Raw genomic sequence first — 72,089 nt, 5'->3', positions numbered from 1 at the left:
CTTACAAGCCTTCCACACAAAACTTTTTAAATGGGTAAAAGTCAAGGGGTTCGTACAGAGAAAGGTAAAGCAGCCGATTTAACTGACCCGGCAACTCAACAAGTTACAATTCCATTTTCAGATCCGAAATATCTTGGGTTAAAAGTACAGATAGATTTAAACCAAGAATGGATGGTTTCTGTTTCCTCCCTGCCTGCCGAGCAATTTTAAAGTAACTTTGGATGGCTGGGCATCGGAATGCTCTCCTAATCATGACCACTTTGCAGTTGGATCGTTTCAATTTTGTGATAGAGCAAAGCTTCAAAGGGAAAAGGAGCTGGAATGTGAACTCCCCCATTCCCTCCTGGACTAGGCTGGTTCTAGCCACTTCCCCCCAGTCACAGCAAGCACATATCTGGGAGAAAGTAGTGGGTAAGGGAAAGATTCCACAGACCACTTTGCCTCTGAAAAGTCTGCTCCCTTCACTCCAGGCTCCTGGACATGGGTTTGTTGCTGAACATCTAGCTTGATCATCTAGCTTGAACATCTAGCCCAATACTGTATTCCAGGGGTGTGGGCAACCTTTTGGGCCTCAAAGGCCACAAGCAACAGTTGGTGGACAGTTGGGGGATACATGCCAGGGGGCAGTGGGGGCAGGCAAAGAAGGAAACCCTGCAGCGGCAGCCCCCCCCCCAAAAAGCAGTAAAAACAGCAGCGAATGAAAACATGGCAATAGTTGAGACACTTGGGGGCTGCACACGATACTCATATGTGTGTCCAACAAGCTGTGGGTTTTCCACATGTTGCTTATCCAATACAGCACATATTTCATATTGCTAGATGCAACGTAATGGTGACTAGAAGCAGGCCACTCCAAGCCCAGGTCCTTTTATTCTGGCTAGATTTCACCTCGGCTATACTGATGATAGAAACTCTGCTATCTCAGGGAGAAGAAAACATCTCATTATCCTCTAGTCTTTCCTTCCAAAAGCAAACCCTTGATTACAGGGCTGAGGCTTTAGGCAAACAGTGCCTGCCAGCCTACCCACTGGCATGAATAACTTAAGGGATTTTGTTACGTTTCTGGCAAAAAGACGCACTTGTGTAACAAGCCATTAACACAGAGGCCTAAGTGAAGACAGAATCACAAGGAGGGGAAAAAACGCAACTTACAACCCAGCAGAAGCTATAACCATGGAATGCCTCATAAAAGCATGTCATTTTGCTGTTTCTCGTCTACTTTCATTTAACTTTCAAAAGAGTTTGAAGATTTCAAAGGAAAGCTACATGGGGAAAGTCGCACATTACCTCAAAAGTGCAGGAAGCTGCACATTTGAGAGCGTGCCAAAGTTGACAATTAGATGCCACATTTTACTGAAGACTTCTCCTCTCCCTCTCCCCTTTCTTAGACATTTTCTAACACCATTGCCTCCCTCCACCCCTCCTTCAGCTTGGAAGTCAGTGAATGAATTCCACATGTACTACAGTTTTGTACTTTCACAGACTGCTTAAAAGCCGAAAGTATCAGATTTCACAGTGCTGTGAAGAAGCTGGAAGGACTTCAAAGCACTTCTGAAACATCTATTACTTTATTAGAGTGGGACAATAGTTTCTCCATAGAAGGTTGAAACGATCCTGCTAATCTCAGCTGGATTCAGACACCTACCTAAGTATATTCACACGCCCTCAACCTCACCACAACTATGTCAACCCATCTGACATGTCACAGGCAGGAACAATGATCAATGCAGAAAACTGAGTCGAATTTTGCCTCAAACCTTCCAAAGGTATCAGGGTATTGTTGTTTCTTGTTGAGGGAAAATATCAGGAGTGTGGCATTGTTGTTATGGTAAAGGTAAAGGACCCCTGGATGGTCAAGTCCAGTCAAATTCAACTATGGGGTGCGGCGCTCATCTCCTCTTTCAGGCAGAGGGAGCCAGTGTTTGTCCACAGACAGCTTTCCGGGTCATGTGGCCAGCATGACTAAACCGCTTGTGGTGCACAGAACACTGTGGAAACACTGTTTACCTTCCCACCACAATGGTACCTATTTATTTATCTACGCACGCTGGTATGTTTTTGAACTGCTAGGTTGGCAGGAGCTGTGACAAAGCAACAGGAGCTCACCCCGTCACACAGCCCAAGAGGCTCAGCGGTTTAGACTACAGCGCCACCTGTGCCCCACATTGTTGTTATAATGCCACTTTAATGCCACTTTAACAATGGCCTGGGATGAAGAATCCTAAGGTAAATAATTGGGTGTTTGGTTTTGCTTCCATGAGCATTGTACTGTATGTACTTTATTGTAAACCAAGGACTTCGGATGAAGCTTGAAGATCATTCATATAGCCTAATTGTACCAGCAGAAACATCATCCAGGACTTCTGTTTGCTTAAATGAATAGCTCTTCTGTTCTACTGAACAGCTGGGAAAGATTGCTTGTTGTTGTTTGTTTGTTTGTTTGTTTGTTTGTTGTTAAAACCAAATAATTTCACATATTCTTGGTGCCTTTGGGGTCAAATAATTTCCACATATTTAGCCAAGGGTGACTGAGGCTCACAGTATTGTTGGGTAAAAAGCATGGTGATGTTTCTCCAGAACCTTCATCTATAATCAATTGTTGCAGTTTGCCTTTCCATTATTGGGATATAAACCATCACATCCTCTGGCAACGTTGCTTATCAACATCTCCTATGGTCTTTGACTACTGCCTATTTTTACAGCAGAACTTGTATCCTTGTTAACATTTAGCATAGGATTTCTTAATTCAGGGATAGCTAATCACAGCACGGGTGATTCTACAGAGTGATACTGGGTGTTATTTCTTCTCTAAGACCACAGGGGGGTTATCACTAGCCCACTCAGACCTTAGAAAGTTGATGTGAATTTTAACCCGTTTTAGTATTCTAACTTTTTGTATGTTTCAAACTATTGCTGTACATTTTTCTTGATTTTCTTGCTTTATCCTTTTGTAAACTGTTTTGAGGGTTGTTTGTTTGTTTTTAAAACCTGTAGGGCTTGCATTTGTAAGCTATGAAGGGTAGATGTCATAGTCATGCCTAGGAAAACCCTAGAGAGTGTCGTTATGTGAATGACCATAATAATTGCTAACACCAACTGATCAAACTATAAATCCCGAGACATTTTGGGAAAGCTACTATAGCAATGTGAATTTTACATCTGCTGTGTAGATACTCCCATGATATACTTAATGGAACTGCTGACTTTTGAAAAAAGAATGGTTGCCACATTTGGGGGACATAGGAATCTATGAAGCAGCTTTATCCCAAACCAGACCACTGGTCCATCTAGCTTAGAGTGTATTGTCTACACAGATTGGCCAAAGCTCTCCAGGATTTCAGATAGGTGTCTCTAAGAGATTGAATCTGGGACCTTCTGCATGCAACAAAGATATTTTGCCTATACAGTGGTACCTCGGGTTACATACGCTTCAGGTTACATACGCTTCAGGTTACAGACTCCGCTAACCCAGAAATAGTGCTTCAGGTTAAGAACATTGCTTCAGGATAAGAACAGAAATCGTGCTCCAGTGGCGTGACAGCAGCAGGAGGCCCCATTAGCTAAAGTGGTGCTTCAGGTTAAGAACAGTTTCAGGTTAAGAACGGACCTCCGGAACGAATTAAGTACTTAACCCGAGGTACCACTGTATCCTAGATCATAAATACCACATACTGGAAGCCGCAACTAACAAGAGTACTGCTAAAACCAGCTCCACTCTTTCAGAGAACTCGTGTTTTTACACATCTTCCTTAAATAAACCCATTCTTCTAAAAAAAATTGTCTGGCTAGATGATGTGGATAGATTTTGAAAGTACAGTGTAGCTTCCCTTCTCAATGTTTTCTCCAAAACTTTAGTAATGGGAAACTGATCAAAGGCAAATGACATCTCAATTTTCATTACTGCTATAATCTGCCTAGTAATAAACCAGTGTCCAAAGTTCAGTTGTGGACACTGACCATTCATGGTTTATTACTAGACAGATTATTGCAGTAAAACTATACGCCGCAGAACCCCAAAAAGTTATTTGAAAGTGACTGCAGCAGATACTGGGCTGTCATATGTTTACAATAAATCATTTTCCTTTCCTACATGATGCTTCCCTTGTGCGGATGACTTCATATAAAAATATTCACCAGCAAACACCACCCGCAGGAATGGACATTAGTAATACTTCAAAGTCTTTTAACAAATGTATCATTTTAGCATCTGGACCAGCCCCACTCCTTAGTAGCAAACTTACCACTAACTAAGCAAAGCAGGTTCGAAACAAAAAGTTGGAGTTCATGTGTGCATAAGATCCTTGCCCCTTTCTTGTTTTCTAGACCTTTCGGAAACCAAAGTTAAATGATATCTGAATGACAAATGAAATGCCAAGTTTTCATGGACTAGAGCACATTTCGTCAGATGCAAGTAGGGATGAAATCAGTATCTCAAGGAATAGCAGTACCTAATTCATGATACTAGTCAGAAGCAGAACATGATTATCAAAGGATTCATCACATAACTCCAGCATGATGCACTATGTTTTGAATTCCTGCCAAACAGATTTGATAAAAGGCTATGCTCAGAAGGCAAAATGTCTTCCTTGTCTCCAGCGTTTTTAATTTAACATTAAGCAGGACTTTTGCTGAAACAGGTATAGTGTACAACTGGCAGCCTACATTCCTGTCAACTTTTAACATTGTTCAGTATTTGAGGAATTTCCCCCAGCTGCTGTGTCCCATAGGCCATGGGAATGTGGCATGTGTTTTGAGGACATTTCTAAATATCAAGCCAAATGATGGGCTTCAACTGGGTCCTACTACATGGCGAATAAAGACATTTATGTGACTGACTTTATTCTAGTCAATAGAGAATACCAATAGTAAATTCATTTTGTCCTGTTTTCATTGTACATTCACTGAGGTAATCAGCCACTTTTGCTTTGCATTACTTTTGATATATTGTGGATGTGACCATATCCCTCTAAATATACATCTGGGAGTTGTTTGGATGGCAAACGAATGAGATCACACCGGGATGATGAATTGTACAGCCACTTAAATCACTGATACACAATCCTAAGCACATTTTGGGATGAATTAACGAGGGGAAATGACTTGGAAAAACACTTATGTTAACTTCTGATCATCTCATCAAACATATTAGCTTTGGCTGAAATTAAAGAAGAGAAATTAAAGAAGAGAGCTGGACCGTAAAGAAGGCTGATAGCCGAAGATTTGATGCTTTTGGATTATGGTACTGGAGAAGACTCTTGAAAGTCCCATGGACTGCAAGAAGAACAAACCTATTCATTCTTAAGGAAATCAGCCCTGAGTGCTCACTGGAAGGACAGATCGTGAAGCTGAGGCACCAATACTTTGGCCACCTCATGAGAAGAGAAGACTCCCTGGAAAAGATTCTGATGTTGGGAAAGATTAAGGGCACAAGGAGAAGGGGACGACAGAGGATGAGATGGTTGGACAGTGTTCTCGAAGCTACCAGCATGAGTTTGACCAAACTGCGGGAGGCAGTGGAAGACAGGAGTGCCTGGCATGCTCTGGTCCATGGGGTCACGAAGAGTCGGACACGACTAAATGACTAAACAACAAAGGAGGAGGAGGAGGAGGAGGCGGAGGAGGAGAAAGAACTTATAAGCTGGAAGCATTTACATTTTCTGCAAAGTGCTTCGTGCGTTCTGGGAATCCAAAGTAACGGTTGCCTGATATAGAATTCTAGTAACCCATGTTCACTTGGTTTCCAATAAACAGGTGTGGTTCAGCACAGGCATACCTCAGAGATATTGTGGGTTTGGTTCCAGACCACTGCAATAAAGCAAATATCAAAATAAAACAAATCACACAATTACTATTTTTTGTTTCCCATTGCATATGAAACATATACAGCGGTACCTCGGGTTAAGAACTTAATTCGTTCTGGAGCTCAGTTCTTAACCTGAAACTGTTCTTAACCTGAGGTACCACTTTAGCTAATGGGGCCTTCCGCTGCTGCCATGCGATTTCTGTTCTCATCCTGAAGCAAGGTTCTTAACCTGAGGTACTATTTCTGGGTTAGCAGAGTCTGTAATCTGAAGTGTCTGTAACCCGAGGTACCACTGTACTTATACTGTATTGCAAACTATTAAACCAGGCCCTGCATGGCTGCAGGGGCAGGAGGGTAATAACCTGGCTCCAGCCCTAGCCAGCTCCACTCCTGTAGCCGGGGGAGGGGGGGCTTCTCTTCCCTGGAAGCGGCCAGGCTGCCTGCAGTTGCTACCGTCTCCTCGTAAGGAGCAATATCTGCAAAGCGCAATAAAACGAGGCGTGCCTGTATATTCCCACAATGCAACATTATAACATCCCCGCTCTGATATCTTTAACGGAGGGATGCAAATGTTTTCAATGCATATATAACAAACATTTAAGAAAGGAGAACAACAAAAGACTAACAAAACCAAGGACCATCCTGCATCTCCTTGATGGACCACATTCTAATACAGTGGTACCTCAGGTTAAGTACTTAATTAGTTCTGGTGGTCCGTTCTTAACCTGAAACTGTTCTTAACCTGAAACACCACTTTAGCTAATGGGGCCTCCTGCTGCCGCCGCGCCGCCAGAGCACGATTTCTGTTCTCATCCTGAAGCAAAGTTCTTAACCTGAAGCACTTTTTCTGGGTTAGCGGAATCTGTAACCTGAAGCGTATGTAACCCGAGGTACCACTGTACTGGCTGAAACAATAGCTTAATACTGCTGCACCAAGCAACACAATAATGGAAACAATGGATGATATCTAACCAAATCATACCCAGAGCAAAGCCACATTCTTTAAATCCATTGATTACAGTGAATCTATCCTGACTACTCGGATATCACTAATATGCATGGGTGTAGCCAGGGTTTATATTAGAGGGGGCAGGATCAATGTGGGGGGGGGAGGAGAACAGAGCTATCTGAGATGTGATTGGTCAGTTAAGTATTTTTATTTATTTACTTGATTTAGAAGGGGCAGCTGCCCCTCTGTCCACACCCCCTTTGTCTGTGCCCAGGCTGATATGATACATAGGATATCACTCTATGTATGGCTGTCAGATTCCTTAGAGTTTAATTGAGAACATTTATCAAAATTAGTTATTTAAATAACACAATTTAAGAACTATTTATAAAAGAAGCAGCATATGAAAGACTGGAAGAATTTGCCTAGGAACATTTTAGTACTTTAAATTATCATTTTCCATACATAACTATAGCTTTCCACACAAGCAATGGAAGCAAGATAATTCTTGAGAATTTTTCCAGAGGTAAATTTAGAAGGTTGACTAGAACTGCTCTCCTCACCATCTGAATGAACATAGTTCAAAGAATCTTACAAAAAACAACAACCCAAGAGTTGTGAAGACATAATCATTAACCAACATCTGTACAGCCTGACCCTGCAAGTTTACTTGGAACAAGGCCTAGTCAACACATGCAGCGGAACAGCACCTATTCAGACTGCAGGCAGGGAATCACATTTTAAAATGTTCCTGTATGTTAAAAGCTCCCTACAAATTAAAAACAACAATATAAAACAGTACAGCAGGCAAATAGATGAGCTAGACTAGTGCCTCTCTCCTTAATGGCCTAGTCTTCTGTTTCCAGGGTGTTTTGCAGGCTAACAGATTGAGGTTGAACCCTGACAAGACAGAAGTACTGTTTTGGGGGGACAGGGGGAGAGCGGGTGGGGGGGCTCCCTGGTCCTGAATGGGCAACTGTGCCCCTGAAGGATCAGGTGTGCAGCCTGGAAGTCATTTTAGACTCACAGCTGTCCACGGAGGCACAGGTCAATTCTGCATCCAGGGCAGCTGTCTACCAGCTCCATCTGGTACGCAGGCTGAGACCCTACCTGCCCGCAGACTGTCTCGCCAGAGTGGTGCATGCTCTGGTTATCTCCCGCTTAGATTACTGCAATGTGCTCTACGTGGGGCTACCTCTGAAGGTGACCTGGAAACTAATCCAGAATGCGGCAGCTAGACTGGTGACTGGGAGTGGCCACCGAGATCATATGACACCACTCCTGAAAGACCTACATTGGCTCCCAGTACGTTTCCGAGCACAATTCAAAGTGCTGATGCTGACTTTTAAAGTCCTAAATGGCCTCAGCCCAGTATACCTGAAGGAGTGTCTCCATCCCCATCATTCAGCTGAGGTCCAGTGCCAAGGGCCTTCTGGTGGTTCCCTCACTGCGAGAAGCAAAGTTACAGGGAACCAGGCAGAGGGCCTTCTTGGTAGTGGCACCTGCCCTGTGGAATGCCCTCCCACCAGATGCCAAGGAAATAAACAACTATCTGACTTTTAGAAGACATCTGAAGGCAGCCCTGTTTAGGGAAGTTTTTAATGTTTGAAGTTTTATTCTGTTTTTAGTGTTCTGTTGGTAGCCGCCGAGAGTGGCTGGGGAAACCCAGCCAAATGGGCGGGGTATAAATAATAAAATTATTATTAATATTATTCAAATGAAATGTTCTCTAGTTGTCATATCTAGCAACACTGTGCATTCTATCTTCTCTGTATTGCATTACCTTATTCAGATGCATTTGGTCCAAATCCCATTGTGTTCAATAGGAATTATTGTTGTTTAGTTGTTTAGTCGTGTCCGACTCTTCGTGACCCCACGGACCAGAGCATGCCAGGCACTCCTCTCTTCTCAAGGGGAATTACCCTCAAGTAAATAACTGCAGTCTTACCATAGCTGCAGAGGGGGGCAGGGAGAGAACCCTCTTCTTGTCTAATAAGCACAAGGAGATTGTGAAAATACAATGTTGGTCCAGAACTGCTCTAACTAAAGTTTGGAGCATCCTTCTGCGCTTTGGACATTAGAGCTTGGTGCTAGGTCTGTTAACAAAGGTATCAACGGCATTCATTGCTACTACAGCACATGCTGCAAGTGGGTTGTTGCCAAATATAAGCCTAAACTAATATTTTGTAAAAATGAAATCCACTTAACGGGGAAAAGATACTTCTCATCAGCAAACATTCTTCTACAACACCAAATCTTATGTTCAGATTCTTAGCATATCAGTGCACTTATTAGAGGAGCAAACCCATGATCCTTAATTTATTATTGGTAATGATTTCTGTAGATATGGTATTCAAGATATGGTTCTGGTAATCAAACATAAGCAAAAAGAAAAGCAAGCCAGATCCCATGGTCACCAGCTGCAGTTTTACTATAGTTTCTAACTCTGGGACAGTGATAGCGTTCCATGGCAAAGACTCTTGTTAAATGTGCCAAGATGTAGTTGCAGATATTTTTCTCAGAGCAGCTTCTGTTTTACCTCTGTACATGCCTGCTGGATTTTGGAATGTGTCTTGCGGTTCCTGGATTGTGTAGATAGGCTGATGTTCTAAGAGTAAAACAATTGACAGCAGACCATGGTTGGTAGTGGTTTTATGTAAATGCCCCAGAGATGCTTCCACAAGCTTCAGATGATAGCTACACTTTAAAAAAGAGGTTCTTAAATTATGAAAATAGACTGGTGGCCTATTGACACTGAGATGCAATTTTGGGTTTTTTAAAAAGATATCCCCCCCCCCCCAATGCTAGTTTTCTTCAGAAGGTTGGCATATGGCAAATGTTTGTGTTTATTCCCATAGCTTTTGGGATCAAAGTTGCTGTGGTTAAAAGCAAAATTGTGAATGATAGAAATGCCAGCCTTTTTTCATTCTATGTTGACAGCATTATGGTTGATGTATCCCCACTTTTATTTTTGAAGAAATCAATAATGGCAGTCTCCACCCAACAAGTGGTGTTCAATCAGATATGCACAAGAGATACACAGCTCTTCTGAAAGTTATTGCGGTTACATTCCTTCCAACTGGAAGAATGTTGTATTACAGGGCTTGACTGTTGAAAGCTCATCCTGTATATGCATCAAGTGATAGCCTTTGAGGCTAACAGAGCTACTTGAAGGATGGGAGTTGTAGTCCAAAACATCTGGAGAACACCAGACCACACTTTAGGGAGAAACCATAGCTACATGCAGTACAGTGGTACCTCGGGTTAAGAACTTAATTCGTTCCGGAGGTCTGTTCTTAACCTGAAACTGTTCTTAACCTGAGGTACCACTTTACCTAATGGGGCCTCCCACTGCCGGCGCACAATTTCTGTTCTCATCCTGAAGCAAACTTCTTAACACGAGGTACTATTTCTGGGTTGGTGGAGTCTGTAACCTGAAGCGTCTGTAACCCGAGGTACCACTGTATCTTGGGTCCCTGGTATGCTGTCCATAGACAGCAGTGTCCTCAGATATCCCTCTTAGCACCCATCAAGGTATCATGCCCCTCCCAGGTTTTTTAAGAATGGGGGGTTAGAAAACTTTGTTTAAAACATGGGTGGTGGGGGGCTGGCTCAAAAGCCAAATGAAAGCATCCAGACACAACACCTTACTTCGCTTTCCCCGGAATGCCTCTGACTGGTGTTTTATAACTGCTTTTGGTAGAGGTTGTTTGGTTGCGGTGTCTACTTATGTTTTGTTTGGTTCTTCTTTTCTTTAGTTTGTGGATGAAATTGCCTAGTTTTGCTTGGGAGTGTTATGCAAGTTTTGGGGGTGTTACCTGCTTTTTGGCTGTCTCCATTTTGGTTTTGGAATGGGTACATTTTGTGGGGGGGGGTGTTCTGAACATCAGTTTTCCCTCTATGGAATGGGCAGTTCTTGGTGCTCATTACAGCTTCCCAAAAAAGTTGAGAACTCCGAGGTTACAGGATGTGCAATGTTTGGTATTCCAGATTTCTGTTAGAACTTTTCCACCCCACGGATTCTGATGACGTGTTGCACGGTGCTAATAGGCGAGGCCTCCAGAAATGCATATAGTTGTGTAAATATTTTTCAAAAATGAACAAAAAAGGAGGGCATACCCTGATGAAGCAGAATGTTGCCATCTGGAGAGTCATGGCAAAATAAATAAACCGATTGCTCTATGTAGTATGTGTATTCTTACTGCTGAAATTCAGTATAGTTGCACTTCAGAAATTACCAGTGGAGAACACTGCTGAAAACATCTGAGGCCCGAATTATGGCTAGGGGTGCGGGGGGAGAGGATATCAGGTTAAAGAAGGGAATCAATCTACCATAAAGGTTTCCTGTGCATGCCCTATTCAAATAATTAGCAGCTATAGTTTGCAAAGACTGGGTTATGTCCAAAGTCTAAGGATCAAAAAATGTTCCAACTTGTTTCCTGGGTGCTACATTAGCAGAAAGTGAATCTCAATCAATATGCTCCATAAATGCTGTTTTTACAGTATCTCTATTAAGGTTCATCTATCTTAGATTTTCAAACTGGATTCAATTCACATCCAATTCGCTTGTTGCTCCTATTCTTGTGGTATAACGACCCATGAGACCTGAGGGTAGTTCACTGTGAAAATAAAATAATCAGCACAATACTTTTCTGTTTCAATGATAAAAGGGAAATTAAGGCTGCTGTCCTAAACACTGTTACATAAGAGGATGTCCCACTAAACTCATAGGACTTAGCTCGATGTAGATAGCCACAGGATTGCAGACTGATATACAAAACAGTGAAACAAACTGGATATACAAGACAGTGCAATAGACAGCAGAGTCTTTGACTCTCAAGAGTACAATAGACAGCAGAGTCTTTGACTCTCAAGAGTACAAAAAGGAAAATGAATATGTTGGTGCAATTCTTGCTTTTTAAAGTTATGGGAAGGTCTTCCTAACATTGAAGACATTTCAAAATTCTCATTTAATGGAATAGAAAAGGACCTCAATCTATCAGGCAGTGTGTAAACATAAATTCCAAAGTATGAGTGAAATTCTATAGAGAAGTGGTTTTTCTATTGAGAGATCTCATTACACAAGTACATTCAAAATATCAATTCTAAAGTAAGGACCTGACCCCACCACAGAGAATGTGAAGATACCTTAATATATGCATTAAGTACAGGGATACGTTTTTTTTGGGGGGGGGACGAAGTAAGTAAGAGAAATAAAGATAAAACGGTATCTAGTTTATTATGTATAGAAAGAGATTTCCAGAATTTACAAACACCCACGTATTTCATTCCAGGGATATTTTGATTTAAAGAGTTCGCCCAAGTTTCATTCTTCTTCTTCTATATATATATACAATGGAAGACTTAGATTTGTTTTTCTGATGTTTTCAAAGTTCCTGTGCAACCAACAATTTAAAAACCCACACTTGTAAATACCATGCACAGTTCATTTGCCTTTTCATTAATACAGCCTAATGTTTTACAGGAACAATACAAAATATTATTTTATTTTTGAAAGAATTCAGCTCAGCCACAGGGTTATCTTACAAATCATTAGATTGGTAAATATGACTGTACAATCCAGATCCACGGGCCCATTGATCCATATTATATTATATTCTGAATTACAATCTTAAAAAGAATAGTACCCTACTCTATTCTTAAATCGCCTTGTTTTTTAACAGTTTCCCCCACCCCAACCCCACTCTGTTTACAACAGAATATAGTATACCTCAGTTCCACATCAAAAAAAGATGTGCTGTAGGAAAAGTTACATTTTTAATTAAAAAAGTACATGTATAAATCAAAAACCTATGTTAAATATTTAATACTCTTCAACCAACATTAACAGTTTGTATGTAATAATTTACACTGATGATTTGTCGTACAGGTTTTTCAGCAGCAAATTAAAATGTCATGTCTTATGTAAATGAGCTAGTAGCATGCCCATTCTCACCATTTTAAAGTGGGCACATGAGTTCACTGTAGCCAGCTAAGTCTTTATGGTAGAGGAGTAAGTAATCATAGACTCATTGTCCAGGTGTCACAGTGCTTTTGCTTGGCACACACAAAAAAAGAAGAAGAAGAAGTAAAAGAAGAATGTGCAGTTCAGTCAACTAACTCCTGAGGTTTGTGTAAAGTAAACAAATTGAACTGGATGCATCGTACCCATCTACTGGGGAAGAAGATGTGAGGTCCTAGTTGTGATACACAAAACAGAGTCTGGATACTCATGAGTTCCAAGAAGGATATTCTGAGGTTGTATAGGTCATCGATCTGAGAATAAAAGAAAGAAAGTTCATGTAAAACATCTAGCACCATAAGCAAAGATTAACAATAAAAGCTGATGCAATGCTCATACATCTTTTGCAGCTATAAGGACATCTGCAAAAATGACCATTCTGAATAAAGGTCTACATATTACATGCATGTCATTCCATGATTCTTTCTTGGAGGGTTGTTTGAACAGGTAAAGGAGATCTTGGTCAGGGAGGGACAAAGAGAAAATGGCTTAGGGGAAGGGCAAAGGACTGGGAATTCCAAGTGTGAAATACCCTCTTTGTCTTCTCAACCCACCTCATCCAATCTCCACCCAAGCTAACATCACTTGCAGATGCCTTTATCCATTAAAAACAACAACACATTTTCAGAGTGCAATAATAATGGAACTGTACATAACAGGCAGTTGACTCTTCTGTTACAAGTACACACTACAATTGGTCAGACATCCAATCATCTATCAGCTCTCATGTTATGTTATTACATAGGGTTGGAGCCAGAATTTCCATGAACACAACTTCACTCACAGGACACTCCTGCTACAGTAAAGGAAGAGAGATGGTTTTCACCAGTTTCTCATCCCCCCTGCAGCCCCTTGTAAAACTTTTCTGGAGGGCTGGAGAACCTTCTGGAATGAAGGCACAGGAGGCTGCGAAAATTGCCTTTCCTTCCTCCAGCAGGAGTTCCCACTGGATCTCAGTCCATTCTGCCAAAAGAATGAGTATTTCAGCATGCAGAAGGAGCACTCCAGGTCCAGTGCATAGTTTGTAAGTTGAAGTAAAGTAGGGCTGGGAATGGGGGGATATTTTGCTTTGTAAGATTCAAAGCTAAGCACCAAGGATAATTGTAGAGTTTTTGTGCACATTAGACGTGATGAGTGGTGTAAGTCAAGGAACCCAAGGATAACAAATGCAAATATGGATCATTGCTTCTAAACCAGAGGGCAAAAAATCACTAATAGAAAGGTGTTTTCTGGTACTGGACCTGGTTGTTATTCTCCCTTATGTTAGCTTAGCTTTTTGATGCCTACAAACCTTCACAGAGCTAGAAGGACTTTCCCAAAACCTATCTGGCAAAAATGTGAATCAAAATTCCTACAACTGCTGAATTTGTTTTGAGTCGACTGCAGTGAATGATTTGCCTTTAAACGTTTTGCAATTCTCAACTAAACAAACCAAATTGCTTACTTCAAGTCTTAGATGTGTAAGAGTACCTGTATGTATTTTAAAGACTGTTTGCTCCTAGAAATAGAAATAGAGCATTATCCCGCTTTAATAAAATGTTGAGACTTTCCACAGAGACATGGAAAGACTGAAAAGATTGCCTGTGCTTTATGCACTAATTGCTCAAGAAACCAAATTTATTTTGTATGGCCCTTCACGTGAACAGGAAGCTTCTCCTTGCAAATGTGTGGTATGTTGTGAATAACACCCTAGAGAATTCTCTCACAGATCTTTTTACATACTTTCAAGCTTTCTTCTGAACTCCTGTTGCCAATCTACAGAAAAATCCCAACTGGAATATCTATAGGAAATTTAACATAGCTTCACAGCTTTAAACTGTGTTGGGCCTAAAATTAAGGTAGTACTGCCATATTTTATTTAAAAGGCTTGTTAACAAAGAAAGAAATGGCCTCATTTAAACTGGGAAGGAGCTAGGTGTACATGGTTTGCTTTTCGTTTCATATCTGGCTCCCTTCCAGTATGGCTGAATGAACAAGCTTAGCGCAGGAACAAACTGTACCCAACAGAATGGTCACATGCTCTAACCTGCAATGGCTATACAATCACAGAAACAGAGAGTGAAACGTATAGCTCTGCTACGCAGGACAAAGCTTGTTGTTCTGAGATGTTTTATATAGCACCACACTTCAGCTAATGTTGCTCTCATCTACTTCCTCTCTCCAAACATGACTGAAGGTACTTGGAAAAGAAGAGCAACGTCCCTCCAGGGTGGATAAAAATCAATATTTTATAAATTTAGATTCTTAATGTAAGTGTCCTTTAAGAATAACCTGCTTTAAATCTATATCAGTACATAATACAAAACAAACGTTCAAGTCTATACTAGCCACCACTTAAAACTAATCCATGGCCCTATATTTTGTCTGAGTTAAAAGCTGTTTTCTATGTAAAAAGTGTGTGTGGAGAGGGGACAAGCAGAACAAGAAAAATGTGTGACTTCTGAGGTTTATCATCATAAAAATAACAGTCAGTTGTGTACTCTGCATATCGTTGTTCACTATGAGTATTTAAACTGTCCTGAAATTCCCCAAGAAACTGGTGCTGGTTTTAGTCCTGCATAAGTATGCATATATCATTTCTGTGCAAGTCCGGGGTTCTGAAAATTCTTGAGAACAGTAACTGGCTTGGTTTTATTTCTAAGTAAATACTTAGAAACACCAAGCAAACACACAGGACTCCAAACACACACACACACACACACACACACACACACACACACACGATCTCTCGATGATCCCATGGTCAGGACAGGAAACCATGGGTTTGTCTCATCTGTAATTAAAATTTGCAATGTACATCACAATATTGGCAACCCCTTCCGCTTCTGCAACGCCTTCTATCTGTCTATATATAATACCTGCTTTTTGCAATGAGTGTCCAACATGCCTCATTGTGAGCAGGAGTTTAGTGTTGCTACATTTACCAAAATATTTTACAGCTGGCTCAAGATGATATGTTCTGCTCACGTATCCCATGCTCGAATAGCAAGGTATTGCCTACTGGTGATATATAAACACAATATTTCTGCATGGGAAATCAGAATTTATCATGGACAAATCACCATTGTTAACAGTTTGTGTACTTTTGCAGAACCCAGTATGGAAGAAAGAGCACACTAGTTGCTTAAGGGTATTTGCACGGGTAGGCAAACTAAGGCCTGGGGGCCGGATCAGGCCCCATCGCCTTCTAAATTGGAATCAGCGTGTTTTTACATGAGTAGAATTTGTCCTTTTATTTAAAATACATCTCTGGGTTATTTGTGAGCATAGGAATTTGTTCTCCCCCCCCCAAAAAAAATATAGTCCAGCCCCCCACAACATCTGAGGGACAGTGGACCAGCCCCCCGCTGAAAAAGTTTGCTGAGTAATAGAGTAATATCGTCTAGAGTAATATCATTGGGCAATTAATATGCTGTTTAAAGCCTAGACACACAGAACAACTTCTGAAAATGAAGCAACTGAGAAGCAGCATGAGATGCAACCTTGGCATGCTTCTTGCACATCTCCCACTGCACAGCACAACTTTTACAGAAAAATAACAAAACATTGAAAAAGGAATTTAGCATGTGCAATCATGTAATTCTCAGGTATAGCTTTAGAGTGGTATATAAATCCATATTATTATATATCCTGACATATAATAGATGAATATACTGGGGGTTTTTTTGGCAACTTGACACATAAGATTGTTCACTTCTTTCTTGAGAGCCACCCCCACATACAGGTTTATCATTTAACACCAAATAGTGTTGCTTTCTGAATGCTAAATATGGGGAAATCTTCTTTTGGTAAGATTTTAATGTGGGCTTTTCAAAACTGCAGTACATCAACACCCTATGATTTAAGCTGATCTGATCCACACATACAATACAAAATAGTGTTGCCTTGTGGACATTTGATATGTTATTAATATGTAGTGGATGCTGCCTAAGAAACTAATCGAAAACTTCTGAGACGATTAGAAGTACTCCCATCTTTTAAAAATCAAAATTCTCTCCTCATTAATAGTAAATGAATTGTATAAGATGTTGAGTAAGTTTGGAGCAGAGCATCTTTCCCAGCATAAGTTAGTGTTTGGATACCCCTATTGTTTCTTATCAACAAAGATCAGTGTTTCCTTAACAACGCGTAAAACTGTGCAGAGGACAGGAGTTTTAAGAGAGGGTTCTCTGACTTCAGTGTGTTGTGGTAAGGGTCGTTAACATTAATGACATCATTGTTGGCAGCTTGAAAATAGGGAAAACCTGTGTTTAATCCATTTCCTACTCACCACAGGCTTCAAGCTGGATTCCCCAATAATATGGCTTTGTGGCTGACTTTATGGAAGACATTGGTAATGCAAGAAAAATGTACTTGGGGGGGGGGGACCCCTAACTTGCATCTTATACTACAAGCTACCTTTGACAAGTGGTCTCTGCTCAACATCTGCTGCAAAATACATGAAGATAACACTAATGCATGATCCAGCTGGCAAACCACTTCCCTTTTTCAAGGCTGTTCAACAAGAGGGATATAAGGCATTTACGTCATGTGCATAGTGCTATTGAAGTACACTTTAATATTACAAATATTCACATTGTTTACTGAAGGAGCTTATTCACATTCATCTGTAAGGCTACAAAGACCCTAAGCCCTTTTCTTTAAAGATCTCCTCAAGCCATTCAAGCTCCTGCTGGGTATTCCAACTAAACACCAGGATGAACTTTCTGACAGTAAGAGCTGTTCGACAGTGGAACAGACTTGCTTGGAAAGTGGTGGACTCTCCTCCCTTGGAAGTTTTTAAGCAGAGGTTGGATGGTCATCTGTCATGGATGCTGTAGTTGAGATGCCTGCATTGCAGGGGGTTGGGCGAGATGGCCCTCAACATCCCTTCCAACGCTCCCGATTCTACGATTCTATTCTAGGGTACAACTTTCACATAGGCATTGTAACAAGAATTGCTGCGAAATCAAGTGGAATCTTCTTTTTCCAAAGACTGGAAATGTGTTGACGTTTTATTCACCCATTACTTCTTGCCCAACTAAGAACATGCTTCCTAGGTGTCTTTAAACCTAACGTTTTTCAAAACGATGAAAACGCACTTACAAATCAAGAGATAAGCAGCAGCAACTTTGTTTTCCTTCCTTGCCTACTCAGGCTGATTCCCATGAGCCACCCAAGCTCAGCAATCAGGGCACAACTTCTAGACCCAGGAAGCTCGTGCGCTGCCATTTATTCTGAAGTAGGTCTCAATTTCCTCTAAGCCTCTGGGAAGCAGCCTGGTCTGGGAAAGCATACAAGCACTCGCCTAAGCATAGGCCTACCATGGGATTCCTCTTCTAGCACAGACCCTCACCATGGCTCTCCTGAGGAGTAACTTGCCTCCTAAGTGGCTAGGAAGCAGAGATTAAATAAAAATGTAAAAATAAACCATAATAATAACCTTGTACCCAGAATTCACTTGTATCTGGCAGCCTAAAAAATTAATTAAACCCATTCATGATCCTCGACTGTTATGTTCTGGCCAGCAAGGTTGCTGGACAGCTCTGATGGATCAACTTCCTCTGACAAGTAGACTGAGGCCTTTCATGCCCCTGTTTCCAGACTTCTCCAGGCTCCAACCCTCTGGCCTGAAGACAGGCACCTCTTTCATTCCATAGCCTCCCTCCTGGTGCACTCCCAGCGCTGCGGGCCTGGTGATGTGTGATGGGAGATATCTGGTTCTTCAGGCTCCAGGGAAGAAGTCAACGAGGTGTCCAGACTCTGTTCCAATAGGCCTTGGGGGTCTGGGAAGTTCCTCTGGGAGTTCTTGTCCAACCTGCTCAGGCACAATGGCCTCCCTATTTCCCACAGCTCTGAGCTCTGGCCCAGACCTGGTTCCCCCTCTGGTATCCCTGCAGCCTCTGGCTCTGCTGGTTACATGGGTCATGACATCCTCTTCTCTTCCCTTCCCATGTGCAATGGTCACTAGTTGTCTGCTATTCCCTCACCCTTATAAAGCAATTCAGGTTGCAATCCTACGCAATTACCTGGGAGAAATGATAATTGAGGTGCATGGGACTTACATCTGAGTAGACTTGTAAACGTCATCTGTATATTTGTCCTTCTGTAGTCGTAAAGCATAAAGATCTTGCAACCCTAAAGCTTTTCCTCGGAATCACCGAGTTAAGGATTGAATAGGATATGATGATGGGAGATATGCCCAATTATGTCTTAATATAGTAAACTTTCTCAGTTGAGAGGTGGCCTATTTCTTTCTAAATCTGGCCTTGTATAAAGGTAAAAAGAACAAACTAAAGCCCTTAGGAGTTTACTGAGTGAGACTATGAGGAGAAAGGAAGGTGGTATGCAAGTACTCTCAAGTGTTAAGAGATAGGCAGAAGTCGCTGAACACAGAAGTCAGGGTACAACCAGGGAGAAAAGTAAAAAAATGTAGAGTTGGAAAGGATGCCAAGGGTCATCTAGTCCAACCCCCTGGAATCCTGAAATTAATCTGCTATTGGGATGGAAAGGAGTCATCATTTAGGATGCTTTTAAATAATTCACTGTAAGTAACTTCAAAAATCATACAAAGACCTACACAGAAACAGGATGAGCTGTTCCTTTATTGCTCAAGCAAGACGCTCTTATGTGGAAGTACACAGGCCTCTCGATTTAGCTATCAAGGTATTTTGGACTTCAGTGGGATTAACCTCGAAAGCAGCATGGAATTACTTAATCAGCTCACGCAGCAAGAGTTGAACTTGCTGGTGCACGTTTTCCCTACAGTTATTGTATACTTCACAGTATCTGTTTCTGCACTACTTTCTCAAAAGCACTAGCAACCTCCATTTCAATAGATGACGTGAACAAATTTAACAAATAAATACATTTTACATTTTGAAGTAAATATAAAGTTAAAGGAGCACTTTAATTAATGAAGGTCAAACAGACACAAGTCCAATTTTGATCAAAACATTAAACCATGAGGACACAGTTAACGGAGTCTGAATCAGATGGGATAAAACAACAAACATATTGCAGAGCCCCAGGTAATGTTTTGGATACAGCCATGGATAAAATTAAAACCCATTTGATTTTGGCTCCTCATACCAAATATGACTGAATAGAGGTATGTTAAAGCTATCTGCCTGCTAAATCATTTAGTGGCGTTAGCAACGTTAACAAAATGATATTAACGGAATCTCTCACTTTTGGTGGTGGAAATTAGGTGGGAAGAGTTGGGTGGAAAACTGGTGAGGTGCAAGATTAGCAAGCTAAAAACACACACGCACACATATCAAATACATCATCATTTCTGTCTGCCTTGCTTTTGCCGCTGGAAACTAATTATCCAAATACAGAAGTCCTCTTCAGGCAGAGAGGTCATGCACATAAGCCCTGTTCTCAAAACGCACACCCCAGAAACAGCCTCAAAGAGGCTTCTAACTATAGACAGCTGGACTCTGAGCAATCAAAAATGTGGTTAAAAGCTCCCTTCAGACTTCTCTGTTCAACCTGTTTAAGACCTTCCCATACACTTACTTACTCTTTCTTTCTTTCTTTCTTTCTTTCTTTCTTTCTTTCTTTCTCTCTTTCTTATATACCAACAATCTGACTGGGTTGCCCCAGCCACTCTGAGTGGCTCTCAAAAAAGTATTAAAAACACATCAAAACACCAACCCTTAAAAACTTCTGCGAAAAGAACTGCCTTCATGTGTCTTCTAAAAGTCAAATACCTTCACAACCACTGCTCCCACCATTCCTGACTGCTGAACATGCTGGTTGGGGCTAAGGCAAGCTGGAGTTCAACAACATCTGGAGACTCACAATGGCATTTCCTTAATTGTAACTAAAACCTATTCTTGCCAGAGCACATACAAGTCATATCATATGTTTACAGTATTAACTTGTAAATGAAACAACTTATTAAAACCAGCCGTCAGACAACCCACTTGGTGCAGACTACTCATCAATTAAAAATATGCAGTGTTGCCCTGCCTCCCACCTATGCTTTGAACTCCAGTACAAAGCAGATGCTTTTCAGCCTTACGGTAAAGAAAAAAAGCACCCAACTTGCCAAGACACCTTGAGCTGGCAAGTCTCCCATCAATGTTTATATCAAAATGTTGGGCTGCCATAATCCCTGGCACAAACTCTCCTCTAGAAATGCAAGGATCACCAACAAGTTGATATGCTAGCTTAGGATGTTTCAAAACCAAAATCTCTCTCTCACACACACAGAAAAACTGAAAACATACAATGGAAGTTACAGTAAAGGAGAATCCATCCCAAAGATGCTGGAGGAGTTATTTTATATTATTATTAATGCCCAATGTGTTTTGGCACAAAAAAAGTCTCTCCCCACCACCATATTTTTCTCTGGTTTCTTTAGTTCTGATGGTTTTGAGCCGTTTACAATGAAGCATTAAGTTCTTATGTTTATATATGGAAGAGGAAATATTTTTTAGTGTCACTAATAAGGGGAATTATGACAATGAGGGCCTTACAAATATGTGACTTTTGAGATTGGGTTTCAAAGGTGGTGGGTGGTTTCTTTTGAAGCATGATTAACTGTTGTCCTATCTTTTTGTAGAAACGTCACAGAGGAAGGCATTTATGGGCCAAACACATTGGGCATTAATAACAGCATTACCCCTCAGCATCCTTGAAACTGATTTCCCCTTTATTTTCATCATCCATTTAGGATGACTGATGCTATCTGGTATTCATATCAGGGACTTCACTGATCACACAAAACAAAGACTCATCACACAAATAACCATGTGCTATGAGTTTAAACTCAAATATATCCCATTATTGCTTTATTTCCATCATTTCTCGGGACTGTGGCAAGTCTCCATCTCTCCTGCCCAACTGCATTTTCGGATCCACTTTGATGTTGATATAGAATTCTGACATCTGCTATTTGTTGCAGCATCCAAGTTGCCCCAGTTACATTTGCCCTCTGCCTGCCCATAAAACTGCACCAGGTGCCTATGCGTCCTTCTGTAACATCATCGTGATGCCACAATGCATGATAGGAAACACCGTATTCTGCATGATAGCACAGAAGGTGGTGAAACCTTGCTATAAATAACCATGTATTCAAAAGCAGGTGTCTACTGTCCTGAATATAAGCCTCACTTTCCCTCAAAATTCTGACAATGAAAAGTTAAAGTGTGGATTATATTCACGACCTTACACCGCCAGCAAAGTGGCGTGGCTCCCCGCCCCCCTCCGAAGCAGCCCGGGAGCACTGGGCAATGGCGCTAGCCTGCCCACCGCTACCAAGCCTCCCCTGAGCTGCTGGAAAGAAGGGGGAAGGCCACTGGCAAAGCAGCGTGGCTATTCCCCCCCCCCAATCAATTTTAAAGATGTGGCTTATTTGCGGGTGTGGCTTATATTCAGGCCAATACAGTATATAAAGATCTAGAAAAGAGGATTCTTAGGTGTAAAAACAAACACAAAATGTCAAAGATTCATAGAGTTGGAGCAGGGCCTTGTACGCGATCTAGTCCAATCTACTCATGCTCGGCTTATGTGGGGAGAGTTTATCACCTTCTCCTCCACTGAAGTGTTAAATAAAGTAATTGATTTATAGTAGTAGCATGTGCAGTTTGTACTGATGAAAACATCTTAGGATAGAGGCCACTGCAAAATAGTGAAACGAGGTTGTATAAACAGTTGCAAACTATTATTTTTTTTAGTAAGTATCAAGTCTACAAGTTGAATGCATTATCTTGGATTGCACCCAATATAGAGGTCAGCTTCTATCTGTGCCAAAATGAGCATTAGCCTTTTTTTTTGGAAGCCAGCACAGGGCCCACACCGTAAAGTCAGCATTGATAAAGGCCGCTGTATAAAAAGATAACCTTCATAATGATCTACTTATAAGTATGCCTCCACCTGTTGTTAAAAGGCAGTTTGTGCTTTTATGCAAAGAGCTCTGACCTTCTATCCGGTTATTTATTCCAGAGTCAGCGCTGTGGTATCTGACTTGCAGAGAACAAGCGATGCCCCAACCCCATTGTAATTATCACAGTTTTGTTCTGGTTTGAGTCATTCATACATTCCTGAGTCACACACTTTCCATGCCAGTAGTGCAGGAAGCAGCTACATGGGAGATGCCCAGCATTTCGTAAGACAGGGATGAGGGCCCTGCCTCTCTCTAGAAATGGTAAGACTACAACTCTCTTCATCCCTGACCATTGCCTTGCTGGCTGGGGCTGGCTGGTATGCGAGTCCAACAACATCTAGATAGCCAGTTTCCCTGTCCCGGAACAGCAGAATTAGTAATAATTTCCCCCTGGAAATCTATAGTTTTGAGCTGGTTGCCCTTACGTTCTACCTATGATCAATGCCCATCCCATCATATGTATAAAGTATCCATCTGCACCTTTAACACATCTTCACACAAAGATCTTTTGATCATCCCGTAAGAGGAAGAGAAGTCCTTCCTTCCCTCCTTCCTTCCTTCCTTCCTTCCTTCCTTCCTTCCTTCTTTCCTTCCTTCCTTCCTTCTATGGGATGATCAAATTCCATTTTGCTCCCAGCTGCATCCCATAAGTGTGGCATGTTGGCAAGACACCTTTGCATTTGTCTTTCATTAAGCAATTTAAACTAAGAGATGGAGTCCAGTCATCGACATAATGCTTTTACAGGAAACCTCACCAATACTTTATCCAATGACGTGAATACTTTCTTAAGCCTAATGGAAAGGTTTAACCAGTAGCCATAAACTCCAGCTTCCTCATCCCTGCCCCTCAGCATAGGTCTGATCAGCACATTGCATAAGCAAGAAATTCACACAGTACTGCTGCAACTCCCATGACTGAGGGTGCACATTTTGACACTTCCCACATAAAGGCCACAAGAGCTCTTGCTTCTGGCTCAAACACAACATTGCTTATGCATCTAAACCACTGGTGTGAGGGATAGCTGTATCAAAACAGCAGCCTGTTATAATTTTGAGACTAACCAAGATTTCAGGTTTCTTGCATTTTCCTCTGGTGTTTCCAGCTGATGAATTCTAGGCTGGAGAGTGTTCATGATTATTCCCCAAGGGCAAGCCATTACACTTTGTACTAGTAAATGTCAACCCATTTCGATTACTCCCGTCTACAAGTTTGTTCATCCCAAATACATTTTCCAACCAGCAGCTTCTCAGCAGACTTTATCAAAGTTGATCACAAAGCTAAATGGGTCCCCAAACCAATCCTAGATCATTGCTTTCCCACTTGAACCCTTCAGCACTTCTTTCAAATCATAAAATGTTGGTGTTCTAGTTTCAGAGTATGAGTTATTAGTGCAGAATCTGCAACTTGTTCAACCATGTTAGCGATGAGACACCCAGCTTCCTTATCAGCAGTTCCAATTGATTCATGTACACTGATGCTACAGTACTTAGCTCTTGTTTGTTTGTTGTACTCCATATTACTTATTCCTCCAAGGTGCACAAGCTACATACATAAATTTCTGTGCTCCCGTTATACTCACAACAACTCTCTAAGGCAGGCATAGGCAAACCCAGCCCTCCAGATGTCTTGAGACTACAATTCCCACCATCCTTGACCACTGGTCCTGTTAGCTAGGGATGATGGGAGTTGTATTCCCAAAACATCTGGATGGCTGAGTTTGCCTATGCCTGCTCTAAGGTAGGTAGGCTGAGAGAGAGTGCCTGGCCCAAAGTCAATCCATGAGTACATGGCTGAGTGGATATTTAAAATAAGAATGTTCTGATCCTGGTCTAATACTCCAACTACAATGCTACACTTGTCTTATGCAACTGAATCTACCTGAATTATTGGACTACCATACCCATATCTAGACATTGTCCGGCAGCTGTAATCCCAGTCTGCTACTGCTTGAGGACCATCTATAAGCCCATTAGATCATGCCACCAAACAGAGCTAGGTAGAGCTAAAATCCTAACCTAGAAATCCTGTCAACCCTATGTCAAAAAACAATGTTCAAAATGCTTGTAGACACACTTTTTTTTACTCCTTCAAGTCACACAAATACTATGGTAACCCATGTTCACAACAACTCCTTTATCTGCTCATTCGGACATGTGCTTATACTGGCACAATTCTCTGGACTTCTACTTTTTTATATTTGTGCTTCTGCCCATTTAAATTATAAAAAGTCCTTAGTGCTGACACAGTATCTTCATTTATACCCAGAACAAAGCACACTGCTGACATCTGAAAATACTCCTTAGGCCTGTACCAGTTTGAGATCTGCAGATGAAGGGTGTGACATAATGTGGTCATGTCCATTACTGCTATCTCCAAAAGCTTTCTTTAGCCAAACCCACTAGAAAAAAGAACTATCAAAATCTATCAACAGCAGAGTCATATTAATCCAAAATTTCACACTACTGCTCAGGTTGCTAATATCCCTTTAGGGCTATTGCTTTCAACACACACACACATGTGTACAAGGCATACATGTACACACATGTACAAGGCTGGTTACAAGGCACAGATTCCGTTTTTGCAGCAAATGATACCTTATATTCTTAACTGTTGCTAGCACAAACTTATATCCCTGAATAAATATGTGTTATTCACAATAATGGTATACCACTCTTGATTAGTCTAGTTATTATTGATAATATGATATGAACTATGATCAGGATGTATACATGGCCAAGGGACATGGTGTTATTTGGTCATTTACATGGGACTTTTAACAGATATTGTAAATGAATTCATCACAAGCTCTGGGCGAGATCAAGTGTCCTGTTTTGAAGATCATATTATAATGATACTTGATATAAATGATGTCATACACTACTTGTGTCATCCAAGTGGAAAAAGAAACTCCTACACCTGCTGTATCATCACTACCAAAGACATGGTCAATGAGAAGCGATTTCACAATGGAGCTGTAATACAATATTTGTACACAACTTTCACCTTTCAATCACTGTAAACAGCTTATTCTTTTCCAGCACATTCCTGGTGCATTACAACGAACTATAGGTAGGTTTCTGACACAAGTTGCCTATGTTCTTTCTAAAATTTGTATTAAACAGCTATTAACATTGTGTTTTAATGTTAATGTTGTGTTTTAATTGCTGTAACCAGCCATGGGATCTTAGGGTAAAGGGTGGGTAATACACTGTAGCAATCATAATCGCCATCACCATATTTGCTCTAGTTCCCAAGACCACTGAAAAAGGCCATTACTGTTATTGGCACTCCAAATCAAAACACAAAACCAGAGTCATTATTCAGACAACAGCAGAGAGAAAAGAGTTGGCCAGCTCAAGGCAATAGTAAGCCTAGGCCTAGACCTACCTTACCCACTTACCCTGGTTTCATGTTCTCCCCAGTCACACTGCTGACCTGATATTGCTACTCTAAATCAGGGTAGCCAACGTGGTAGCTTCCAGATGTTCTGGACCACAGCTCTCATCACCTGACCACTGGCCATGATAGAGCTAAGGCTGATGGGAGTTGTAGTCCAAAACATCTGGAGGATACCATGTTGGCTATCCCTTCAGATCTCTTCACTTGGCCTCCAGGCCTGCCAGCCCAGGTAGAATAGAACTAACAGCACGTGCTAGCAGTTGGCTACAGTTCATAGTTAGCGAGAAGAGGATTATTAACAACTCCCAATTCAGACGACATACTAAACAAAACCTTGACTTAGCTCAGCACGGTGTGAAAGTACAACAGACTGGGGAGAAGCAAAGAAGCTGTGAGCTCCTGCCGTTGTCTGGGAGCCTAGACATTTGTGTGGTCTGGCTAAGTTTGGTGTGTGGTGCTAACCAACCATGAACACTATACAACAGATGCCAGAGATAATCAGCTGAAAGCTGCAACACTGGAGCTTCTAATGTCCTCTCTCCATCGAGAGCCCTCTCCAATATACCACTAACATGGGAGCTACTGCAGAGGGACTCTGTCCCACCACCAGGATAACATAAAAAACTCAAAAAGTTCCCATACCAGCTCCACTTATAGGCTGGCTGAGTAGCACTGCAACTGCTCCCAAGTCACGACGACTAATGCAGAGACAAGGTGTTGAAAAGCTATTGTCTGAGCACATAAGTCAGCACTCACACGTCTCTTAACAAAGTACCTTGGAAATTGCAAACCCTTTCCATCTCAACTAGCCTCACAGCTTCAGTCCTAATGTCTGAGGAGTTGTACATTTTACTGTTCATATTTTTCTTCCATTCCTTTTAAAACGGTACATTGTAACCAGGACATTTGTAATATTACAAACCACGGTCTCTCATATGCAGCCAAAACGTCCCATAACATTAGAAGACATTGAAGTGCTCAAGATTAAAAACTAATAGAAAACAGCTGCCCTTTCCTTTCCCTATTGTTTATGTTTCTTCTGAGGCCTCCACTTTGTAAAATATTCCCTATACAGATCAAAACATGCTGTGCCTGGATAACTGCTAAACAATGACGCTGCTTTTAAAACACTGCCAGTTTAGCAATACAACTGAAGCCATATTTATGAGTATGACCTCAATTGACATTAATGCAATTTAGTGATAAATAAATTATGATCGCTTGCAGAAAACTCTGAAAGCATACACAAACCAGAACCTACAGCTCACATTTTTTGCTATTTTGGTGGTCTGAGCAATAAAAAATACACTCTGCTTAGTGATCGCAGACTATAGCTAATAGGTATGCTTTTATTTCATCAATGTTGCACCAGAACAAGACTTTATAGCTGCTCAGGTGAATGTTCATTGCACCATGCAAAGGCATACTTCTGCTACTCAGCCACTCAATTCTTTCCCTGGAAAACTCAGGACACCAAAATAGATGCAAAACATCAACAATGCTTCCTAAACTACACACTTGGAAATAACTTGTTTTCAAATTGATAGAAAATGCATTTACCATATCGTCCAAATTTGTGTGCAGAAATCAATGGCATCCATATTTAGTAACTAATATTGTCTCAGAGTTGCATCCAATTGTGTCTCTCTACTGAAAAAAAGGCTCCTGGATTCAGTGGAGGCTCTTGTAAGCGGGAAGGCATGGAAGGAGGAGATTTTCAGTAGTTCACCCTTGCCTCTGCTGCTCCCTGCATTGCTACCTCCCATGGCATCTGAAAGAGTCCTCCCAGTCTCCAGTCCGGCTTGGAGGTCTAAAGCAGACATCCACAATAGAGTCACAACTGTTTCTCTCTCCTGTAATGTTTACTCATATGCTCTCACTCTGCCTTACATGTTCCAGGTCATGAATCAGAAGGAAAGCATGGTGCCGAGTGGGTTTTTATAAGACTTGCTAACTTCTCTGTTAAATTGTGAATCTTTGCACTGGTGGAAGACAACACACCTCCTTGGGCAGCTTGGTACCTCCAAACACAGCTGCCTCTGTCCCCCTCAGTCAGGAGTCACATACCACTTGAATAAAGCAGTAGCAAGGGTCGAGTAGGAAGAGTTAACTACCGTATTTTTCCGTGTATAAGACACATTTTCCCCCAAAAAATAATGTCAAAAATTAGGGGGCATCTTATAGACGGATACACCCCCCACCCCATTTTCTTAAGTCTGAGTCCACAAAAATATGGGGTGTCTTATACATTAGGGTGTCTTATAGACGGGAAAATACGGTAATGTCTACTAGGAAGTAGACTCTTCCTAGTTTTATTTGCCCTGTGATTGAAATGGTTTTATCTGTTTTTATGATTGTCTATTTTGTCCTTTATGGTGAAGGGGGGTTAAGAACTCATATATAAATACAAAGTAGGCAAACTAATCAACCAATAAATAATTTAATTTAAATAAGTGAAGGTACTACCAGAGTATTGGGTTTTCATATTTCCAGCTTAAACTTCTGACTTAGAGCTAGTCACGACTTAGAACCCAGGAGTATGAATGGACTTAAATCAATCCACCATTTATAATGTGGTGTAACATTTGTATAACGGGGAATAACTTGTTACTGGCTTTGACTTTGAAAAGAATTTATCTGCTCTTTGGATTAAGTTACACTGAAGGGGCCCCAGCCTGTCCCACATCAAGTTCTCCATTGCCTGGCCCCAGGCCAACTTCAGAAAGTGACTCACTTAGTCCTATGTGTGATAGCAATTTTATTTTTGAACTGCTAGTGTTAAATGCAGCACATATGTAAATAAAGTTAACAGATTTTATTGTTCCAACCATTCAGGTCAAACAACACAAAATTGGAGCATTTAGTACATTTTTGATAGTACTAAATACCGCAATGCGTGCTGCACTCTGAATGCCTGGGTTTTATTTAGTTTTAGGAAATAAAGCCACAAGGCATCTACGTCATTTTCCCCAATGATCGTATGAACATCTACCACCGTATGTGGGTTCCTGTTTCATTTAAAATAAATAATAAGTGTTGTTAACAGTATTTCATTTGGGAAAATAGAAACTCCACTGTAAATGTTTTGGAATAATTAAAATGACGCATAGTATACTGCAAACCCACATCATGAAATGCATTATTAGATAATGCAAATTAATAACTTCTTTGTAAATAAAAGGTGATTACAAGGCAACAGTACTGTAGCATTGCAACATCTCATCTATTACAGTCATACCTCATGTTACGCTTGCTTCATGTTACGTTTTTTCAGGTTGCGTCCCACGGCAACCCGGAAGCACCGGAAAGGGTTACTTCCGGGTTTCGCCGCTCGCACACGCGCACAAGCGCTAAATCACACTTTGTGCATGTGCATAAGCGCCAAATTGCGCCGCGCACCTGCACAGATACGGCACTTCAGGTTGCAGGCTTTTCATGTTGCAAACAGGCCTCCGGAACAGATCCCGTTCGCAACCAGAGGTACCATTGTATATCCCATAGGATGGAGCAACCATGCCTATGCCAGTATTCATAGAAGCTAGCCAAAGAAAAATAAAATAAAACCATAACAAGGCCAAAAATATCAGACATAGTGGTGGAGCACGGCTTTCAGAATGGCTGCCCCATTCTGTGGAATAGCATTCCTGTTGAGATACAACAGACACCCACTATCTGAACATTACAGAAACAATTGAGGACATTTTTGTTTCAACAAGTTTTTGCAAATGGATGAAAAGGTCTCTCTGCCTTAGGTATGCATTTTGCATTGTTATATGACCTATTTTCAGTTGTGGGGCATTGTGCGTGTTCTAGGTGCCATACAGGAATGCCATGCAGACACATTTTCTGCCTGGAGGACTTTATACTGGCAACATGCAACACCAAAATGGAGGTGGTGAAGAGTTAGATCAAGAAAAGTCAGGAGCCAGGGAATGACTAAGTATGTTGCGGCTACCAGACATGGCCAAACTGGGCCCTCCAGCTGTTTTGGGACTATAGTTCCCATCATCCCTGACCACTGGCCCTGTTAGCTAGGGATGATGGGAGCTGTAGTCCCAAAACAGCTGGAGGGCCAAGTTTGGCCATGCCTGGGCTAGACCAAGTTCCCTACACAGACACTGGAAAATATGTGCTGGGTCTTTCTCAATGACAGCTTAAAAATTCAATTAGTCTTATTCCACAAAAGGAGTACATATACCATTAAGGCCTATGCGAGTAATATGACTGACCAAAAACTAAACATAAGCTTTCCCCAATTCAGTCACTCCAATTTCTTCCTGTCTCATTCAAATCAAGCCAGCTAAGCTCAACCAATGGAGCTAGTACTGTTAAGAATTAAGAGTGTTACCTGGTCAAGCAAAATGACCTAAATAATCAGTTGACTCCTGGAAAGTATTCAGTCGCCAGGCTTGCAACAAGGTCAGTGTAACTCAGGACAATTTTGAGTAATTGCCAGCTAAGAGTACACCAGCAGTGGAGATAGCATTGTTCAACGAGATCCTTGGCCAGAGACAAATCCTACAAGGATCCTAATTTGAAACAGATAAGCTGACTTTCAGAATAGCTTCTCAGCACCCCAAGTGATAGAATACTTAAAGCAGGAAATGGAAGAGTGAACTGAAAGCTTTTATGAATGCAGCAGATTTTTGCACTGGGTACACTGGAACATTAAATAATAATAAAAGATGATGTAAGAGGCTGGTTTCAGAGATATAACCCCAGTTCATGAATTAACTCGGGGGTGAAACTGCAATATTATGGTAGAAGAGCAATGCAAGGCCCCTACCCTAGCTGCAGACCTCACCACCCACCACCCCTAAGTGCCCTGTAAGGCAGAACTGCCAGGGGAAGATGACTCAAAGAGAGCCTCTCAACGGTGGGTTCTCATGAAGAACGCCTTGTAAGCAGTGAGGGTTGCAGAAGGGACAGACTTGCACTATTCCCCCACATCCTTGCTGAGTGCTTCCACCAGCAGGTAAAGTAATCCAAACTGCTTGCTGACTTTGCCCAGAGCTGCTGCTGCATCACCAGTCCAGATACTTCAGAAAATGGGCAGCAGGTAGATTGGGTCTGATTCCTGTGTCAGCTTTAGGCCATCGCTGGCTATACAGGTGCCGGCTCCAAGGGGCCGAGACTCTTTGAGTCCCATCAGTATTACTTGGAGGGGGCCATCCTCCCATTGTTAAAGCCAAAGGTGGAGTTGGGTGCAGAGCGACGTCAGGACATCACGCTGGGGCCCCTCAATGTTCTTCAGAAGATGGTGCCTGTGGCTGGCTGTGAGATCAGCTTGGGATCCAGCAGATCCCAGGCTGGCTCTGCCCAACCTTTGGAACACTGCTTTGGGGGCCTTCTGTTGGGCTCTTTTGATAGAAATACCACCGGCAGGCCTTCTGCCCACCCGTTTGGAAGGTGGAGGTCAGCACTTGCAGAATGATGCAAGTGTCATTTTGTTGGCAGTGGGGTGTCAGTTTAGCAAGCAGAAGTGAACAGAGAGATTCAAACCCCCCCACAGCCTGGCATAAGGAGGTCTTGGACCGCAGCCTGAATGTGCAAGTCAGGGTGTAGTAATCAAGGGGGTTGTTACTTAGAAAACTCCACTGTCTGTCATTACTGGAGGAAGGTACATCCATATTGACAGTCAACATCAGCACAGAGAGCCTCAGGGAAAATCTGCTGCAGACACAACGCTACACCGTATTTTAAAATAAACTATGCTGCTCCACAATGCTCAATTTCACCTGCTTGGCTCTTTTGCCATTCCTGGCTTTGCCACGCTGGGAGGCAAAAACCAGGAAGTTGGATTAGCATTCTATATCAATCAGTGCTCACAGTTTGTTTGTTTTCAAACCATGATCAGAAGTCAAGGTTTGTTCTTATCTCTCATGGTTTGTTTGGTGGAAACAACCCACGAGAGCTTGCTTCTTCCCAATGTGGTAAAGGTAGGAGCAAACTGGACCGTAGTGAGAAGCATGCACCAGAATGCTGCTCATTCATGTTAAACCATAGTTTAATTTAATCTATGGTTTAATGTAGCATGCCAAACAAGCTGCATACCAATATTAAACAGCACTATGCTTCCCAACAATGAGGGTGGCTGTCCTCTGAAATTTTGAAAGAATGTGCCACGATTTTACAGGCATCAACACTGTTGCTGCATAAATGCATACTTCTATTCAGCTAATCCCCCTTGCCCCCAGGGAGGAGAAAAATACAAAATTCCCACAATCAAATCAAACCTCCTTCCCACAGGGCTCACTTAGGCAGTTCTTCACTCCAGGTCCTTAACAGGACAACTTAAGCTCCTTTATGCTTAATATAGGGTTTGTTACCAGGGCTAATCAAAGTCTCTCGCCCCCTCCCCAAAATGCAAGACATCTTAAAAACCACACACAACTGGAACTTACACCTACCAACACTGAATAAAATTGCTTTTGCACACTAGTTTTAGCATCTGCAAACATGGTGCTGTTCACAAAAAGAATGAAGAGAATTTGCCAACCTAAATGATACCAATTGGCTATTTTTGAGAACCTAGACCATGGGGCAGCTGGTAAATGTCTTGTAACATTAACCACAGAAGAGCAGCTGTGGTAAATCAAGTTCGGAAACTTTGCTGTACTTGCTATATTACAATGTATTTTGGTATGTACTCTCCACTGAACAGAGATATCAAGCCAGTTGCGTATTCCAATGAAAGTTTAATGGACAGATAAAAATGGGTAGGTGGGGAAACTATTATTTCGCTTTCCAATAAGACTACACGCATCCAATCAGAAAACTCTTTCCCCACAGCATCAGTTTCTGCATTCTCTCTCACGTGAATTTGTAGAGCGCATGCAGCTACAAGGTGGTTCCTTCCCACACTGCTCTAGAGACATGGGAAGCCATGTGGAAGTATTCTACACCAGCAATGCTGGAAAGTACAGGGTCTTTCCATGTGGGTCAAGGGCTGCTCACATTACCTGTCTGGCAAAGAAAGGAGCCACGTTTGCAGCATTTTCCATGCTGCAAACATACTGCAAGAAGCAGTCCTGGTAAAAACAAACCATTTATTGGGGGGGGGGGAGCAAGAGTCACTAAAATATGGCACAATATGTCACCCTTCTTTCAACTGCTGTAAAAATATGATACCATCTGCATCAATTAGTATTGGAGATTTAACCGTCATGCAAAGAATAAACCAAATGATTGTATGTGACTGGGTAGTAATACATCAAATTAACACTACTCAAGCCTGATGAAAATTTGATACCTGCATCCCATAACATTTTAGATAGGCTAAAAACCTCTTTCTGTAGGCCAAAGGACAAAGCATGAGACCATGAAAAGCAGGCAGTAGATCAATTACTGATTGTGGCTCTCTTGTTGGACATTCTGCAAAAAATACACATATGCAAAAGCGGCTTCTCTATACAAAAGAAAACAACTAAGCATTGCAACACCTTGCTTAAATTCAGGAAGGTGTGTGCTTTTTTTACGTAAGCTTCACATATACAATCTGAAGTACAGTGGTACCTCGGGTTACATACGCTTCAGGTTATATACACTTTAGGTTACAGACTCCGCTAATCCAGAAACAGTACCTCGGGTTAAGAACTTTGCTTCAGGATGAGAACAGAAATTGTGCTCCGGCGGCGTAGCAGCAGCGGGAGGCCCCATTAGCTAAAGAGGTGCTTCAGGTTAAGAAGAGTTTCAGATTAAGAACGGACCTCCAGAATGAATTAAGTACTTAACCCGAGGTACCACTGTACCCAATATCACCCGTACTCCTAGAATGTCTGCATCATAGGTATTAGTCTAGAAACATAGTGTTGATCTGAACTTACGTACAGAATGAAAAGTGTGCCCCCAGGATCCAAGTAGAATTGCCATTATTTTGTTTTTTGGGATAAAAGTCCTTGGTTTTAAGGCCTTTTCCTATCTTAAGAAGCGAACTGCCACTCTCTGAAAAACTAACAGAGGCATAATAAGTATGGTTAGAATACACAGATATTAAAATGCACTAGAAATTAACGTGCATAAGAGGGGGAAACCTTTGGAAAGAAACAGTGCAATGTAACACCGCAATAGAAGACTCCTCTGTATAGTTATATGTGCCCATTTCAGCCAACCAGCAAGGGCTGCTGAAGTCTCCCTCAGTAGCTGCAGGAAAGCCGATACTGCTAAGTTTCACTGCTGACTGTTTATGTAAACCTAAACTTAGAAAACAAACTGAGGATCATCATCAAGAAGGGTAAAAAGGCAAACGAGTACAAGTATGAAAGTACAAAAGGAGTAGCTGTTGATGCGGCAGGATACATTCACTTGAGCATGGTGATTCTACCTCTAATTTTACTGATTTATTAGATTTCTTACCCCCACTTCACCATATGGTCTCAGGGCAGGTTCCAACCATTTAAAAGTGAGCTATCAAAAGCCGTTAAAACAAATTACAGTCAAAATAACAAGGCTGGTCCTATAACAGATATATCGGAAGTCCAACGCCAGGGTAAAGAGGTGTCTCTTCACCTATTAGGACTCTTGTTATAGCGAGTTTGACATTACCCATGAATTCAATATGCAGAGTAACAGACATTTCTCCTTTGTGTACCACAGCATGTCTAGAGACAAGGACAGGAATATTCCATTTGGTTCCAGCTTGGCGGCAGCATAACCAACTTCCAATGTAGCTGGAAGTAAAACTTCAGAAATTCAGAAAGCAGAGCAGCCTCCCTCCCTGCAAATGCCAGCACAGGGCTAAGGACACAGCTTGCCCTGAGGAGAAGACAGAGATTAGAAATGACAATTTGGTGAGCTACCCACATCTAGCTCCTAGTATTCCAATCCAAAGCTGCTTTTCCTTCCCCCAACCATCACCACAGGGCAACTCAAGAATCATTTTCCCCTGAGGAAAGGAGATCTACTAAAAAAAATAAAAAAAAAATCCTTCCAGCTTGTGTTTTGTTCATTTTTATAATGTTGTTTTATATCATTTTAACTGATGCTTATTTAAATGTTTTTATATAAACTGTTTGGTGAGGTGTGCATGAAAAGTGATAAATATATCAACTAAATAAATAAACTGGATATATGTATTCCTCCTTATATATCCCATACATTTGCAATAAATACTTCATCTCAAATCAAGAGATACATGACTCACATTGCAGAAAGTCTCCTCGGGGCTCAAAAAGTCAATATCCATTACTGCTCACTACTAGCAAAAAATGGTTCATACAATCAGATTTTTCATGTCAAAGAAATGTATCTATGCAGTGAAAGCTTTGCAAACACAGAAGCAGTCCTTAAACATTATTAGGAAGCCATCATGTCTAAATTTTTTAGAGAAACCAAAATCCAACAACTAACCCAAGGGTTTAGCAAGTTTCCATATTTGCACACAAACCTTTTCTAGAAGTAGAGAGTTTGCTATGACAATGCAAGTTTGTGAAACTGCCAAATGCCACGCTCTTATATTAAAGGAATATCTTAGGCTATAACATCCAATTGATCATCAAGATCAGATCAAAAGATCTGTGTACACAATGAATTATATTTTGTGGGAATTGAGCAGTGTAACTAGTAATTTGCTCATTTCCCTCCTGCTACCTGTTTAAGGGGCCCCTATGATATTACCTGCTAGTTAATCTACAATTCTGACCATACAATGTAGCTATATGACCACCAGTGGCAGTAACAGAATTAATAGTTAGAAGCTTCGGATGATGTGCTAATGAAATTATGCCTGCAGTTTTCACATTATCATTATCCACATAGTTGAGCTTTACAGTTACACTCCAGAGAAAGGTAGGCACATCCCATAGTTATGTGCAGTAAATTCCAAGGATTTTAATTGGATTTAGGCATGACTAACATTCGCTGGATTACACCCAACCATTCTAATTGAAGAGCCAGGGCCACCAGCAGAATCAAGTGAATAAACCTCTGCAGTTTTACCCTTTTCTCCCCCTCTGAAGCTAGAATCCAATTCAAAACGACAGATAACATCTTCTGTAGATATGAATTTGCAGCGGTACATATAATAAGATGATTAACTTTGAACAAAAATAAAACAACAAAAAAGAACTGGGAGGAAGAGGGGGGAGGAAGCGTAAGCAAAGAATGTTCCTTCAGGGGTGGCATTAATGAGTTGCCTCAAATTGGAATGTGGTCCTTTTGCGTGTGGCCTCTCTGTGCCTAAAGTCATCTTCTTTGGGATTCCCAGGGCAATTTCAAACAGCCTCTGGCATCATGAGTGTATCTGATTTCGGAAATGTGAACCTGCAAGGTTGCAGGGGAGTTGTTGCCCAGTTGCTTTTATGAGCACTCACTTCTGATTGCAGCCTAGCCTAGGAAGAGGACAGCTAGCAGATTTCGGTTATCAGTCCGCAAATAGCCATGCATAAAGAGCTGCAATATTAAATGCAGTTCTACGTTGCTAGCATCATTTAGTGATGGTATTCACCGGTACAGAGCACTAGCACCTCATATTTTTTGCTACCCTTGGCAATCATTTTGCACTAGCGACCACAACATTTGTATTAAGAACACCAGCATATCTTGTTTAAAAAACAAAAAGGCACAGATAATAACTAATAACTTTGGGTAATGTATTCTTGAATACACAGACACTACCCAAAGCTATGCTCCTGTTGATTTTTATTCGTTGCTAAGAAATAGGGCACAGGTAGGAAGGCAGAATATGACATTTGTCCCTTTTGTGCTATATAAATACTTTCCGCCTCATGTTTCTTCTGCCCAGTCTTGACATAATTTGTAATTACAGTGATACCTCAAGTTACAGACGCTTCAGGTTACAGATGCTTCAGGTTACAGACTCCGCTAATCCAGAAATAGTACCTCGGGTTAAGAACTTTGCTTCAGGATGAGAACAGAAATTGTGTGCCAGCAGCAGGAGGCCCCATTAGGTAAAGTGGTACTTCAGGTAAAGAACAGTTTCAGGTTAAGAACGGACCTCCGGAACGAATTAAGTTCTTAACCCGAGGTACCACTGTACCACTAATTGCCTCCTCCCCAAGTTCTCTGAGCATGCCAAGAGTCCTTGGAGACAGGGGTGATAATGGGGGCATTCTGCTACTCAAGCATCCACCCACAAAGGGCTCAGCTGGAAGGAAAAGTGCTCTCTGGCCCTTTTTTCTTTGATTCAGCCAAAGAAGGAAAGGGCTGCAGGGAGCTTCCCTTCCCTTGGCTAAATGAACACTCAAGCTCTAATTGGCAGTTGCCCTGAGACAGCAGAAGCAAGGGGAAAGGACACACTGGCCCTATCCATTTGCCAAAACGAGCAACAGAGGCATGAAAACCACCAAGGGAATATCAGCCTGATCTGGGTACAAATGTCTGCTTATAGCTTGCCATTTCATTCAGGTCTTGAATAACTGATCTCTTTCCTTTCCCATTTTCTTCCACTCCTCCTTCCCCTTGTGTGCATCTTGCCTGTCCCGTTCATAAACCTCACACCTCTTTCTCTTTTTTTAATTGATGTGACACACATAGAAAATAAATTTGTGATTCATTGCACTGTTAAGTGGCAAATCATTCACTATAAGGCCTATAGAGGATCTGGAATTCCTTGGGACTTTGAAGTTGTAGGATGGCTCATCTAGAGTTTCCTAAGGGAAGGTGTAAGAAGGCCTCAACTGTTTTCACCAAAGAGGGAAATTCCACATGCAGACACAAAAAACCCCCAAAGGGTATGTAATAATAAACAAGCAGAAACCTTCTAAATAGTTTGATACCAGGTAGTTTTCCCAGGTTTACTTATTTTTTTTTTAAAAATCAAAACTTTTTTTTTTTTTGAGGCGGGAAAGGCACAGAATGCTTTCAACTAACTTTTAATCAGAGCAGACCCACTAAAATTTAAAAAATAAAATAAAATAACTCAAGTAGGTCCATTAATTTCAACAAGTCTGCTTTGAGAAAAACTTAGTGAAAAAATTGCATTCGGCCTTGATTGTTTCCTAGCGCTCTTGAGTTCCAGTTGACAACCACGACCTCCAACAGGACCAATTTCAGCTTAATGCTCTAAGGAAAGAAACAAATAAGTTATGAGCCAAAGTTAAATATTTGGGTGCGGACAGACTGGAATTATCACGAAGTTCTGAATATTATCTTATACCATCTAGGAAACAGAAGAAGCTTTCTTAGAATTACGGAGTTAGAAGTGACCACAAGAAGCATCTCGTCCAATCCCCCTACAATGCAGGAATCTTTTTCTCTGTGTGGGGCTCAAACCAACAACCATGAAATTAAGAGCCTCATGCTCCACCAACTGAACTATCCCAGTTAGCCTTATACAGAGTCAGGGCACTGCTCCACCTAGCTCAGTATTTTCTATACAGATTGGAAGTGGCTCTCCACAATTTTGGCAGGGGTTTCTCTCAGCCCTACCTGGAGATGCCAGGGATGGAAACTGGGTACTTCTACACGCAAACTATGTGCTCTGCCACCAAGCAACAACCATTAACTATAGGTTTATGCCTCTCACAGTCAGGATCAATCAGCTCAGACAGGAACTGGGATGATTCAATTGCAGAGTGTGGACTCTGTTTATGGACTGCATGGTTAAAGCAGCTATACTTTGTCACTTGGCAATATTTTCACCTCTGTGGGTCAACCCCAGTTTATACTGGTGTGTTCCAAGGATAAAACGAGAACATTTTTTTTCACTGCTAGAGCCAAAAACTATGAAAGAGGGGTGTCTTTGAGCATATGCAGAGTACATTTTCCACCCCAGACCAGGTCCACCTAGGCCTGCCGTTAGTATTTTACAGTGCGGCTGAAGTGATTTAAGTCTCAGCAGTGCACATTCGGGAAATTGTTACACTTTTCCAGTTGACTCCTACTTCTTGTGGTGAATTTGAACAAATCGGGAAAGAACAAAAATGCGTAGGAGGGCCTAAGCTGTGAATTCTTCACTTTGACAGCTAACTACCTTTAAAGAAGACTCTGGTCTCTTGGAAAATCACTTGCTCCTGCAAACATTCCAAAACAATAACTGCAGTTGTGGTTATGGTATATAAGCAGACCCACAATGGAAGAACACGTCCACATATTGGTTTCTTACTTAGGTAGCAGTCCCTCTAACATGCCCACTTTCTAAAAAGTAAGAGGGGGTGAGGCCTGATGGAGAGAACTCTTGTGATAATAACCAATATTTCTTTCCCTGACTCCAAACCCTCCCTCACTTCTAAATATGCAATTCCTTAAGTTTCTTAGGCAATAATCTTCTGCAAAACAAGTGGTTTATTTATTTACATTTCATTGCAGACATAACAGAAATGAATTCAAAATGCTGTATTTTGAAATAGGTGCTGTATATGTGAAATAGGTGCTCCATATGTATACCTTTGTCCAAAAGCTAAGCTATGCACGTTTCTCTCTGTAGCTCAGCAAAAGCCTCTCCTATAGAGACATCACTGATCTACATACACCTGCAATGAAAAGGGCAAGAGGTGCTGGGGTAGAGGATATATGTATGTGGGTTATTTCGATAGAAATGTTTCATTTAGGGCCAACTCTTCATTTGTTACAAATCACACTTAACAAACACATGCATCTATATATGCCAGCCTTGCTTTAATAGGAACCATGTGGGGCAGAAGAACATTAATCCTTCAACAGCATCCTTTCCAGACAAGTCAGATTTGCAGTTAAAAGAAAATGCTGTGTGATGCTAGAAAGACCAACATTCAGTAAACAAAGTGAATTCAATGCAGAAACTGAGAGTCTGGGCAGAGCCTGCATGTCCTGATTCCCCATACAGTGGTGCCCCGCAAGACGAACGCCTCGCAAGACGGAAAACCCGCTAGACGAAAGGGTTTTCCGTTTTGGAGGTGCTTCGCAAAACGAATTTCCCTATGGGCTTGCTTCGCAAGACGAAAGCCCATAGGGAAATCTCCGGGACAGCGGGGAAGCGCAGCGCGTCTTCCCCACTGTCCTCGGACCTCCTCCGAAGCCTGGCGGGGGGCGGAGAGACCTCCTCCCGCCGCCAGGCTTCGGAAGGCTGCTCTAAAGCCTGGCAGGGGGGCGGAGAGGTTTTTTAAAAACCCCGGGACAGCGGAGGACTTCTCCGCTGTCCGGGGCGATTTTAAAATGCTGGCGGGCGGCAGTGAAGGCTTCGCTGCTGCCTGCCAGCATTTTAAAATCGCCCCGGACAGCAGAGAAGTCCCCCACTGTCCCGAGGTTTTTTAAAATGCTGGCATCTTCCCCGCTGTCCCCGGACCTCTTTTGAAGCAAGGGGCGGCAACGCGGAGAAGCGATCTTCTCCCCTCCGCCCCTTGCTTCAAAAGAGGGGACAGAGGGGAAGGCGCGCGTCTTCCCCTTTCTCCCCGGACCCCTTTTGAAGCAAGGGGCGGCAACGCAGAGAAGCAATCTTCTCCCCTCCGCCCCTTGCTTCAAAAGAGGGGACAGAGGGGAAGGCGCGCGTCTTCCCCTTTCTCCCCGGACCCCTTTTGAAGCAAGGGGCGGCAACGCAGAGAAGCGATCTTCTCCCCTCCGCCCCTTGCTTCAAAAGAGGGGACAGAGGGGAAGGCGTGCGTCTTCCCCTCTGCCCCTCGGAGATTGCGGGGCAGGCAACGGGGAGAAGCAATCTTCTCCCCGCTGCCCCTTGCTTTAAAACAGGTCCGGGGACAGAGGGGAAGGCACGCGTCTTCCCCTTTCTCCCCGGACCCCTTTTGAAGCAAGGGGCGGCAACGCGGAGAAGCGATCTTCTCCCCTCCGCCCCTTGCTTCAAAACAGGTCCGGGAACACCTCCCGCCGCCGCCCGGCTTCGGAAGGCTCCTCCGAAGCCGGGCGGCGGGGCAGGAACACCTTCTGAAGGCCGGCGGGGGGCAAAAGTCTTTGTTCCCCCCTGCCTGCCTTCCCGGGAGAGCGGAGAAACGCAGTGCGTTTCTCCGCTGTCCCGGAAGGCTTTTGAAGGCAGGCAGGGGGGGGGGAGCAAAGACTTTCGCCCCCCGCCCGCCTTCAGAAGAGGTCCTGGACCTCTTCTGAAGGCTGGCGGGGGGGCAAAAGTCTTTGTCCCCCCTGCCTGCCTTCCCAGGGGCTTTTAAATCGCCCCGGACAGCGAGAAGTCCTCCGCTGTCCCGGGGCGATTTTAAAATGCCGCCCGCCAGCATTTTAAGATCGCCCCGGACAGCGGAGAAGTCCTCCGCTGTCCCGGGGTTTTTTAAAATGCTGGGGGTGGGAAGAAAAGCCCTTGTTCCCCCCCCCCCCCAGCCTTCAGAAGAGGTCGGGGGACAGACTGTCCCCGGACCTGGTCTGAAGTCGGTTTCCATAGGAACGCATTAATTGATTTTCAATGCATTCCTATGGGAAACCGTGCATCGCAAGACGAAAAACTCGCAAGACGAAGAGACTTGCGGAACGAATTAATTTCGTCTTGCGAGGCACCACTGTACATCTATTTGTCTCTTTCTGCAAGTCCGCATTCTCCTTCTGTGCCATTTTGCTGCCTATCTTTGTGTCCATGTCTTAATACACACTCACTTGCATTTAGTGGACATCTCGCTAATATACCATAAAACTGCTCCAGCTGCAAATGCAACTCTTGTTTCCTCAACATAATGTTTGTTAGGTTTTCCCTGGCAAATGTCTATGATTCTCACTGTTCTGGCCATGCATATTCTGTAACCACAGCACACTTTTTTGTTGAAGAATTGACAAAAATGCAGCTAACACTCCCCAATGTGTCTGTTGTACGTTGGAACTTAGGCTGCAGTCCTATTGACATGGAACTTGCTCCCAGATAGACATCTCTAGGATTGCACTCTCAGCCTTTCAAATCAGTAATTCTGTATGCCCAAGTTCCCATAAGAATGAAGGAAATGAAGGTTAAAAAAACTGATAAGGGCTGAGCCCTATCTATTCTTGATGGGGAAATACCAAACATTTGTAGAAGCTTAAGAAAAGTAGTTTCCCATTGGTTCTATTAATACGGGAGTCATTCAGTATTTCCAGATCAGCTTAGCATATATACTCTTGTTTGTTATAGAGGTCTATCTAATACAACCTGTTGCACCTACTGAAACGCAGATTCTGCACCTTCCTTTTCTTAGTGAGAGTGCCAACTGAGGAGAAATGGCTCCGTTTGATGGAGGCAAAATGGCTGAACTTGCAAAGAGTGTTTTGGTCTTGTGTTTCTAATTTCTGTTTTCCACAGTACTGCTAATAATAAACGGCCAGATGGCGACTGAAAGGAAGAGTGTGCTATGTGACCTTCACTTGCTAAGGCAGAATGAACTTAAGGGAATCCTGTCATAGAGTGACACAGAGAGATTAGAAGGTGCCAAAATATTTGACACTGCCAGAGTCACATAAGGTGGGGAAGAAAACTACTGCTTCGATCTTGCTCTGTCGAATTGCATTTGTCCCGCCAAGAAAAGAACATATGCCTCAAAGGGTATAAAAATATTAACAGAATCTGTTTTGCATGCTCACAACCAAAACAATAGGTTGCAACACTACCTGCCATTTCTGATCTTTATTTCAGTCCTCTTAGCAGGCCCCATTTCCAATAGGTTTTCTGCAGCAATTGGAGATCTACTTGGATGCCCTTAAAATGAACAGCAGTGCACTCTGCCAGATGATTCCAATGGTAACCTCTATATAGCTGTTGCAATTCTCTAACCACTTACTCTGCTGTAGTATTATTTAAGGAATGGCATAAAGTAATTTGAAGCTTACAAGTAATTTGATGACTACAATCAGATTCTCAGGAAGTGCCAATCTTCTTGAAGTGACAAATTACACACCACTGCCTATCCACTGCCATTCTGCTCCTACTGCAGGGCTACAGCAGGTGCCTCTCACTACCCTACCCAAAGAAGGAGCAAAAGAGACTCCGGAGACTCAAAGCAAGGGGAAGCCAAGCCGCCATCCTCAAATAATTGTTTGCCAAGCTGCCGCAAAGAAAAGACTTGCAGGCGGTTTGTATTCCAATTTAAGCTTTTAGGCAAGTTGCATTTGCACTATCAGTTGCCCGAGGTGAATTGATGTATTTACTGCATTTGTGCAGCTACGCCATAGGACGTGTTCTCTGGGCAACTCACAAAGCAAACAAAAATCAAAAAAATGCACATGCTTTAAAATACAGTGGTACCTCAGGTTATATACGCTTCAGGTTACATACACTTAAGGTTACAGACTCCGCTAACCCAGAAATAGTACCTCAGTTAAGAACTTTGCTTCAGGATGAGAACAGAAATCTCATGGTGGCGGTGCGGTGGCAGCAGCAGGAGGCCCCATTAGCTAAAGTGGTGCTTCAGGTTAAGAACAGTTTCAGGTTAAGAACGGACCTCCGGAACGAATTAAGTTCTTAAGCCGAGGTACCACTGTAATAAAAAACCTTAACAAATCAATTTAAGAAATGGAAGCACAATTATAATTCCGTTCAAAGCTGAGAAGCCCAGATTATTAAACATAATGGTCAAACATTCTTACATGAAATGTGAGTCAGCAATGCCAAACAGGAACTCTTGCGCCTTTCGGGGCTATGTTCTATCTCCCATGCCAGAGGCACTATGTCTTACAATACAAGTTGCTGGGAATCACAGGCGGGAAGAGTGCTGTTACACTCAGGTCCCACTTGCAGGCTTAGCATAAGCATCTGCTTGGCAACTGTGAGAACAGGATGCTGGACTAGATGGGTCTCTGGCCTAATCCAGCAGGGCTCTGTTTATGGCCTTAAGTTCTCTTCCACCCTAGGATAAGCAGGCAGGCAAACGGCAGCAGGATATTGATTGTTGCTAACCTGTAGTCAGGAGAGCTTGTATTCCTACGGTGGCCTGGGAATAACCAAAAGACAGTCAACAAGGGGGTAGTGGGAATGGTTGAAGAGCCATGGAATTTCCTCAGTCAAAAAAAAGGAGCTGTTACTTCACAGGATCTTGATCGTGTAAACATAACCCACGTAATGTCCCAAAATGTACTTTGAAGAGTGTGACTTGTGCCAATCCAGCAGAATCAATGACTATTAATGTGCTTTCAATCGCACACCATTAGGTCAAATGCAATTTCATTGCAGCTGAAGGTGTACAGATTGTGGCCTTGTAAAAGCTTTCTAAAACCCTGTCTTCTGATTCAAATATAAGAAGCCATCTAAAGCACCACCTTAGGAGGTACATAAGCAAGTCTAATACAGGGGGAACTGCAAATTCTACAACAGGAAACCAACTAATTAGCATCTGATCCACACTTTATGAAACGTACACCCCCACCACATTCATACTTCTGTCCTCAAACCTAAATGCAGTTGCCGTGACCTGAATCAGTAAGAGGTAATTAATGTCATGAGAGCGCTACAAAAACAGAATAAAACTTGATGAGCTACTTTAGCAAAAAAACAAACAAACAAACAAACAAAAAAACCCAAAACAGTAAACAACTGCATCAAAACAAAGCCAAGGTCCTGTCAATCTTTAAGAGCATGATTTTTTGAAAAATGTGGAACATCTAAGAGTATTAGTATAATTAGACACTTAGTCACAGAATACTGTTTCTCTCTATTGAATAATAATGTAATCGCAGCAATTACATTCTGGGGTGCAGCAATGCAATCCTAGATTTGCATGAAGTCAGGAGGAAGTGAAGACCACCACCAGCAGCAGCAGTCACAGCACAGGAGCAAGAAGGAAGGAACACTGAGAAGGGGAAAGTGGTGGTTTAAAACAATGGCAGAAGTTTGAGTAAAGCAGCGATGGAGGAAACTTGAGAGGAAAATGGTGGTTTTAAACAACGGAAGGATTGAGTACAGTACTATGGAATTTTTGAGGACTCCATATCCTTTATCTTGCTCACCTGTAGCAACTGCAGGGTGAAAGAGGGAGAAGTTTGAGTGTTGCAAGAAGGTAGGAAAGACTTTAAAACAATGGCAGAGACTTAAGTAAAACAAGGATATAAAGTCACTGGGAGTGGGGAAAGTGGCCATTTTTAAACAAACAATCACAGGTCTCAACTTCTCTTATAACATGCATGTTCCCATAGGCTTGAAATATTCCATTAGTTACCCATGCATTGCTCAGTCTTTTCATGCTACAGAGCAGCAGTCATCAACCTCTTCAAATTCAGAATCACCTTTATGTCAAACATGCATCTGGGGACCTATTTCTTCTTCTTTTTTACTCTATATGTTTTCATGGCAACAGTGCTCCAGTTGCGACCCACCTCACTTCAAGCCATGTTATGGTAGAAGGTCAAATATTTTAGAATTTGCTACTGTAGTATCTCTGTTCCTGCATAACACTAAATACCATTGCTACTGCCTGTCTCTGTTAAATGTTAACCAGGATGTTAAAACTCCGGAGCTGGCTTGGCAAAGGATAATAAAAGATGGGATAACTCAACAGGATGGTTGCCAACGTTAGAAAAATAGCGTAGGAGTGATAATTGCACAGCACCATTGGCAGCCATCAATAAAAAATACTAGCAGGACACTGATTTGTGTGATCCTGGTTATGCACCTTAGCTCTAAATATCCCCCCTTCCCTAAATAAAAAAGACAGACTGAAGTTGGTTTACAATGTCATATCATAGTGGACTTCCGGGGTGGCGCCATCGGCAATGGCGGACTCCCTCTGAACTGGAGGGACTAGCTCCGCGCGAAACGGGTCTTTTCCGCTACGGCGAAGCGGGGACCCTTTTAAAAATCACAGGCGGATGAAGCCTGTGACCATGGGACTCGGCGGGCACCATTAGCGCCCCCCAAACCCGCAAAGGAACCCACTAACGGGCTCCGAAGCGAAGAGGGGGAAGTGGTGCGGTGCTGTGAGTCAACTGCTATTTCCGTGGAGTGAAGCCGCATAGCTGTTGCCAGAGAGCGCTGCCTTTTTCCTGGGACAATTTGGCTTCTAAAATAAGCACCCGTGAGTACTTAAACTTTGAACAATTGGACTTTAAATAAGGACTTGCGAGCAGAAAGGAATTGGATTTAAAAATTTACTTCAATTTGGTACTGAAATGGGAAGGTCTAAACAGGAAGTCAGCCTTCTGTTTCTTTGTAGGCAGAACAAAGCAAAGACAACGTAAACTAGAGCTCAGAAAATCGCTTCTAAAGGATCAGCTTTCATCATTTAAAATCCTCGAACCCCCCTTCGGCAGCAGGAGAAGAAGGGGGATCTTTTTTGGACTGTTTAAATTTGCAGAAGTGAGTTTAAAGTAAAGTAACTTTCCACCATCCTGATCCTGGAGCGGGGTGTCAGGACTGACGTTTGAAGCTCATTGACCAGAGACAAACGTTTTTTGACAGATAGCTAAAAGAAGAGAAACATAGTGATTCCACTGTTTCCTTTCGCATTTTAAAGGAACAAATATTGACAAAATATCTCAAAAAAGAAACTTTGTTGCAAGAACAATTAGAAGTTTTCCCCCTAGAGGGAGACTGGGAAACTGTAACTAATTCCAGGGAGCTTGCAGCTGTCACAGATTACAATTGTGGGAAAAGGCTTGTGACCTTGTAGGACAATGTATTCAGAAGCTCTGTTGTGTGCTCTCTGTAAAATAAATACTCTACTGGAACAGTTAACTGAGAAGACGGATTTGATGACTAATGCGGCCAGAATTTTTGAACAGGTAGTGGGAAACTATATGGAGCCCACCCAGGAATTAAATCAGGAGTGTGCCCTGACAGAACAGATGAGAGAAGAGGATGTTGCGGAATCTTGGGCGCCAGAGATGGAGGGAGCTGCGGCCCAGCAGGAACATGAGCTTTTGGATTTGACAAATGAACTTGGAAAAAGCCAGATTAGGAAAGATAAAGTTTGGACTGATTTGGAAATGGGGGGTTGGATAGACCCCCCTATACAGGGATGTTTGGACTTTCCGAGTCTGGCAATGGGCCGTGAGATGTTTGGAGCTGTGGGGGCTCTCAATTTTGGAGGGATTCTGAAACATGTTTTTAAATACTAAATGGAGTTTAGTCTGGACTATGGAAAAGGGGCTGATTTGTTGAAAAGGGTCAAAAACATTACCAAGTTGGAGTTCCCACGAGTGAAAGGTGAATATGAAGAAGAGCTGCGTAAGGGACATGGAAGGGACTTAAGGGCCTTGGATATAAGGTTACCAGGTTAATGCGCTAGATCGATGGGATAAAAAGGACTGACAAAACCCGGGACCAGGAGGAAGGGACGCTGGATGAAGATTGGATTGTTTCTATTTCTTTTTTTTTAATCACTAGGATTGTTTTATAAAATTGATGACTGTTAGAAAAATGTTGGAACGAAACTACTTGGCTCTAGCAAAAATGTTTAAAGAATTAGGCAAGAATATTATGGTTATGAGAAGTGGGTAAAAATAAGATTTAAGTTTTAAGTTTTAAGGTTTTTTATAAGATAAGATGAAAATAGATTAAGGTAATGTAATGACAGAATATTATGAAATATGGAAAGGATTTGCTGCGATAATTATTAACTGGGATACAAAAAAAGGGAGGAGGTCAAAGAAAGAAGGTAATGAAAGTTGAAGATTTGAGAATGTTGGTTTTATTTTTATCTGTTTGTGGTGTATTTTTGTTTTTTGAATTTGTATTGTTGGATGTGGTTTGTTTTTTCATTTTCTTTTTTTTTCTTCTCTTTTCCGTTTTTTCTTCTTTCTTTCTCTGCTTTGTCTTTTTCTGTAATTTTAAAATTTTTTCAATAAATATCATTTTAAAAAAAATACAATGTCATATCATAATTTGCACATCCTTCAGATTCTTTTCTACATCTCTATTCAAGGAAGCCACTTTGGGGAGCTCTTTTTGTTGTTGCTGCTGCTGCAGAGTGCTTGATAATAACAAAGACTCTATCCAAGATCTTGTTCAACAAAGAGGTGTGTGAAACAGGCTTTTGAATACATGGTAACATTCCTCTTGTGAGTTTCACGCCCCGAGGCAAAAAGCACTATCCAACCATTCATTCTTCCATCTTGAGAACATTCCTTACCCAGTTCAAAGGCCTGAGAAACCACATACCCCAGCTACAAGCCTGCACACCTTTCCCCTTGCAGAAACTTGCAAGATGCAAAAAGTTGATTGAAGAAAGTATTTATTACGAGTGTTTAAAGACTGTTAATTAGGTGACACTATTATCAGAACTTTTGACTTAGATAAACTATGCTAATTTAATTCACAGGAGTGCAACATTTCAATCTTTCATGCATTTATAAAACCACAACATATTACAGCATGGAGTGATTCCAGTCTAAAGCTGCGCAGGTGCTCCAGTTTAAACATGGAGCTCCTGGGGAGCTCAGCCTTTCCTGTTTACTACACTTAAAACTTATGTGGAGAGCTCTTTCAAGAAGCAAAGTGAACGAGGAAGTGCTTATGTGCCTGCACATTGAAGCACTGGATGAGGCTAATGAGCTTTGATATATTCACAAGATGCACATACCTTTATAAGTTCTGCTTGGTAAAAACAGGTGCCTGAATTTTTAAAATATGATACTGTATTTTAATGTCGTCTCTCCCCTCCCACCCATTTCTGTTTTGCTGAGTGACTTCTCACCCGTTCCATACAGAAGTAGCTACACCAGCTATTCTAACTAAGAACTTCCTTGCATTTTCATTTGTTTTCCAAAATGGAGGGTGTTGTAATGCAAAATGTAGATCTGTCACTATTTGGGGGTGGGGGGGATAACAACCATGAAAGGGCTAGATCCATCTCAGATGGTCTCTGCCAGCATCCTACAATAACAGGTTTTAACATTTTCTGCTGAAACCTGTATCCTTGGGGGTTTTCCTGTTGTTATTCTGTCTCTCACAGCTACAATAAACTTACCATTAAAGTTATGGACTGGTCATTTCTTCGTCAGAGGGCAAACGGGCAAATTTTGCAGGGGATCAAATACTTTCCCCCCTCACTGTATATCTTTAAGGATAAAGCAAAACAAGTGCATTTATTTCATTTGTGTTTACAATAAATAATCCTCTAAATAAAAACAAAATACAACAAATAACTGCAGATTGCACACAACTTTGTTTGCAATTGAGATGGATGTGATGCTCTTAACATTAATAATAAATTATTATCATCATCATCATTTATACCCTGCCCATCTGGCTGGGTTTCCCCAGCCACTCTAGGCAGCTTCCAACAAAATATTAAAATACAATAATTCATCAAATATTAAAAGCTTCCCTAAACAGGGCTGCCTTCAGATGCCTTCTAAAAGTCAGATATTTGTTTATTATTGTGATTATTATTATTATTATTATTATTTGTCTGCTATTGCAGCCTGGGCTGAGCTAAACATCTTTAGTCTTTGCTCAAACCCTCCCACACCAAAAAGAAAAGAAAAGAAAAAAAGATTACTGAGTTTTCTGCTACTGAACAAAACAACCCCAGCTGAAAATTATCCTATTTACATTACTCTTTTGGAACTTATTTCTACTATAAATTCCAGGAGCAATTTGATTGCACTTGATGCACAGATCTAGAAACCTACACAGGGAATCCAAGTTGTTTTTTAAAAAATACACACAATTATTAAGCACATTATTCTAAACTGGTCTGTTCTGAAGTTCTTGAAAAGTCGTATGTCCTACTTCCTACTACTTATTCTATAGAATATACATTGCATCTAGCACTTCCACCAAGAACCACAGGGTGATATTTCAGGAAGTAGGTTGGACTAGATGGAGGGGAAAGAGTCAGCAGTGACAGAGCATGAGAAAGTTAAGGTGGGAAGATGTGGTCCTCTCTGCTCATCCACATGCCTATTAAAACAAGACCACTCACCCTGCTTTACAGGTGAATGGGGCAAATGCATTAACAAACACATGTTGCTGCCTTCATCATGTCTAGTTTGGTCCAAAGAGAGATTCCAACCTGGAATGAGGAATGAAAAGAAGAGCGACCTCCTTTTTAAAAAAATAACATCTTCATGGTGATGTCCAAATGCATTGATAATTTCCGTAGAATGGCTAAATATAGAATCATAGAATTGTATAGTTGGAAGGGACCACGAGGGTCATCTAATCCAATCCCCTGCAATGCAGGAATCTTTTTGCTCAATGTGGGGCTTGACCCACCAACCCAGGATTAGGACTCTTATGCTCTACTGCCAGCTCTTAGGTAAGAGGCAGCTAATTTTTGACAGGCTTTTCGTTCTTTTATGCATAGCTGAACTACGCAGCTCAACTTGAAATAAGGCAGAATATCTGTAGCTAAGGTCCAAGCAGCCTGACAGCACTTGGCCGATAGTTTCTGTTTGTAAAGTCTGAATGAAGGGGCGGGGGAAACGAAAGCCTTACAATCTGTCAGCAAAGACGTTTCAAAATTAAACTTTCTATATGAGAGGAGGAGTTTAAGCAGAATCTGATCTATAATTAAGACACTTGCCACAGGACACCCCCCCCCCAAAAAGCACACATTTTTCACTAGCTTCCAATTGCACTGTAAAGTTTTGCAAAGAAATCAGCAAACCTTTCAATTATAGAAGGTTAAATGTGACCTAGATATGTCAAAGATGATCAGAGAGACATACTTCAAGCCATCTTTTGGTTGATTTTTAAAAGTGCCAGACTTATTTACATCCCCTTTAACTATTTACACTCTGTGTTGATTAAAATTTGTCACACTGATACATGCATAATATATGATGTTTACTCAAGCATCCCCAACAGAACTTGCATATTGTCCTCCTTGCCCCTGCAGAATTTCATGAAAGGGTTTGCAATTCATATTTTATTTTGACATGACTGAAACCAGACTGAGTTAAGCAAAGGTGTGCATATAACATTGCATATAGTCAAGAGACCAAGATTGCCGTTTCAGCATTCTGGAGAACTGGGAACAGAGCTGGATTTGCGAACTACCTACCCTATTTCAACGTGTTTCATAAAAAGCAGTAAAAGATTATTGAAACTGGCAATTATTGCCTAAGATGTCCTTTATCAGCACTCTAAATTTAAGCAAATTATTCTGCACTCTTTAATTCTTTGGCTTACACTCTAGGGAGCTGTTTCTCTCTCTCTCTTAAAAATTATTTTAAAATTTACTTTCCTACTTTACAATATACCGTGCAAATAGGTCCAGTAACTCATAGGCTAAATTTTTTTTTTTAAGTCTATTTTTTCATCTGAAAAAAAAAAAAACCACACAGGTGAGAAGCTGAGCTTTCCTCTCTTCTCACCTTACCCCTTTGTGCCCCATTGCCCCAGGTACTTTTCTCCAGGCCTAGCTCTGATACCAGAAGTTAGCCCAGGGGTCAGCAACCTAAGGCCCATGGACCCCTGCCGCCTGCTCGGGGACCCCCACCTGCTCGGTCGGCTCCTGTGCGCTGTGCTAAATCGGCACGGAGCAGAGCGGGGACCACCTTCCACGACGCTGGCCAGCTTCCCATTGGCTGCAGGAAACTCCTGCAGCCAATGGGAAGCTGTGCATGCCTCCTCTGCACCGGAAGGAGCGCTGGAAATAGCATATGTGCATGCACGCGCACACTCTGGCCCACCGCAGGGTCTATGGGACCGTGGACCAGCCCAAGCCACTGAGTTAGCCAGACTAGGAGGAAAAGTGTCAGAAGTAATGCAGCACAGGGAGGTAAGAATCACACAGCACTATCTGGTACTGTAGACAGCATCACTTCAAAATGGGAAGGATGTCATCTTTGAATACTCCTTGAAGGTGTTTTTTTCAAAAGTAAAAAACCCAAACACCTCTGTAAGTAAAAATCTATAAGAAGGGACGCGAGTGGTGCTGTGGTCTAAACCACTGAGCTTCTTGGGCTTGCTGATCAGAAGGTCGGCGGTTAGAATCCCCTCGATGGGATGAGCTCCCGTTGCTCGGTCCCTGCTCCTGTCAACCTAGCAGTTCGAAAGCACACCCAAAACTGCAAGTAGATAAATAGGTACCGCTCTGGTTTCGGTGTTCCGTTGTGCCAGAAGCGGCTTAGTCATGCTGGCCACATGACCCGGAAAAACTGTCAAACACCGGGTCCCTCGGCCTGTAAAGAGAGATGAGCCCTGCAGTGTCATCTGCGACTGGACTTAACCGTTAGGGGTCCTTTACTTTTTAAAAATCTATAAAGGCATGGAGAAAAGTTCTAGTGCCGCTTTCTACTAAACAAAAACAAAAACAAAGGAGAACGTTCATAAAATGTTATCCCCGTCAGCAGCCTGAAGTGTGATTATGTATTATACCACCTTCCACCTCATTCAACCACATGTGTATGCACATTCCAGTGCACAGCACAGTGACACACACAACATGGATATGTGCAATGATTCCTTTAGCTGGGCTAAGTTGCAAGTGATGGAAGAAATCTTTGATGGCAACTGAGTGTAATTTTAAACAGTATGAAAGCACGATGCTTAGATAAGTTAATGAGAAAAGTTCAAATACTTAAATACAGAATAAGACACATAGGCTAAGGTTAGCAAACAATTACTAAGGGGACAAGGAAATCAAATGTCTATAGGAGGAAGCATACTGCTTCAACTTGCATACCTTACAGATTTTCAACTTACTGCCCCATAGCCACAAAAACTTCTGCAGATTGTGTCTTTGGCAATACATCCAGTTTTTTACTTTTCTTTTTAATGGTCTACAGATAAGAGTATTAATTTAAAAGTTACTCCACCTTAACTGTACCCAATATTTTAATTGGGAGTCAAGCTGACCTGCATTTCGACAGAAGGTCTGAAGTCATAACAAGTAGGAAACTTGAAACCTCTGGCAGGAAGTTCCCTAAATTTGCATGCTGACATATATGGAAAGATTATGTCCTCATCTTCACATACCTACCTACCTTGGCTGCAAGCGTAACCACATCTACTCAGAAGTAAATTCCATTGAATTCAAGTAGGAGCTTGCAACCAGGTAAGTGAGGTTATTACAGCAGTCTAAAGCCGAAAAGCTAAGGAGCTCCCCAGTAATCTGTATCTTCTGCCTTCTGGAAGAAGGTACAGGGTTATAAAGACTAGGAATAGCCATCTGAGAAACAGTTTCTACCCAAATGCGATTTTGGTTTTAAACGCAGTATAAGGAGTCTCTATGGGAGTATATTGTATTTTAAAATGGGGTATCAGAGTTTTTAGGGGGCTAACCAGGCTGGAATAGCTGGCTTGTTGGTTTGTGAATGTCTTATGTAGATTTTTCAATTTTGCTGTTCTGTATGGGATAATGACAATAAAGATTATCGTATCGTATCATAGCAACTCCTGTGTGCACCCACCCTAACAATAACTATGTCATGCAATGTGAGCAGAACTATGTGCTGGAAGCATGCAGAGTTACATAAAACCCAGAAATAACTATGACCAGTTTTGGAAGCAAGTTTTGCCCGTTCTGCCCCATGTTCCCATGCCAAAAAGTCATACCTACCAGCAAACCCAGGCTACGCGGATGAAATGATGTCACGGGATAGTGCAAGCAGGGATATAGGTTGGAATTAAATGTGAATTCTTCAGTGTGTGCCCTCCCCTAATAAGTGTCCCTCCTTGTACAAATAAAGAGGGGAAACTGAATAAGAGGCATAAAAGAATGCATTTGCTCTTTATAACTTTAATGTGCTACATCATTCTGGGTGTCTAAATAAAGAAAGCAAATGCGTCTCACAAATACTACAAGAAATAAATTAATGGTCACTAAGCAAATTTAACAGCCAAGTTGCTGCAGTAATTTTCACATGGGGAGCTGGACTCTCACCAGAGGAGTCATGAATCACATGGCTCCCAGGAGCTCTTGTTGGCACTGTTATTTCTAGTTCAGTATTTGTATCAGCAGGCAAACCTTAAATAAAGGCAACATTTTATCAGCAGAGTAATCAAAAGTTTGACCAGGGTTTTATTTGATTTGCTTTTCTGATGTCATAAAACATTTTCACTGAAGACTGAAAAAGCAGATTATCATAAAACCTACAATTAGGTTATTACTGTCTTGTCTTGATAGTAGAACTTGATTTTACATGCAAAAAACTTCCCCATGTAGCAGAAGCACAAGACATTCGGCACATCAGATATCTGCTTGGTACCATGGCTTAGTACAAAAATTTGGGCTCTAGGAGAGAAGCTACTTTGCTCCTCCCTGGTCTATCTGCAGCAGTATTTAAAAACCTCAATTATGCCATGTTCATAAAAATATGCACTTTAAATCCTTAATACCCTTCAATTATGACCCTCCTAGTGGCACAGCTATAAAACTGCTAGCACATGTGCAAAGCTAAGCAGGGTCAAACTGGATGCGGGACCTTGTGTTGAGATTCCTGCATTGCAGGGGGTTGGACAAGATGGCACTTGGAGTTCCTTCCAGCTCTGATTCTATGACCTCTGCACTGACCATGCTGAGTTAAAGTGAGGAATGAACAGGCATAACTTAACTTTAATGAGGAACCACCAGCTCCAGGCTGGTCCTAGCCTGCAGAGCCTTTTGATCCAGCTCATAGCCTCTCCTCCTCTGCCTCACACCTCCACTTCCAGGGTTTTGGTGCTCCTCTTTTGCCAGCTGTGCAGCATGTGGTTCTTCGGTACTCAGTCCTGCATCCCCCTTGCCTCACTGGGATTCCCTGGAGCTGTCTGTGGACAGCGGGTAAAGTTCCTCCTTTCAAGAACAAGCCAAACCATGCAAAACCTGAAGGAAGGTCACTGTCCCTTTAATTCACCCTCATCTTGGGTTCCTCCCTCACAGAGAGCAGGAACGGGGCTTCCACATTGTCCTTGTGGATCTTGCATAGCAGCTATGGCTTCCTGCCTATGGTCTGGTCTGGCAGCTGGGAGAAGGAGGTGGTTTTTAAGAAGTGTATTCCCCACCCCACCCTGCCAACCAAGATGCACACACAACACCAGGCACCTATCAAGCAGTTTGATACAAATCGAGCGAAGGAGGAATGTACAAGTGAACATCTGCCCCCCTTCTTTTCTCTCTCCCTGCCCCCCAACATTTCTCCCCCTCCACACACATGGCTTTCCATGGCCTTCTGTTCTTTAAAGTTCCTTTGCCTTGAAGAGTTTGCTGAACTTGTAGGGGAGGAACAGGATGCAAAGCATATCTACCAAGAGGGTGGCATTCAGCTAGGTTTTGCTCAGACCTGACCCACTGAAGTGAATGAACATGGCAAAGTTAAGGCCATTACTGTAATTTCAACAGGTCTGCCCTGAGCAAAGCTTGGTTTAAAATCACTTCTTAAGACCAGGGCTTCCCAAACTTGGGTCTCCAGCTGTTTCTGGACTACAATACCTACCCTGCTACGTATTGTGGACTACAATACCTTCCTGCTAGTTAAGATGATGGGAACTGTTCAAAAACAGCTGGAGACCCAAGTTTGGGAAACCCTGCCTTAGACCAAACTGCGAGACAAGGAAGAGGAGATTGCGGGTTCATGCCACAGAAGCACCCCATTCCTAGAGTGGGTCACAGATGTTAACACTCCCCACTTTTGCCCCCTTTCCTCCATTTTGTTCTGTGAATGGGGGGCATAGTTACGTAGGGTGAGCAAGAATACACCGAAGAGAGAACTCTTTTCCTTCTCCCCACCAGTGTTAGAAACTGAGATATGAAAGCTAGGAGCTAAATGGCACCTTAAACCTGGGTTATGGGCGCAACGACGGAATGTCTAGGTGCGCTTTTTTTAATAAGAATACAAAGCTGAAAATGAAGGAACTGTAGCTAAAAATTTATGTTCATTTTTCACATGGTCTAGTCCTTCCCCTGCCCATCCCACCTCTCTAATATTTTTAAGAGGGTCTCTTCTCCAGTCTTCAGAGAGTAGCCAGAAGTGGGAAGGCACAAAAAAGGTCTTTCTTTCCACTCTGCAGTTTTAATCTGAAATCTTAGGCGCAGTACTGCAACCAGAGCTCAGAAATTGCTCACTCCAATGAAATTCCCTGTCGCAAAATGTGCCTAGAACAATGGGAGTTTCGAACACTGAACCCCACCCTAAGGTTCCAGCAGCTGTGATTTAAATTAACAGGTCAGTCTTTCCAGTATCTTAAATAGGCTTTCAAATCCCTCTTTAAAAACACGAACAAGGAAACAAGAGTTATGTTTTATCTTTTCACCTTTAGCGGGTATTGCTGGGTGCCTTACAAACAATTCCTTCTCTCAGTTATTTCTTCTCTTCCTTATCCTCATTTATTTACAGAGACTAATGCCTGTATACATGGACCCTGCTCACTACTGGTGTGTGTGGCTGCAATGGATTTCGTATTAAAGGAATGTGGCCCTCGAAAGAAAAATGGCTCATGTGAACATTACAGAACATTGGCTTCATTCTTTCCCTTCCCTGGGCAACACTGTCAACTACAGAGAATACATTACAGATAGCATAGCCAAGAAACGTGCGATGTCTACATACAGCTTCACTGATCCAATATTTTCCAGGGAGAGAACAGCGGTATGTATTCCTGTAGTTAAAACATGTGTGAGCAATGAACAAATAAAGCATGACTGCCCAAATAACCTCCACAGAAGTACTTAATGCTGCTTGTATATCTTTGTGCACAGTCTTAAGCATAGATATATTCCCAGTTCCACCTGAATAAAGATGCAACGGAGGCCAAGACATCTTCACAGTCAACAATCTAAAAACAGGCCAATAACAGACTTTATTGCTTGGCTCAGTGAAACTATATTGCTAACAGAATTCCACTCCCAGCCAAAGCAGTTCTGTCAGTCTAAACGCTGTTCTTGCCTATGTCTGAATGAGAAGTGAACAGAATGTCTTCAGCTATGAATCAAACTAAAAGAAAACCGCAGCAATTATTAAAAATGCGCAGGAAGAGCCAAACTCTACAGGTTGCAGCAGACTTGACATGGGTTTTTGCTTCAAACAGGACATGCAAAATATTCACTGCCTTAACATGCACAAAAACAAAATGGCAGCAAAATAGCCCCTCTCATAAAGCATCAAAAGAGCAACGTAAGAGGATCAGGAAATGTAAATACTCTCGACTTTAAGATGTCATAGGAATTGCATATATTCAGCCAAGAAGGCAAGGGAGAACTGTGATCCCATGTGAGGAGGAATTGAACTCTCTACAACATTTAATTTCCCCACTACCCTTCTCTGAAGAATGTAAAAAAGACTGCATCGCACCCATCCTCCCAGAAAACCCCCACAATAGCTCAGTTAGCTGAATATTAGAAAGCAACACGTATAGTGCTCAGGGGCAAGAATCTGTCTACATTTCACTATATGATTGTGCTAGTATGGTACTTGAGCTCTGCATAGTTCACTGGACAGCACCCTTGAAAACCACAACTGATTTATTGAAACAACCAAACAACAGAAGTCCAGCACAGCAATGGTTTCCATTAGACAAACCATCAAGGAATAAAACATTAGCCAAGCAGCCCACTTTCATAGTCACCAGTGTTCCATGAGAAGTTGTGTTACCCTGTAACTGTTCTCAGGATCTGCTGGTAACATGACAAAGGAACAACCGAGGAAATCGAGGACCATAAAACAAAGAAATTAACTGCTTATATATATTATGCAGCAACAAAGCTATAAACTCTTAGAATTGAAGCGTCTGGGGAAAGTCAGTAAGAGCAGAAACAAAGTGGAATCTAGAGAATGGTGTTATGAAGATTATTTAGACTACATTTTGAATAGGCAGCAAAAGAATGAGGCTCGCCATAACAATTCATAGTTGTGCCAGGGATATTGTGACTGCAAATAATGTGGCTGTCAAGAGCGCATCCATGAAAAACATTGTTTTCATTATAAGAAGCACTTGCAAGGCGGCCTACAAATCTTTACTATCTGCATTTATAGAATCATAGAATTGTAGAGTTGGAAGGGGCCCTGAGGGTCATTTAATCTAACCCCCTGCAATGTAGGAATCTCAACTAAAGCACCCATTCCAGATGGCCCTCACATTGAAATTTAAAGGCAGTAAGTGGTTAGAGTGTTGGAACAGGACTTGGAGACCCAGGTTCAAATACCCACAGCGATGAAGCTCACTAGGCGATCTTGGGCCATTCACTGTCAGTATAAACTACTACAAAGGGTTGTTGTGTAGATAAAACAAGGAGGTGCAGAACCATGTACAACACCTCAAGCTTTTTCTAGGAAAGGTGGAATATGAATGTAATAAATATAGCTATTTAAAAATCTACCTGGTGCACACAGGAGAAGCAACAGGACCTACATGATAATTTGTGATTTGCTATGTAGTAAAAAGCAGTAATAAAGGTGCTTACTTTGTTTTTTGATGGTGCAAAATGTTTATTCTGGGTATTCACAGTTTTCATTTTCAATCCTCACGTATTCAACTACAGGAAAACCACCTCTGTGCTTTGTAAGGGCATTTACCACTCCCATCTCTCAACACTGTTAGTACTTATACCCAGCAAACACATAATTAAAACACGTCACAGAACAGAAGAAGTGTTTGTTATGACATTCTAAGATCAAAAAGCACACTGCTGAATTTGCCTCCATCTGTGCCAGTACAAACATTTCCTACGTCTCACCAGTAATTGCCATGGATCAAAGATAACGGGGGTAGTAGGAAGAGGTCAGATCAGGAGGAGTGTGATAATACAAAGCTCAGGGCAGAATCATAACTGCAGAACATCAAGATTTGACAAGCATAATGAGTGGAAGAAACACTGTAAGAGTGGCAGCCATATTCGTATCAGCAGTACACACACCCTAGAAAACCTACAGCGGTGATAAAGCATCTCATTATTTTATTATGCTTCCTTGTGCAGACTCATGGGACCATAAACGAACCTAAAACATTCTCTTTGCTACTTCACTCATCACCATAATTTAAATGCAGAAAGTTTATGGAAATTCTGCTTAATTTACTATTTAAGAACTGCTCATTCATCTACTTTTGCTCAATGCAACACAACTGCAGGAAAGCCTTCTCAACAACGTCAAGCATATTCTAAGTTAGTGTGCCTTTTGTTTCATATCCACTGTGCTTTGCAAACATCATCTACTGGTAATTAATCCCCATAGCAACCCATTGAGGTAAGTATTACTACACGTATTCTACGCATAGGAAAACTTGCCCGGAGCCACAAAACTTGTCACTGGCTCATTCAGGATTAGACTGCAGAGGTTTCCAATTCCAGCTTTCATGCCCTAAGTTAAAGACCACACCTCTTTCTCATATGCAGCATGCACACTTGCTCAGGAACACGCAAACACAGGATTCCTTTCTTTTAGACGGCAGTTTTCTGAAGTTTAAACAAGTAGGACAGCAGAATATTCACAAAGACACTTCTCAGAGTCTCAGCCAAAAGTGGATTAGGGGATTTCATAGAGAAAAGTATAATGTAGTAGCAACAATAATAACAACAATAACAATGGTGTCTACACGTAAAAGATTATGCTTTGGGAGTGCTGTATTACACGATATATTGTTTCTAAAGCTACAAAAGCAAATGAGAAACAAAGAAACCCATTTAATATCCCACTATCAGGGTTTTAAACAGCTGCAACATTTTTGCAATGATTCCCCCCCCCCCCCTTTGTGCAACTGCCTCAATTTCCAGATCAAATGCCATTAGAAAGGATATTAGAAAGGGATATTACACAGCAAAACACAAAGCAAGACAGATTTTGTTTGTTTGAGATATATTAACCAGTATTAACCAGGCTTCAAAACCAAGCATAGCCTGAGATTTCATCTCATGTTTGCTATCTAGTAGCAGTGACTTCCTCCTTTCCCTATTAACAATCCTTTCATAGGACTTTGTTTCCTTGACAAATGTTTATATTATGACCATAAACAGAGCAATATAACAGACCTAACCCTCCTTAACCAGAATTAATGGGATTTGTATGCCCTGACCACCCGTCCTTTAAAACAGACTTGTTCCAGTTCTAACTCACCAGTAAACTGAGGAGCTCTACACACACACACACACACACACACACACAGTATGTAGGAGTGACCAGGGGCAAAATAGGGGACTAGATGCAGTGCACAAGTAGATGGCAGAACGGTCAGATCTATTAACGGTTACATAATTTAAACCAACTAACGAAATGTGACCTAACCCATGATGCCTAGCTGAGAGATTGTTCATTTAAGGGCTTACTGGGGGTACCAATTCAAGTCATCTTTTTTGCAATAGTCCAAAGCAGTATCCCCACCCCACCCCTATGAACCAACCATTAGCTCACAGCATGCTCACCTTGTCTCTGGCTCTTGCCCAGCTACTGGATGTCCTCCCGCTTGTGGAAGCTGATGCTGGCATATGCACTTAATTCATCACCCAAGTGGCTACTCCCACAAGGCTGATTAGGAGATTTAGGTGGCTGATGCTGCTGTGTCGGCTGCTTGACCCCTAGCAGAGAAGCGCTCTCCTGAGGGTGGGGGTGGGGGTGGTGATGATGCTGGCGGTGATTAAAATCCTTCACTAAGTCCAGGTCGATGTAATTGAGCCCATTCTCCACGCCACCCCCAGCTCCGCCAGCTGCCTGATCCCTCCTGAACGCCGCTGTGCCAAGGCCGGAGAAGGCCCCTGCCTCCCCAGATGCAGGCTTGAGCCAGACGTTTTCGAAGGAGGCTGAGCTGTGGCGCTTGGCGTCTTCAGAGCCTCCTCCTGGTCCGTGGGGCAGGGCTGAGGCCCCAAGGCCACCACCAGGCGTGGTCGAGGAAGCAAACGTCTCAGAGCTGTGGCGCCGCCGGCCTCCCTGAGGGTCAGCACGAATCACTTTGGCACTCTGGTTGCTGCGGCTGGGGCTCAGGCTGACGTGCGTGAAGGCGCTGCTCATCCCCGGGGGCCCCATCATGGACGAGTGGGGCAAGACAGCCGGCAGCTCCCCCGGCTGCGCCTGGGGGTGTTGAGAAGGCAGGCCCACAGGTGGGGGGCTTTTCTCCGGCCTGCCGTGACCCATCCTCATGTCAGCGTAGCTGAGCAGGAGGGCCGGAGGGGGAGGAGAGGGGGTGTGGGCACACACTACATACTGCCCCCCGCTGCCCAGCTGCATGCTCATATAGTCTCGGCCACCGGGGGGAGCTGCCCCGGCCCGGCTTGGCTGCATGGATGCCAAGGTAGCTGGGCAAGCTGCCCCCCAGTCCATATTCATATACTCCTCTGAGCTGGAGCCAGCATCTCCGTGGGGCAAAGGCGACGGGAAGGCAGGTTGCTTGAACTCAATGTTCACGTACTCACCAGGGCTTTTGGGCTCTGGGAGCTGTTCCCGAGCCCGAGGCAGAGTGCTGGCCTTTGGGCCATCCAAGGACAGCCGGGTAGGCCTGGCTAGGCGGCTCTTGGTCCGCACAGCTGCGTCCACAGTACAAGAAGGAGCAGGCTGCAATGGCTGTGTCTGTGCGGGAAGGGCATACCCCACACCCTCCTGTCCCCCAGGGCCACCGAGGCTGTCACTACTAGTGGAGGAGGAGGAGTCCTCGGCAGCAGCGTAGAGCAAGCGGCCGGAGCTAAAGGACATCCGCATCTGGGCATTTCCCTCTTCACCTGTCCTGCGTTGCATGTGCTTGAAGGAACGTGGCAGGGAGAAGTAGGAGTAGATGGGCTTGTGGTGGGACCGGATGGGTCCTTGCACAGATGGCTCTTCTGGGCCTGGAGGTCCTGAGCTGGCGAAGTAGCAATCTGGAGGGGTGCTGGTAGCAGATCCACTAGCTGGAGACATGTTGATGTAATCGCTCCCACCACTCGGCAGCTTCCCCTCGTTGCTCTCCACGGAGAGCTTGGGGTGGTGGCTAGTCCCATTCATCCATAATTTGCTGTAGGCAGCAGAACCACTGTCTGGAGAGCAGCTGCCGCTGGGAGACATCATCATGTAGCCATTGGAGTCCACTGTGGCCTGTACATGACGGCCTCCTCTCCCAGGGTTGATGATCTGCTGTGGGGCAGACACACTCTTAGGGCTCATGGGCATATAATCACCACCTTTGGGAGTACTACCACCATTGGGAACTGGGGCCACTCCTGGCAACATTGGCATGTAGCCATCATCAGTGTGTGGGGTAGAGTTGGTCCGGTGGTGGTTGCCCTCCACCTGATGCATCTCTAGACACTCCTCAGGGTAAGAATGGGTTGGTACAAAGGCAGAATGTCGATAGGAGGAGAGCCTGCTGCCACCACAGGAATAAGAGGGGAGCATCTCGGTATATTCCTCAATGGAGGCCACTGAAGACTGTGAGGGAGTCTTCTGGTGGGAGATGGTAGGGGAGGTACCAGCTGAATGAGTCCTTTTCCTGAAGCCTTTCTCCGGATCACCCACATCCTCACTGCCAAGCCGGGGGCAGCAGGGGGCAGCAGGGCAGCGGGTCTGCTGCTGTTGAAGGTGGCAAGTGCGGGGGGTGAAATGACCATTAGGAGCTGCGATGCTGCAGCAGGACGAAGCTGCCTTCCCTCCCATGCATATGTAGTTGCTGAGCTCCTCGTCTCCCCGGGCAGGTGGGGTGTGTCCTAGAGAATCAGGGGTCACGCTGCGGAAGGAGCTGCGGAAGTCACAGGGACTGGATCCATACTCGTCTGACGAGATGAAGCCCCCGTCGCTGGGGGAGCCAGAGACCGAAGCGCTGGAGCGACGCGGGAAGAGGCAGTCCGAGGTGGAGCCGTGGCCGCTTGTGCTGCTGGACGACAGGCTGACCGGGCTCGTAGCAGAAGGGGAGCAGCGTGAGGAAGGCATTGGGATGGAGCGGCTGTGGTTGAGAGGGGGGTGGAGCCTAGAGCTGCCACGGTGCCTGTGCGAGTTGGTCCGGTTGGCGCTTGGGCTAACTGGGCTCCCGTCCACCGAAGCTGGCCTGGACATGGTACCTTCTCCATCACTGGAGGCTCTGACACGGAAAGAGTTGGGCTTGCCCCCTGTCCCTCCTCCCACACCACTGCCAGCAGGAGAGGTAGCTGTCACGCTCTCAGTCCTGGACCTACGGCTGAGCCCCACCTGGCTGGGTGGGGGGTTGTTGACATGGTGCCTGCTGCGGAGAGGCACCGATATAGGGTTGGAGCAGTTGGAGGAGGACTGGCTTTTGCTACGGGGGCGGAACTCCTCGCTCATGGCCCGCATAGCCTCCAAGATGGTCTCATGCATGTTCTGGGCTACTACCGAGTCATCTACTTGCATCCAGAACTCACCTGGTCCAGTGACCGCAGAACGCCCCACCTCAATGAAAAAGAAGTTCTCCGAGTGGCCACACCGCCGGATGTTGAGCAGCTGCAGCACCACGGCTGCCGCGTCAGAGTTCAGCTTGACGAAGCTGATGGTCTTGTTGGTTAGGCACAGGCGGTAGATGCCGATCAGATTCTTAGTCTGGCCCAGACCCTTGGGTTTCAAGATCACCTGCCAAACTTCCTTGAATGCTGGGCCAGGAGCCATATCACCATAGGTGTCCTCCCCTGCCTCTCCCATCCCAATGCTTCCACCACCCATGGTGACATCCCCGTGGTGGTGGTGGTGGTGGTGATGGTGGTGGTGGTGATGGTGGTGCTGATGGCTCTTGGCCCGGTTGTGCAGTTGTAGCAGAGCCTGGTACCAACTCTCCTGCTCAGGCTCGCTGTCAGCAGCAATGGCAAAGTGTTCGTCTTTAGTGTAGAGCGCCACAAGGTACTTATTTTTGGAGTCTGCCCTCTTGTTGATGTTGAAGCAGCTCTCCAGCGGGATAGAGCGCTTGGGGCCCCCCGACTTGTGCCTCCACTTCTTTTCATTTTCATAGTACTCCAGCCGGGCGGGTCCGGACTCGCTGGCTGCCCTCAGCACGAAGAAGCGCTTGTGCATGCTCTTGGGTTTGCGCAAGTAACCCACCTTCCTGACATCTGAGAAGAAGCCCTCGTTATTATCCGTGGGGCTCGCCATGCTGGAAGGGGAGAGAGGTGGCAGAGCGGCTCTCCTACTGCAAACAGGCAGCTTCCAAAACAGCAGAGGGGGAAACAAAGCAACAACAACAAAAGAGAACTAACGGAGCAGCCCAAAATCCAATTCTTGCAGCAGCAGCAACCAAACAAAACAAAACCCCAGCAAAACAGCACTGCAAACCTCCCCCCCCCCTCCAAAAAGGGGATAGGAAGAGAGTAGCAGGCAAGAGAGCAGCTGTTCAGCGTCCTTCCAGCTCCAGAAGCAGAGTTTGGGTTGCTGTTTTTATTTCCAAATCACCCTTCGCAGGAGAAACGTGGCTTTCAAAAGTCCAGTCCAGGAAAGTCTCGTCCGAGCAGCCGCCGGGAAAGGGGAGAAGTGCATAATTTCATCCGTGAGGGGTGGAAATTCCTCCAGCGACGGGAGCAGGATGGGGTTCCCCCGTCGCTTCCCTCCCAAACAAACAGCCCCCTCCCCTTCTCAAGTTACCCCTCAGCAAGGAGCGAATTTCAGGTGCCGATTAAATATCCTCTCGCGTTGGGAAGGGAAGATTTGCTTTTGCAAAAAAAAATAATAAGAGGAGAAGGGAGGAAAGTCTCCGTCGTGAACGCAGGCAACCCTTCTTTCCGAAAGCAAAAAAACAACAACAGTCAGTCAAAACACCACGCCAACCACCTTGTTTTTCTTCCCCGCCAAAAAAATGTCAGTCAAAATATCCTTCGCGGGAGAGAGAGAGATTTGGGGGGGGGGGGCGCGTCGAAAAGAACCCAAACAAACAAAATATCGGGGGGGGGGGGAATCAGCGCCGCTGAGACTGCAGCTTCTTCAGCTTGTGCAGGAGAAGACTGGCGACCCCATTCAGTCCCGTCTGGTTAGGGCGAGAAAGTGCCATTTCGACACAAAACGCGGGCAGGCGGCTGCAGGGGCGAGAGCCGGGAAGGAGAAGGCGAGGAGGGGAAGCTGCCCGAGCGGAGGAGAAGGAGGAGGAACATCCTCGCGGCGGCGGCGGCGGCGGCTCCTGCTTCCACCTCCTCCGCCTCTTCTTCATTCCAGTCGGGAAAGTCTCGGAGGGCACTCGCAGCAGCGGCGGCGGCGGCGGAATCCGTCTCCCTCCTGCACCACCGCTACGTCCTCTTCCTCCTCGTGCGCCCCAGGATGAAGGAGGCGAGCGAGGGGGGGAAACAGCAGCCGCCGGACTTGCTTGCTTGCTTTGCTCGCTGGCTTGTCTCTCCCTCTCCCTCCTCGGGCTGCTGCTGCTGCTTGCGGCGGCGCCTGCAGTAGCTGCAACTCCGCAGACTTTCCCGAAGAGCCCCCGCGAACCAAAACAAGCGGCTGCCGTCTGTGTTTATTATGAGTCCAGCCCCCTCCAGCCGCCGCCGCCGACACTCCGTCTCACTCCTAGGAGAAAAACACGTGATGGCGCCAGTGCGTGGACCATCCCCATCTCCAGCCCCAGCAGCAGCAAGAGCGCGGGAGAGCAGGGCGAGGTGGGAGGGAGCGGGGTGGAAATAAGCGCCCACGCGCAGCCTAGCTTAGTTAGCGCGGCATTCCAAGCCCGCCTTCCCGCTCCCATGCCTGCCGCGGCGGCGGCTTTTTCATTCAGCACCGCAGCCAGAGCGCTTACCTTTAGGCGCTGATCGCGTCCGGAGCCTCGGCGGGGGGTCGCTTTCCTATTGGAGCACCTGCCTGTCCTTCTCTGGGCCTCCTAAGGGTTGTGTGGAGAGAGCCAGACGGGGAGGCAAACCCAGGCTTGGTTGAGAAGCGCGGCGTAGTAGTTTGTTATGTATAATATGTGTGTGTGCGCGCGCGCGCGCGGGAGCGAGCTCGCGCCTTCTCCCCCCCCCCCCCCCACATACACACACACATATATATATATGAGGGAGAGAAAGAGTAGACGCCATTCACTGGCGTGATATTTATAAAACGAGGGGGTTGCGGGTCTCGCTTTGCCTTGCCGCCGCCGTGATTGAAGCAAAGGCGGGTGCCGTGCCGAGGTTTTTCATCCCATAACCCCCTCATTATTTAAAACAAAATGATTTGTAGGGAATTAAAAAAAAAAAAAGGTCACGATTTGCAGCGCTTTGCGGAATAATTAATATTTCCCCCAGTCGCCACGAATTGCTCCTGTTTTCCCTCCTTTCTCGTTTCCGCTTGTCAACCTAGCATTCAGGTCCCCCAAGCCTTAAACGTTTACATTGGAAGCAAGTCCCATTGAATGTTATGGATCTTTAATTTCCAAAAAAAAAAAAAAAAAGTCGAGGATAGGGGAACTTGTGGCCCGCCAGGTATCTTTGGACTGCAACTCCCATCATCCCTGGCAATTGGCTCTGCTAGTGGGGGCTGATGGGAGCTGTAGTCCAACAAAAAATGTCTGGTGGGCCACAGGTGCCATATATATAGGTTTAGGATCCGTTTTCCAGCAATTACTCCTGAGGGGGACCAGAAAACAGAACTATAAGAAGAGGGGTGGGCAAAATGTCAACCAGAGGGCAAGAAGAAGTCGTGCTCCCACTTTGGGGGGTCACACATACTGAAATCTGAATAGCCCAACAAATGACACAGAAATTGATTTTCTATGTTCCCCTCCCTTTCCACAAGATGTGGCGATGCCCCTTTGTTTACATGGCTAAAAGGGGGCTAGACAACCCTGTGGACAGATCTATCCAGAAGTATGTTCAGAGACAGTGTGCAATGTTTGCTACGCTGAAACACTCATACAATATGCATTCTGTGATCAACTCCCGTCCGGAAACCAATGTCCCCACTGTGGAAGGACGTGTGGATCCAGAATTGGCCTCCACAGTCACTTACGGACTTATTGTTAAAACCGTGTTTATGGAAGACAATCTTACTCAGCTACAAGTAATCGCCAAAGAAGAAAGATGCATTCTGTAACAGGCATCTGGTCACCACACCTCAAAGAGGGTGTTGTAGTGCTGGAAAGAGATGCAGAAAAGGGCAAACAACATGCTCAGGTGATTAAAAAAATTCCCTAACATGAAAGCTCACAGTGTTTGGGGCTTTGGGGGAGAGGGCGGTGAATAAGTGGGGACATGAAATCATACATATTCTAAACAGGGGTGGTTTCTTTCTTTCTCCGCCTTTCATAATACCAGAACCCAGGGTCATCCAGTGAAGCTCAATGGTGTAAGACTTGTAACAAACCAAAGTACTTCTCCACACATTAGATAGTAAAAGTTTGGAATTCGTTTACAAAACAGTGTGGTGTGGCTTCTAATTTACACATCTTTAAAAGGGGATGCGGGTGGCGCTGTGGGATGCGGGTGGCGCTGTGGGTTAAACCACAGAGCCTAGAACTTGCCGATCAGAAGGTCAGCAGTTCGAATCCCTGCAATGGGGTGAGCTCCCGTTGCTCGGTCCCTGCTCCTGCCAACCTAGCTGTTCGAAAGCACGTCAAAGTGCAAGTAGATAAATAGGTACCGCTCTGGCAGGAAGGTAAACTGCGTTTCCGTGCACTGCTCTGGTTCACCAGAAGCGGCTTAGTCATGCTGGCCACATGACCCGGAAGCTGTACGCGGGCACCCTCGGCCAATAAAGTGAGATGAGCGCCGCAACCCCAGAGTCGGTCATGATTGGACCTAATGGTCAGGGGTTCCTTTACCTTTAAAGGGGGATTAGGGAAGTTTGTGGAGGATAAGGCTATTAATGACTATTAGTCATTATAAATACCTCCAGCAGAGCAAAAGCAGAAGAGTGCAATCATGTTCCTTTCCTGTTTGTAGGTTTTCCATAAGCATTTGATTGACTACGGTGGGGAACAGGATACGGGACTAGATATTGGCCTTCGATCTGATCCAGTAGGACTCACCTTATATTCTTATGGGCTAGCAGCTGATACTTGGAATTATTTGATCAAAACTGAAAAGTGCTGATCATATGTATTCTTCCAGGCAAAAATGAGGCTACCCAATGGTAATGAATGTGTGGTGTAGACATCCAATTTTATCTCTAAATTTACTTAATCTGGTAATCATTGAAATAACTCAGCATGAATATGAATGTGCAGGCTGTTAGGATGCCCACTCTTTGTTCTTGCTATTATCATTGTTTAAAGTTTTATGAAGCCTTCTGAGTATTAAACAATGAACATGAAACCAATAACACCTTTTCTATTACAAAGTTTTAATGTTCTTATACTCTGAGTCACATGAACTCAGCCTACAATTAAAGCATTGGTTTGGTGATGACACTGGTATCATTACCACTGTGTCACCTGGATGAATGAGGTAGTCTGAGCCCAGCATTTTATTGCCAGTTTCAAGTAAACTGCAAATTAAACTTGCTGTCATAGATAATTGTTTAGAAAAATTGCTTTAACAATCATGGACAATGGATACACCTGTACATTTGTTTAAACTACAGCTGCACTACTGAATAAAGAATATGATGTTGATGCCATTTAATACTAAGCCTCAAATTACATTATTAAGAAAATTAGGAAAAAGTACCCATTCTAAGGCTATCATCCTCAGCATTCTTGTTTAAAAATATTTTTTAAAAAATGAATAGGACTTGTTTCCAAGTAAATGAGTTTTAGGAGTGGAGTAACACTGCCATACTCTAGTCAAATATGTATACTTTTTTAAACCTTCAACTACAACCTCAATTAAACCATAGAATCTAACAGACATTGTGGTTATTCTACTAACTCTATATTTGTATATCATCTATGCAGCTTTCCCATACATTAATGTTGTCATTCTAGTTCACTTTATGAATATTCCGGCTTCTCCCAGTTAAAGGCAGGCAAACAGAAAGAATACACACAGAGAAAAATATTCCCAAGAAGAGAAGGAACAATGCTGAGATGTGGTGGTTATAGAGTGTTGGCCTATGACCTTGGAGACTAGGCTTCAAATCCCCACATAGCCATAAAGTGCACTGTGTGGCCTTGGGTCAGTCACTGTCTCTCAGGGTTGTGAGAATGAAGTGAAGAGGGTGGGGGACCATGCATGCCACCTTCAGCTATTCAGTGGAGTTGCGATGATATCATAATCATGGGTTCATTTTGAACCATCAACAACAAGTTAAAGCTGAATAGCTTAAAAGAGGGAAAGGTCATATGCCTACAAATCTGATTTTATTATTGCAAACGACTTGGACTTGAAAAGCAATATACAAACACTGTAAAGTAAATATAACTGGAGTTGTCTTTTATGAAATACACACAGATTTAGATTTAATTCTTATCAGTGCTATTTTTCTAGAAAAATTGGTGCAGGAAAGCACCATGAACACTTCCCTTGTTCTCTTAGAATGACAATGGTGCCCACCTGAGAGGTGCCAAAACTGAGTTCCGACAAGTTCCAGCTGAAAAACAAGCCCTGATTCTTATATATCTGCATTATATGATTTTGTCGGTCATTATTGAGGGATCTTTGATTCTGAAAGTTAGAAAATGCATTGAATTTTAAGCAGTACTAAATAATAGGCAAACCATCTTTCAGACAAGGAAAGTCAAAATCTGGAACCAGTGTGATCTTAATTATGCATTACATTCAGGTTGCCCACTGCTTAGCATTGCGGCTTGAAGGTTAACTTCCTGATCCTAAGCACATCGTGGTGTTAAACTGGTTTACTTGTAGTCTGATCTTAAGCATATTTACATGAAAGTGAATTGAGAAATGGTTATAGCTCAGCAGCAGAGCAACTGCTTTGCATGCAGAAGGCTCCACGTTCAATCCTTGGTATCTTGAGGCTGGGCTGGGAGAGACCCCAGTCTGACTGGGGGTCATACTGGAGAGCCATTGCTAGCCAGTATAGACAGTACTGAGTTAAATAGACCAATGGTCTGACTCGGTATAAGGCAGTTTCCTACGTTCTTATGTAGTAATTTCAATGGGACTAATTTACTGATAAGCATGCTTGGGATTGCTTCCCTAACCACAACTTACTACAAACCTATGCACATTTATCTTAATGGAACTAACTGTGCACAGGACTTGCCTGTACAACCTGTTGGAAGCAGTGGGACTCAAGGTAGTTTCTTATACCGCTTTCAATCACTTTTAACTAACATTTGCTAGACCAGAGCTCTTGAATTCTGTATGGATGACATCCCAGCCTCGTATCCTGCTTCTTAGCTTACTAGTACAAGTCATTTGAGAATTGTCCTTTGAATACTTCTGCAATCTGCAAATCTGTATTGCTTATTCAGTTCTGAATTTATAGCCTTTGTTTCATAGAACTAGATACAGGAATTATCTATCTCCTCTCTATTCATCATGATAATGCTTGAGTTTGGAGTTTTATTGATGACTGGAGAGTTGGAGACATGTCATTTCTGCACTCGCTGGGCTTCTCTTTGTTACTTTCAAGGATTTGCTAAATTGTTGCCCATGAACATTTTCAGAATGAGCATTTTGCTTTTGAGAGGGTTAATTGTTCCCTTCAGAACTCTTGCTTTTATATTTTCCAGCACTGTTCACATCCATTGTCTACCATCCCCACTGCCTCCATAGCTCCTTCCTGGAGTGATCCCAGCCAATCAGGGATTTTGTCATGAATGCGACAACACTTCTTACATCAAATGTAGCTAATTGAGGGCAATGCTTCTTTGGATGGTCACATGGGTGATCCTATCAAATCAGAAAAGCATAATCATTTCGGCACAAAAGAATAAAAAGAAATAAAAACCCATAGTAGGATGGTACCTTAATTAGGCCAACCAATTACAGTAGTGTCACAAATATGTAAAGCAAAGTAGGAGGGGAAAGCTGGCTTGTTAAAAGCCACAAAGTCTTCATAGGTATCTGTACTAAGTTGGTACAGTCATACCTCAGGTTACAGACACTTCAGGTTGCGTTTTTTTGGGTTGCGGACCGCTGAAACCCAGAAGTACCGGAACGAGTTACTTCCGGGTTTTGGCAGTCATGCATGCGCAGAAGCACTAAATCGCGCTTTGCGCAGAAGCACCAAATCACAACCCGTGCATGCGCAGACGTGGGTTGCGAACGCTACGGGTTGCGAACGTGCATCCCGCACGGATCACGTTTGCAACCCGAGCGTCCACTGTATATGGGAAGAGAAGGTAGACTAGATAGATTAGGTACTTCCAAATGGACAGTTTAAAAGAAATGATCTGTGGTGGCAATGTACTTTATGAGCAACCCTCTCTTATCTTTGTCAATTTGCCAAGAAAGGAAAAGGTTCATGCTGTAAATCACCCCTTTTGCTAGTTTAAAGGAAGCAATCCATAGCGCAAAGCCTCCCCCACATTTGGAAATGAGTTTGCTAAATATCTGGAGGGAAAGAGAATACTGCAGATCTGTTGCTTCCTCTAAAAACTGACAAAGTACTTGCAAACTGACTTGAGAAGAGAAGGGATGCTGCTGCAAATCTTTACTGTCTCTTGCAGTGGGGAGAAAAACGCTGAATGGGAAGGGTTTTTTTATACCTTTAATTTTTTGTGAAACTCCCCCTCCCTTTAGCCTAATTATTTTCCTAATGTACTATCACCTGTATGTCGCAAAAATCTTTATACAGTATACTAAATTAAATTAAACGTGCAACATGATTAGCATTTTGAAGAATGCAAACTTTTATTTCTACTTAGTTGGTCTCTAAGGTGCTACTGGACAATTTTTTAATTTTTAATTTTTATTTCAGTTGCAGTATTTAAGAAGAAGCACTGCTGTGCAACAATCCAATAAAGGAAAATACATTGCTCAATGCTGCCATCTGTAGGCCAGTCATATTTCTTAAATGCATTTTGTCCAAAGAGATACGTACAGGTAACTCACAATGTGCAATTTCAACTTTGCATTGTTGAAGGCCAGCCTGTTGTAATCACAGAAATTAAATGCATGGCACAGAGCTTAAAAGCACTTTTTGCTCAGGGTTTTCCTGGCGCAGAAAGAGCTTTGAAACTCCCTTACTTTTGGGGGTAAGACCCATTGAGTCCACCTTCATTACTGCCCCTGCTTCAGACTCTGAGCTAACTTTTAAGTCTTTAGCCCTTCTAGAAAGAAAGAGATGGGGCATAATGTGCAAGTACCCTTCTAAGTGATTTCTATGAAACGAGTCAGCCTAGCTGCTCCTGTCTGTAAGTGTTATTAGCCAATGAGTAATGTCAAAGCTGTGACTGATAAGTCTGGACACCAGGACACCCTGCGGGTCCCAAAAGACTGCTGTCCTTAGCATTCTTTCTTTTGTGCTAGCAACAAGAATACATTTTTTTCCTGTGGTGAGTTTATCTGACATCAAGAATTAATTTCTGCAACTGCAACTACTCTGTAAGTGCAGGTAGATGTTAAACAATCACCTCTCCAAAGGGCAAATGCAAAATGTGAAAACTTTGCAAAGAGGCTTAAGCATGTCTCCTAC

The 72,089-nt window shown here is 43.2% G+C and overlaps 1 protein-coding gene and 1 long non-coding RNA gene across 2 annotated transcripts; one reads left to right on the top strand and one right to left on the bottom strand.

Annotated features, from left to right (window-relative positions):
• Positions 1 to 11,966: 11,966 nt before the first annotated feature.
• Positions 11,967 to 65,311, bottom strand: IRS1 (insulin receptor substrate 1). Its single transcript, XM_081006862.1, is given in 4 exon segments — positions 11,967 to 13,028; positions 60,116 to 63,318; positions 63,320 to 63,384; positions 63,387 to 65,311. Coding segments are annotated over 3 exon segments (3,606 nt in total). The 5' UTR covers positions 63,747 to 65,311; the 3' UTR covers positions 11,967 to 13,028; positions 60,116 to 60,137.
• On the top strand, positions 39,807 to 41,462 carry LOC308477922. Its single transcript, XR_013986752.1, has 2 exons — positions 39,807 to 40,582; positions 40,691 to 41,462. It is a non-coding gene; the product is annotated as an uncharacterized lncRNA (long non-coding RNA).
• Positions 65,312 to 72,089: the final 6,778 nt, after the last annotated feature.

The sequence above is a fragment of the Podarcis pityusensis genome, assembly GCF_964106645.2.
Source record: "Podarcis pityusensis genome assembly, chromosome: 5".
NCBI classification, from domain to species: Eukaryota; Metazoa; Chordata; class Lepidosauria; order Squamata; family Lacertidae; genus Podarcis; species Podarcis pityusensis.
This window is presented reverse-complemented; position numbering and strand designations above follow the sequence as displayed.